This window comes from Helianthus annuus, chromosome 10, assembly GCF_002127325.2.
Source record: "Helianthus annuus cultivar XRQ/B chromosome 10, HanXRQr2.0-SUNRISE, whole genome shotgun sequence".
NCBI classification, from domain to species: domain Eukaryota; kingdom Viridiplantae; phylum Streptophyta; class Magnoliopsida; order Asterales; family Asteraceae; genus Helianthus; species Helianthus annuus.
Genome location: NC_035442.2, coordinates 3,094,531 through 3,166,619, shown reverse-complemented (window position 1 = coordinate 3,166,619; position 72,089 = coordinate 3,094,531). Strand labels below are relative to the sequence as shown.

General features: G+C 34.6%; 2 protein-coding genes and 1 long non-coding RNA gene across 3 annotated transcripts in view; 2 read left to right on the top strand and 1 right to left on the bottom strand.

The window, feature by feature from the left end:
* The window catches only part of LOC110887761, a 2,675-nt gene extending 1,979 nt beyond the window's left edge, over nt 1-696 (bottom strand). Inside the window, exons 1-3 of the mRNA XM_022135332.1 lie at nt 556-696; nt 205-472; nt 25-121 (exon numbers count right to left, since the gene is read on the bottom strand). Coding sequence (XP_021991024.1) covers nt 25-121; nt 205-472; nt 556-696 — 506 coding nt within the window. The remainder of the gene's footprint in view (nt 1-24; nt 122-204; nt 473-555) is intronic.
* A 19,340-nt stretch (nt 697-20,036) lies between these two features.
* Nucleotides 20,037-22,909, top strand: LOC118483343. The gene is made up of 3 exons (XR_004870429.1): nt 20,037-20,060; nt 22,625-22,788; nt 22,877-22,909. It is a non-coding gene; the product is annotated as an uncharacterized LOC118483343 (long non-coding RNA).
* Nucleotides 22,910-41,470: 18,561 nt separating this feature from the next.
* LOC110889588 (probable trehalose-phosphate phosphatase D) lies at nt 41,471-44,335 on the top strand. Its single transcript, XM_022137151.2, has 10 exons — nt 41,471-42,041; nt 42,136-42,276; nt 42,654-42,725; nt 42,819-42,908; nt 43,036-43,092; nt 43,190-43,291; nt 43,384-43,531; nt 43,632-43,702; nt 43,803-43,895; nt 43,991-44,335. Exons 1-10 carry the CDS (start codon nt 41,751-41,753, stop codon nt 44,051-44,053), a joined length of 1,128 nt encoding a protein of 375 aa, XP_021992843.1. The 5' UTR covers nt 41,471-41,750; the 3' UTR covers nt 44,054-44,335.
* The last annotated feature ends 27,754 nt before the right edge of the window (nt 44,336-72,089 follow it).

Below are 72,089 nucleotides of genomic sequence, written 5' to 3'. Positions count from 1 at the left end.
CTGCACATGTAAACAACAACTTACTCCAAGTCTTCAATATCTAAATTCATCGTCTTAGTCTCATTTGGAGGCCGATCAAAGATTTCAAGATCTCCACAAGAAATCACAGATCCAACAACATCTATATGATCACATTATACAAGAATATAAGTAAAACTCTCTAATATTATACAAGCAAGACATGATTACAAAAATATACACTACCAACATTCAAAGCGTTTAACGCCTCTCCTTGAAGAATATCTTCATAAGCTCTGAAGTTGAAACCATACTCAACACCTTGCCAATCTCTCATAGGAGTAACAACTGTGCATCTATAAAAGTTGATTTTATAAGGCTGCACTACTACTTTATATAAATCTTTATTCTCACCAACACCAAATTTCGACAGAATCACAACAGCATCTTGTTGAAGTTGTCCATCAAAAACATGTATTAGGTGACTTTTAATACCTGCTTGAATCTTAGCACCCTGAAGAACATTTAAAGAAAGTATCTTCTTAGCATACACCATTACATTCTCTAATAAAACGGAAAAGCAAAGATACAAATTACCTTTTCATCAATCAAGATGAGATCCATCTTGTAACCCTGATTCCATTTTTGAATAATTCTCGCTTTCATGTTCCACATATCTTTCCCAGGATTCAAATCGTTAACAAAACTAAGATTGTTATTGTCAACTGATATTGACATGCTTCTAATTCGGAATTCGGATTGTGATTAAATTTCAAATTTCAAAATCAGAGAAGATGAAAGCGTGATGAAATATGAAGAGGGAAATGAGAAGAAAAGCCTTATATAAGAAGGATTATTGACAGGAGTTTGTGAGTGACATGCATTAATTGCTAATTACTTATTCCCATGCATTTTTAATTTGAATTTCCCGGTAATTAGCCTTAAACATCTACTGATCTAAAAGCATTACGGAAGATAATAACAACTGCTGCTATGTATTTAAAGTAAAGTCACTTATAAATGAGCAGATGTTTGCCCTGGCAGAGGTTTAGACCCAATTTAAAAGTGATTTACATATTAGCCTTTATGATGTAATAATGACATAAGAAAAGCATTGTTGGACAGCCTCTCCTGCTGACACATCAGTTTTTCTTATGTCATTGAGAGTTCTCCTTTTATAGAAAGTATAGATAGATAACGGAAGGTTTAAATGAGAACGCTAAATATCGCGTGAACAATGAGAACGAATGAAAAAACTGCAAAAACTGGTCAAAAACATTTTCAAATTCAAAATTTTGTATACACTTATCATTATCATTCGAATACAATGTTAGAAATTTAATTAACATGTTTAAATTTACATGTATTCGTAAATATTGAAAATTTACACATGTGTAAGTTTTCTCATTACACATGTGTAAATTTGTTGTATTTAACAAATTTACACATGTGTAAAAAATCTAATAAGAGTGATTCTAAGAGAATAAATGAATTATTTGATGTTGTAAATTTTTTAATTAATGTTATATCTTAATTACAGTGAGGTTTGTATTAAAAAAATGGTTTTGATTGGTTTTCTCATTCATTCTCACGGTTCTCGCAATATTTAGCGTTCTCAAGATAACCATCCCTGAGGCTTTAAATGAGAACGCTAAATATCGCAAGAACTGTGAGAACGAATGAAAAAACCGCGAGAACTTTGTAAAAAACAATTCAAATTCAAAATTTATTTTTACACTTATCATTATTATTCGAATACAATGTTAGAAATTTAATTTACACGTTTAAATTTACATGTATTCATATGAATGAATATTTTGTTTTATTTTTTTAATTAAATGGTTGATATATACCCTATAGTCTTATTTTATAAATATTTTTTTATTTTTTAATTAAATGGTTCATATATATAAATGTAAAACAGTATATAATAAAAGTAAGTAAAACAGTGTGTTTTTAAGATAAAAATGAAAGTTCGATAAGTAAACTTGAAACTTCAAAAACTCTAGGGGGGTTAAAATAACATTTTACAATTTTTTTTTTAGAAATTTGAGGAGGGGAGGGGGATGGTGTAATTGTCATAAAGGGAAGTTGATGGCCAAAGCTGATGGTAGAATTCCCTACCGGCTATGGTTTTTAGTACTTTTTTAGGACGTGCGTTGCGGTGAATTGTCAAATTTAATAAAAAACAGACTCCAGGGTGTGAACTCTCTACGTTTTAACAATAACAAAATCTACGTATAAAAGTTGACGTCGAAACTGTCACACCCCCAAATTCCACCTGCGGATAACACCCGCTTCGAGGGCGTGACTGACCAGGATCCAGCCACCAATTATACTGAATAATTAAGTTGATAACAAAAGTAATACTTACTAACCATAAGATTAGCAAGTATCAAGTTCAGAGTTTAAGGTTTCAAGTTCAAACAGTAATAAGTAGCGGAAGCATAAGTAAGGTAGTTTAAACAAGTTCATAGTTCAAAATAAGGTAACACCCAACACAAGGGTGGACAGACACTACTCATTCCCAAGCAGCAAGCTCCTTCGTCACTGGTTACCTGCAAAGCATGCAGTAAGGGGTCAACAATAATGCTGAGTGAGTTCACTAGTTGTCCAGTTTTAATTACCAAAACTTGTTTCACCAGTTAATTTATCCGTTTATACATGCCATGGGGAGCTACCCCAAAAGTTAGCGACTAAACTGTTTTTCCAATACCGAACACTAGGTAACCGTTTGCGTTTCCGCAGGATGCCCCGATGTCAATGTTCTATCATCATTGACGGATGCCTGAGTACATTAGTTCACGACCGATCCCATACCATGGCACGGTGTGAGGTTGGTAAAACCTAAATAGCGCTATCAACTAATAACCCGTTCGCCTGGCCCCGGCGACTAATCGGTATTATGTAGTAGGGACTTGAGTGATAGAGTTGCGTTTAGTGCCGTTGGTTGCATTCAGTATAAACAGTAATTAACTAAAAGGTTTCCCATTACAAGGGAAGGAAAAGTAAGTTTGTTCCCAGTAACTAGGGAAGGAATGTAAATGGTGTCCCCTTTTACAAGGGGATAGGGTCGTTTTAGTCTCGTGTCCCAAACCACCGGGACGCATGCTTTTAAGTTGTGAACTCACCTTGGGTTGGTCGGTAGATATTTTTACCCGGTCAAGTATGTTGGTCACCACGTCCTAACATGGTTACCAAATATGGGTCAAGTCGGGTACAAGTAAACACATAGCGAACACGTATGGCAATACACATAGCAAACACGTATAACATGCGAGATACAAGCAGTTGGGTTATTGGGTCAGTCCTAACATATAATCAGCAGTGACAAACATGCAGCCCAGTCAACAGAAAGCCCAACAGTCAAAGCCCAAACAACAAAGTAGCCCAGTCGAGACAAGGGTGGTTGTGACTCGCAACCGAGATTACGACTCGCAACCGAGGTCTCGGTTCATCACGTTTTGGTTACGAGTCGCAACCAGAGGTTACGACTCGCAACTAGCGGTTCCGACTTAGCAGCAGTGGTTACGACTCGCAACCGGATTCAACTCGTGTTGATTGCGACTCGCAACGGGGAGGTCTCGACAAAGCTTGATATGGTCTCGAGTAGCAACCAAAGGTTCCGACTCGCAACCGTGATTACGTGCACAAGAAGACCTTCTAGAACCTGCAAACTGTACTAACCAATGATATTGCAATTTCATGAAATCAGTGTACTATACCCACTAAACATGTTTGTTTGTCTAAATTATGTCCAAAACAGATCAAACAAAGCATATTCAAAATATTTAAGTGACCTTCATGCTGTTCATCATGATATTCATACATCATTCAAGCAATATCCAACAACAACTAACAAGAGACTTTAACCGAAAATCCTTATAATCAAACGGACAATCAGATTATTCAACCATCAAGTAGTCACTTTCGTCATACATGTTCATCAACATACAACCTACAATAACAACCTAAAATCATGCAAGATTCTCTAACCAACCCTTTATACCAACCGGATAACAATCAAGCATTTAACTCGGCTGATTTATACTCTATTTCTTAACAAAAAAAAACAACAACAACAACAATAATCAAGCATCATTTAGTAACAAGACAAACAAGCAAAACAACTATAGGGATTTTCATGCTAACCGGTTAGAAGTAGTGGTCCAAGAATTCGATAAACTAAGCTCCGAAAGATGATCTTGAGCTTGAATCCGCGAGCCTTGATGCTATGGTTGGACCCGAGAGAGATGAGATGGTGAGGAAGTGATCTTGGTTGCTAGGATTCTTAGGGTTTTAGGGTTTTTAGTGAGAGAAAGTAGATGAGGTGAGAGGGATGAGAGAATGATAAGGGTGTTGGTGAAAATGAGGGTCAAGTGTGTGTATAACCGGTTTACATATGTGGGTTGTAGGTTTCGGGTGGGCTTTGGCCCTAACCGGCCCAAGCCGTGTACTATTCACTCGAGACCAAGAGTGGTCTCGAGTCGGGTTTCGCGGTTTCGACTCATATATGTATATAACACACACACACACATATATATATATATATATATATATATATATATATATATATATATATATATATATATATATATATATATATATATATATATCTATTTGTACATACATACACACAACATGTAATAACAAGCACTTCATAATTTTTCACTTTATAGTTTACGTACACACATGTTACATCGAAAGGTTGTCCGGGAAAATCCGAAGTGTCACATTATCCCCAAGTTTTAAGAACTTTCGTCCCGAAAGTTAAGGCAGCCACTGTCAAGCTAGCGTAAGTGAAAGCGTTTCAACGGGGTGTCACATCGACGACAAAAAGAAGTAATTTTTAACATGTCAAAATAAGCAAGTCGATCGTTAAGTAAAGATGTTTAAATGTAAAATAATATTTAATTAAAGTTTAGGGGTTGTATAATAACTTTATTAAAATCAAGGGGTATAAAACATAAATTGATTAAAAAAGAAAAAAAAACTAATTAAAGTTGAAGGGGTGTAAGTGTAATTATCATTAGACAAAAATTAAAATTTAAAGGTTGTATGATAACTTTATTATAATTGGGGTATAAAACGTAACTTGTTTAAAAGAAAAGAAAAAAAACTAATTAAAACTAAAGGGGTGTATGTGTAAAATTCATAGTAAAAGACTAAGGGATCACAGTTCATAAGCACCGATATTTGTTATATTAACTAGTGGGTTTACCACTCACGCTTCGCGACAGGTTTAAAGCCTAGATAAAAGTAAGCAAATCGCGAACGTCAAGATAAAAAAACAATGTCACAATGATATATTTGAAAGTCACTGAAAATTACGGCATTGTATACGAAAGGCAAGTTATTCGAACAAAATTTACACCAAAACGTATATAAAGATAAACACGATAGTCGTGCATTACAGCGAGTTGATTTGAACGTAGATTAAAAAACAACGTCGCAATGGTATCTTAAGAGACGAGTGCTAGGCCGTAAGCGGTTTAAAAACTGAACGATTTAAAAAAAACGTTTAAAACAATCGGTCGATTTAAAAACAACGTTAACAAATTCACAAAAAAATACGTCGCAATGGTGTGTTTAGAGATGAGCGCTCGATGGATTAAAAAACTAAACGGATAAGAAAAGCGTTTAAAACAACCGATCGGTCTAGAGAAAACATTACGAAAATTCACGTCGAAATGTAGATAAAAATAATTCGCGTGGAGTGTCGATACAGAAACGAAATCCATAAAAAACACGTAACATGAAATTCAATAAAAACTCAAAATGATAACTTTATTAAATTTAGAGGTTGTAGTGTAAATTAGTTAAAGATAAAGGAAGAAAAAAAAAAGAAAAATATAACTTTATTAAAGTTGAGGGACCAAATGTTAAAACGTATTCATATGCACAATTGTTATAATAATAATAATTAGCCGTAAGCCCCACGCGTTGTGGTGTGGGGGCGTAAAATCGTGCTACCAGCATTGCGTGGGGGTGTAAAACCATATTAAGTAACAATCAAACAACGATCAAACTCAGGAAAATGTGGAAGATAAAAACACGAATTTCTAACACCAAGTAACTCACGTAACATAAATCTAGATGAAATCGAATTTATACCGACATGTATTACAAAGGCGATAGGGTAAAAAAAATCCTGATTGACCAAATGTGACCAGCAAACACCATAAAAAGTAGTAAACAAATAACGACAAGGACCAAATCCGTAAAAATATAAAATGAATGCTAATATAAAAAAGCTAAACTTATTTAGCTATTAGGCAAATTTTAAAAAAACAAAGTGTTTTATACAAAAATGAAAAACCTTCAATTTATTTAAAAAAAATAAAAAAAAAGTCATAAAAGACAAAAGAGTTACCATTCATTTATGGATTAATATATAGATAATGATTAATAATAGCTAGTATTTTTATCCGTCACACCTTGTGACAACATCAAAATGTATAGTAAGTCGAATTTATACCGTCGAATGAAAACGTTGACATCACTTGTTTTCGAACAAAATTTATTCAAACCGTAGACTAATTAAAAACGTATATAAAAATAAGCATGAAAACATATTATATTTCAACCGACTCATTTTCAAAAAAAAAATTACATGCCTACATAAAATGAACATGAAAACGTATTATATATGACCGACTCGTTTCCAAAATATTTACGTCGAAATATAAACCACCTTGAAATTATACTGACACGTAGGCCTGTAAACGAACCGATCGTTCAACGAACAGTTCGTGAACTGTTTGACGGGAAGTTCGTTTATGTTTGTTTGTTTAATAAATGAATGAACACGAACACGAAATTGCGTTTGTTATGTTAAACGAATGAACATGAACAAAGGTTGTGTTGATGTTCGGACAATTATGCTAAGTGCTTATTTATTTTTTGGTCATTTTTTTTTTGTAATCTTTGACTCTTTGTGATGAAAAATGCAGATTTTATCGTGTGTATTCATTTATGTCCATAAACGTTTGTGTTCGTTTATGTTCATGAACATTTGTTTAAGTTCATATGTGTTTGATAAGTGTTCGTGAACAGTTCATTACACGTTTATTTCCTTAATGAAGGAACGCGAACAAGAACTTTCGTTCGGTAAGCGTTCATGAACAGACCCATTCCTTAATGAACGAACACGAATAAGGCTTTATTCGTGTTTGTTCGGTTCGTATACAACGGATGATACGTACATAAAAATAAGTACGCAAGCAAATTATGTTTTTTATTAAAGAATGAAAGCACGAGGTAAAATTGAAACTTTATAAACTTAAGGGGATCAAAATAATATTTTTTTAGAAAGTTAAGAGGATGTAAATATTAATATTAAAAGTTGAGGAAAAACTGAAGTGTGTATATTATTGATAGATGCACACCATTTAATATATATAGGGTCGGGATTTAGAGAAAACGATAGAAAGTGTGAGAACGGTGAGAACGCTTAACGATCGTCCGATCAAAACAATCTATGGACTAGATTGGCGCGGTGGCGTTTTCGTAAATAACATCAATTTTATTACGTGGACGCGCTTCATTAAGGGTAAAAGGGTCTTTTGACTACTCCACATAAAACGCCAAATCATGAAATAAAACGCCAAAAACAAAAATCACAGACTATTCTAAGTAAAACGCCATTAAATATAAAACCCCAAACTTAATTATAGTAAAATCCCGCCTTAAAAAACCGGCAAAAAAATCCTATATATACAACATCTCAGACCTTTAGTTAAAAACACACACAAAAACCCAAATGCCATATTTCATATAACCCATTCGCCTTAGAAACGCCAAAAAACCCAAACATCAAATATCTTCAACCCCAAAAACGTTTTTTTTTTTGAAATTCAGTTTGGCTGTCAGTAAGATTTCGCTCAATGAAATAGACAAAATCCTAAAGTGAGGATATAGTCCATTTCATTTAGTAAAATCTCATTGACTTATCCTAAACTTCCATCAAATTTATAACGCCAAAACATACAAAAACATTATTGAGGTTTGTTGTCAATAAAGTTTAGCTGTATGGGGTGGACAACATTGTCAGTTATCTTTCTTAACCGAGGATTAACAATGTTGTCCATCTCATACAGCAAAACATTATTGATTTTAGCATGATCAAAATTTGAGGTTTAAGGTGATCTTATTTCGTGGCGTTCTTTTTATCGGTAAAACGCCAAAAAAGTTAAAAAATCAAACATCGTTGATTGTAAAAATTCAAGATTGTTGGCTGAAGGATATAAACTCAATAACATTTCGCTGCATGAGATGTACAAATATTCAAGAAGAAGATGCTGATGTCAGACTGTGTGCTTCCAAACAGCAACACAAAAAAGTACTTGAAAAACAAAAAAATAAAATGAATCATACGAAAGTCGAACCAGTCAGTTAACATGATTCAAAAAAGAGAAAGAAAGAGACTGGAGACAGAGAAGATTTGGAAGATCAATTGTTTATGTATTCTTTTTTTTTATTTTCCTTTTCAGTTAATTGTTATATAATAAAAATGCCATATATAATAAAAACGCCAAAACAGTCAAAATGTTTGTTTAAAACGATATCATCTAGTTAAACGCCACCAAAAAACTGCCAAACTATAATAAAATTACTTTGAAAAATTATTATAAAAAACCCAAATAAAAAAAATAAAAATAAGAAAAAAAAATAAAAAAGCAAACTTGAAAATGTAACTAGAAACAGTAAATACAAAATCATTAAATACTGAAGAATCTAAAACGCCAAACTTGAAAGATGGAACGTGTTACAGACTTGAGAGATAAAAGCTTATCAAAAACATTAATTACAAAACAGTAACTGAAAAGATAAAATACTTTATTATGTAATGCACCGCCTAATTTAGGCGCCAAAAAGACATCCTATAAAATGATACATCTCAGCAACTTCCATTTGATCAAACCAAAAAAACAAATGCCAAATACTACTAAATACCACCCACTGTAAAACGCCAACAAATAAACTGAATGAATTGTTATCAGAGGGAAGTACCTTAGAAAATATTTTGTTGCATGAGATGGACAAAATTTCAAGAAAAAGATACTGATGCCAGTCATATGGCATTTTGTATTTTTTGTTCTTGAAGAAGGTTTGGATGAGGAGAACAGGTCAATGACACTGAAGAGTGGGTTCACTATAAAGATGAAGATCCAGATAAAGAAAAAGCGAAAAACCCACTCACACGCCATAGATCTATGTCCCCAAACATCCACACAAAAAGACAGTTCAACAGACGAGCAGGCAAAAAAATCAAACCCATGGGTTTGTTAAGTTTTACATAAAACGTCATATATTTGATGACAGTTCTTGTACTATTAAAGAAGAGAGAGACTGATGACACTGAAGATTGGGAAAAGAGATCCGATTAGGATTTTTAATTTATTTCCTTCCCTTGTATTTTTTTTCCCGTGGTTGAAATATAATTTAACAATAGTAAAACACCAAGATACCACAAACGCCAAAATGTTTATAAAAAATAACAGATCAATAGGCCAACTTGTTTAAACGCCTTGGAAAACGCCATTCAAATAGATTTCCTGCCCCCTGGGTTCCATTGGCATACGATGTGAATAACGCCATAAACGTCATAAACGCCAAAATGTTGATACAATGGAACCATTAAAACGCTTTTAGTTATTGAATTTGGTTAACGCCAAAAATCTCAAAAACCAAAAATTAAAACAACATTGGGAAAAAGCGGAACAGGAAAAGCAGAAGATGAAAGGACAAAAAAGCGCATCCGCCCTTTTCTAAGCGGCGTGACACGTGTTGGGTGTGACAACCCTCACTAAACCAGGTATCCGTACGACTTAATTAATAATTAATTACTGCTTAATTACTGTGCTTGCTTGAAATTACTGATGAACTGCTACTTGATTTCTGATACTTGTACATACCTGCATCATACTTTACATACCGTCACTACATTATTTACATACTGAACTCTAGTGACAAACATGATGCACAAAAGCACAGTAGCATTATGAACGGATAACCTATTGAACATGCTGACAAAGCCAGCATCAGGCAGATATTGCCTCTAAGGCCTGTATGAGCCAGAAATATTTTACTACACCCATAGTGAGTGTAGGGATACAAGGGTTGTAGAACTGCGTCTCTAGGGATAAGTTACAGTGACTGGATGTGTCTAAAACGTACACTGAGCACAAAACACAGCACTTTAATAAACAATTCAGCTTTTAGCTAACTAATAAAGTGCCAAAACATGAGAAAAATATTACTAGACACTTTCCAAAGTGTCAGGAATAAGTTGTGTCACTAAAAATGGTATTAACGACACTTAAAAGCTTTATTAAGCACTTTAACGGATTACTATCCAACCGAACAACCGGACTTTACCCGGGACATAAAAATATGGCCATAAACATTATTGATCTTTTTCTGAGCCAGTTAGGGTCCCTGAATACCCTAACACCCGCTTTAAAACACAACACACAACTAACCGAGTTAATCCCTAAACTTAACTAAGTTAACCTAACTAATATCTAACTATTAGTTGAAATCCAACTAAGACCCCCCCCCCCCTTGCTAACCGGCCCCAACTAGAGGGGAACACCCTTAGTACACATTTGATTATTAAATTCCTAATTGTCTAATATCTTTGTGACACAAGAACTCTTGGACATTAATCACATCTTTGTCTATAAAAACATAAGATTACACATATGATTATTCACAACACATAACATCACAAACTCTCTCTCTTTCCCTCTCTACAACTCTCGGCCGAGCACCCCCATCCCCATCCATCCATTTTCGAGTTTAGTTCATCCAATTCCAACATCATACAAGCTTCAAGGATCACGTATTAGGAGGTTTGGTGCAAACGGAAGGCGAAGGACCTCTTTCTCTAGCTTTTATCCTCTCATTTTGCGCTTAGATTCTTCCCTAGCCTCGAGCTAGTGGTATGATGCTTAAATCCCTTTCTTGAACTAATATAGAGTGGTTAATATGATGTGTAACGGTTAAAACTCGAAATCTTACAAATTGATGCTTTAAAGTTTACTAAAAGCACTTAAAAGATGGTTAAAAGCTCATGTGATGTGTAAATGTTGTAGTATTGATTTTGTGTGGTTATTCGGACCCGATCTATGTTGTGGTAGCTCGGATCATCATTTAACCCGGGTTGGTCATGATCATGAATCATGACATAAGGTTGTTTTGAATGAAACAAGGGTTAAAAGGTGAAACTCTACCACACGCGAATCATGAACTTGTGTAAAAGTGTTTTACTTGTAAAATAGTGTTAAAAACTAGCAGATCTACGGATCTACGAGTGGTATTTTCAAAGGACCGAGTGTCAAGAAAATCATGTTTTCTAAAGACGGGTCTTATGATAACTAGAATGATTTTTAGAACACACAAGTGTGTAAACACTTGTGTAACACAAAGTTTCGACAAAATAACTATTTTTGTAAGATTTACAAGAAGATGTAAAGACAGACTTTCTATAAAAACGGGGTTTTTACGAAACCGGACTAATTTATATTAAGATCCGCTAAAAGTAATGAGATTTACTTCGTATTTTTGAGTAAATCACAAGTTCATGTGATTTATGCGATTTACATATATATTAACTAGTTTGTTGTGTTGGACGTTGTTTTGATCGAATAAAGAAGTTGTTGAATTGTTTTGTAAAAGAAAATGATACGCTTGAAAGCGTGGCCACCTCCAGTTACAGAGGAAACTCTGGCGAAATTTTTCTAAAAACCTAACACTTAGAAATATTTTCACTATAAGTGTTAGAAATACTTTTTGACATGTTTTCGAAATATAAGTTTCGCCACGACTTTATTTACAAAATATCGGAGGTGGGATTTTCACAAAATTAAACGTGATATATATATATTTAGTAAATATATTTTCACAACATTATTTGTGATTATTTTGTGAAGTATATAATATTATTTTTAGGGTAAAAATAATATTATCGAACGTTAACGAATCCAAAATAATACGAACGCTTTCACGATAAATATATAAGTTACACCGGTAATTACTATTACCACTCGATCGTTAAAACGTAACTTACGCAATTTACGGGAAATATTTTTGCACGCGTATATTTGACAAAGTATTATTTTGGGAGAATTTTGTAAAGTAAAAATATAATCTTTTTGAGAAAAATATTTATATTTTGGGATTGGAAATAAATATATATATTGAGTAAGACTTAATAATATATTTCGTACGCACATGTATTTAATCCCCCATCCTTGGGAAGTAAAATAATTACCAAGTATGCACGGAATGTAAACACGAAATAGTTGTCTAACTATTTCCCAAAACCTAAACCATAAAGCTAAGGCGCGGCCGTCCGTCTAATAGAGTTAGTACATGTAGGTCATTGCACAGCTGCTTGCTTTCGGAGACATACTTGGTAGAGACGCACGACTGTGAGTTCATGTCCCCCTTTTCTCTTAACTGTTTTCAGTTTTCTAAACTGCGGGGGTGAAATACATGTTACTTTGATTACGAATACTTATTACATGGTATGGTTAGCGTAAGGAGGGTTATTACCTAGATCATGTGAATGGGTAGGCTATTATCGTAAGACCATTAATCCTTGTATAAGGACCGAGAGGCATGAGTGATAGATCTATCGGGTGTTGCGAGCCCCACGCATGAGCCAGCGTGTGGCTGCATGTAGTGACTATGTCGTTCCGCCGGAAGGACCGGTATGAAATTCGCGTTACAGGTTTGAGTGCTTCCTAGGCCATTTCACTTATTAATGTATTAGCTACACATTAATTGATCTCTTTTTCCTTATTGCTACATACCAGGAATTTTCATACATACAGACATTTTACAAAGGTTTATTTGCTCACTTACACATGAACTCGCTCAACATTATTGTTGATTTTTCAACTTACATATATTTCAGGGAATTAAAGGATCTGGCACGGTATGGCACGTTTTCCCGCTGCACTAGTACGAGGTCATCCGGGTTTAGGGAATGTGACTCTTTCCTGGACAAGTCACAGTCCTTAAACTGTGTTTGTGTTATGTTGATGTTTGTGTTTGTTGAACAATGTTTATGTCGTTAGGGTGTGTTCCCGTTGATACAACGTTGTTGTATTTGGTTTTTAAAACTTGATCGAATGGATGATCTTGCATGATTTTATTTCATATAGCTTTGTTATGGTTAAGCTATGGTATTAAGAAGTCACACCAAATTAACCACGCTTCCGCAAAGCCAGGGTGTGACATTGGGCCAGGAAGCGTTCTCACCGTTCTCACACTTTTGATCGTTTTCTCCCGATCCCGTTCCTATATATATATATATAGGGTGGGAGTTGGCTACAAAGTCTGTTTTTCCTACAAAGTATAAAACGTCATAAAACACCATCATGTCAACCATAAAATACACTCAAAACCCATAAATAACAAAGTGAAGATTACTAAAACGTCATATTTTTAGGTTTTATGTTGTGTTTTGGATGATAAGGATTTGATTAGCGAATGACTAACATTAGTGTGTTTTATGTTGATTATCATGTTGTGTTTTATATTCATAGTTCTACGACGGTGTGTTTGAAATTTTATGGACTGTTAGGGTTTGGATATTGTGTTTTAGTGATCTTCACTCTGTTATTTATGGGTTTTAAGTGTGTTTTATGGCTGAAATTGTGGTGTTTTACGACTTTGTACACTTTGTAGGAAAAATGGACTTTGTAGCCGAACCCCACCCTCCATATATATATATATATGTTAAGATAAGAGATCATGTACAAGAGAGGAATTCTATACTAAGTGTAGAAGAGAATCATGATTACACATTTTTTTCTCAATATAAGGAGGGAATGGTATGATGGTCTTTTCTCTTTTTAACTAGTTTTCTCCTTGAATTTCAAATGGTTATAACTTTTTCATACGTTAATATTTAAAAAAATTACACCGTATTAACGAGTATTTCATTCTCTTTAATTCGAGTAGCCTGTTGCTATAGTGTTCTTAAAAATAATTTACAAGACTTTGAATATCCATTACGTGATTACGTGATTTTAAATACCTAGTACCCATTATGTGATTTTGAATACCCGGTAATACTCTTTACGTGATTACACATTCAGCATAAATCATTACGCATTCAATTTAAATTCATTACGTGATTACACATTCAATATAATTTGTTATAACTAATGTTAATACAATTATGCTTGTTACGTGATTACACATTCAATAATAAGAACTTGATTGTTTATGCTTTACTACGTGGTTAAATCTCTAATATACGACATTATGTTGTTATTATAAGTTGGTTTGGCTAATGTTTTGTATATGATTTATCCTTGATATGTGATTATACCTTAAATATTAGCTATTCCATATGAAATATTATGTGTTACATGTTTTATTTTTACGTAATTATGTAATCACTCTATAGGGTTTCACATAAATATTATAATGAAATCACGTAATCACGAAATGAATATTTAAAATCATGTAGTCACGTAATAAAACATAGTCAACTATTGTTACGTAATTACGTGATCACTTACTGAGGTTTCACATAAAATACTATAATGAAATCAAGTAATCACGTAATTAGTATTCAAAATCACGTAGTCACTTATTGGGTATTCAAAATCACGTAATCACGTAACGGGTATTCAAAATCCTGAATCTTTGTTAACAAAAATATAGAAATAGGCTGCTCAAATTAAAGAGAATGAAATGATCCTTAATACGGTGTAATTTTTATAAAAAAATATTAACGTATGAAAAAATTATAGCCGTTTCAAAATCAAGGGGAAATGAGTTTATAAGTAAACAATATTGAATTGTCTTATTTTACCATTTCCACCACTTGTTTCCCTTGTTTTTAGTTATGTGAATTCTATATTTGGGGACCACTTAATTTCAACTATTGATCTTGGAAATCAAGGGCCAAATTTGTCTCCTACACTCCATATAATTCTTTCCTCTTCTATAATATCTTTTCTCTATATATATATTTTGAATGACCAACAGAATTAATCCCGAGCACTCCCGGGGCACCCACTGGACCAAACGGAGTACACCAGGAGTAACCAGAGTCCACCATTAATTCCGGGGAAAACCCAGGAACCCACCCGCTCCGTAGACACGACGGTAAAATTACCTTTTAAAACTCGTTTAGCTTAAGGATCAAACCCAAATTTTCTCGAATCTCCTATTATTGGCCACCATAGAATTTGATTTGCAATTGTTATCAGCTATTGTCAAACTAATATGTCCTTGTTATTTATTTTTTTTTATTTTAATTATGGACAGTGATGTTAAGATCTCATAGGCCCATAGTTTACTTTGACCGGATGACCATACAAAATCAAATCATTGAAGGGTCGCCATGCAAAATCTATTGTTTTTGTTTCTTTCCCAAATTAAACTCGTAAGAGGCCTATCACCTCTTGGTCTGAGGGTATGATATAAAAAGATTTTTTCTAGTATTATTTAGTATTCAATACTTGCTATTTACATGTAATACAAAGAGTATCCCAACTCACCCCACATACATAGAAACTGACCTTGATAAATCAAATTCTTTGCTTTGCCACTTTTATTCATGCTATATGAACTAAAACAAATATATATTTCCATAAACAAACTATAATCTACTCATTGTTAATTGATGATTAAACCAACACATATATTTAGTTATTTAATTCATGCTAGTTTTAAAAAACCGTAAATTATAAGAAAAAAACATAGTATTTTATAATCATTTTTACAATTTTATAAGTCGTGTGTAGCACGTTTCAACCATACCACGCCATTCAAATATACTTTGTTGACGAGAGGCTAGGCATAAGTTCGGGTGGAAAGGAATGTTGATCGAATTCAAAGTTAGGAAGTTTAAAAGGGAAAATCAAGTTTAAAACTTTAGAAAATGATAGCAAATGAAGAATATGATTCTTTGTCTTGATTCAGTCACATGTTCATTCGAACCTCTTTTAAGTTTTCAATCTCGAAGAAATTCTTAAAGATTCTTTCTTTCATATTCCAAATCTTTTTAGTAGGGTCAACCATGGAGGCCAAAATGATTCCTATACTTTGATTTTTGTGAGTTTTAATTACCCAAAATTAGTTCTTTTAAGTAAGAAAGTTAGGCTAAATCAAAGGAAAGTATTAGCCACGCATTGTATCCAAGTACATTGTATTTGCTTTGTTTAAAAATATATATATATATAGATCTATAGTTAAGGGTGTGAAAAACTGAACATGCTTGACATGACATTGGGGTGGCTTGGCTATACATCCCTACCAGGGGCGGAAGGGGTGCAAACGAGCCGAGCCCGAGCCTTATCTTAATTGAGCTAGGCTCGTTACAACTTTCTGAAGCTCGAGCTCGAGCTCGGCTCGTTAGTAAAACTTAAAACTCGAGCTCGGCTCGAAAGCTCGATCTAAGCATCTATGGCGCGAGTTAAAACAAGCTAAAGCTCGACTCGAGCTCGTTTTTGGCTGTTAATGAGCCAAGGCTCGGCTCGAGCTCGACTCGATAGTTTGAGAACTCAATTAAAAAAGAATAGCTAGATCATCCAAAAAGTAATACATAGTTTAAACTCTAAAGTATACTAAGCTCGATAAGGGTCGTCGAGCCTAAACGAGCTTCACATACAAGGCTCGAGCTCGGGCTCGATATCTAATCGATCCTAATTTCAAGCTCGGGCTCAAGCTCGAGCTCGATAAAGCTCGGCTTGTTCGAGCTATTTATCGAGCCGATCTCGAGTAGCTCGCGAGCTGCTCGGCTCGTTTACACCCCTAGGCGGATCTATGTGTCTTGGTAGGTGAACGGGTATGTCCTTTGAAAAAAAAGATTAGTGTATTTTTTAGGCAAAAAACCAGAACGTAACCCTTGAAAATATGGTTGAACCCCTTCGCACTTCCAGCAAACAATTCATAGGTCCGCCACAGAATTCCCAACGTGTTAAAAATCTAATATATTGAATCCAAGTGCATTGTATTTGCTTTGTTTAAAAGTAAAATATATATCATCATATTCAAACGTGTTAAAATTCTAAGAATTTCCTTTTTTACGAAAGGAAGCTTAATTTTAGAATCCGCTTTAGACCACTAAAAAGATTAAGTTAGCTTTGCATGAAACAAAATTCTCTAGTTTAAGTTTAGTCTAAATGAATCCAGTTCAGATTTATGTTGATCCCGCAAACACGTTTAAATAAAATAATCGGGTTCATCTTAATTTAAAACTAGTATGAACTTTATGTTTTGTCCTTGGTTAATGGTTAGGCAAGCATGTATTCTTTGATTAGGTATAAAATGGTTTGTTGTTATGACTTATGTGTTTTAATTTTATAGATTTAAACTATATTTATATTTCACAAAATGCTCCTGATTATTTTATTACCTTTTTTCTGATTCTTTTGAAAATAATTCAAACACAAGGTATAGACGTATAGCAGTGTCATTTTGTAAGAAACTTGGCCTAAATAATCTATATTCTATATATAATTAAAAATTTAGTTATATGAACTATTTTACAACCTTCATTAATGAGACTCTTAAATAAGTCTCTTAAATACATTCTTTCTTCAAATTAATAAAATTAATATTATAATTGTAACAAATTAGACTTAAAATAAAATTAAAGATAACGTAACTGAATTAATGGAATTAAAGAAATTTTAAAGGAATCTATATATACTTAAAAATTTAGTTATATCAACTTTTTTACAACCTTCATTATGAGCCTCTTAAATACATTTGTGTCTTTATAAAAACATTTCCTAAGGATACCTGCAAAAAGTAAATAATTACAATTTATAGTGCTTATAGTACAACACTTGATTACCTTAATAAGGGGACATAATTGTCCTTCTCCAATTAATAAAGAAAAAAGAAAATGATTTATTAATCGTGTTTCTCATTCAAGGACCGTAAACCCAACTAATAAAGAACATAAATGATTTTAAATTACATTAAAGCATTTAATTAAATTAGTGAATATTCAATATACAATGATCCGTCCATTTGAATTCTTACTACAACTAACCAATATGTTTTATTAGTGAATGAATATAAAGTCTTCCGTCTATTTGAATTCTTACTGGAAGTAACCAATATGCTTTAATTAGATAAAAAAACAACTCACCAATATTTAAACCACATTAATTCAGATACTCCGAACAGTCATCATCGCATGAAACCGTTACCATTTATTGAAGAAACTTCAATGGCCATGATTGGATTAGCCAACTAAACATTTCTTAAAGACCTGAAATGAGCCACAAATGTTGGATCACTACTTCATTTCTCCCTCACACACTCTCTTTTCCCACATACCGTACCCGGATTCAACAACACCATTGACATCGTACGGCGGCAACACGTCTTTTGTTATCATGAATCAAACTTTGAGTGTTTCATACAGTTGTGCACCACCACCCACCAACCGTAACCTAATTCAACAACACGGCCGTCACTTTTTCATACACGACAGAGGTAAGTCACCAACTTCAGTTCCCTTATTTTCTTTTATAGATGAATCCAACTTTGAGTATTTCATACAGTTAGTGCATTATATGATTTTAAGTTAGGATTTCATCAGTTACTTTATATATGATGAGGTATATAAAAAGACAATCTCGATATAGAAAATAAACAGAAAATCTTAAAGGTAAAATTCATCACTAAATAATAATAAAGAAAAAAAATATGAACTTTCAGATGAGAAATAATAAAGAACAAAAAATGTAAACTTTAAGATGACAAAAAACACAAAACTGAAAATTCATCATAAATACTCCCGTCCAAAAACAAAAACAATAAGCGGATACAATATGGGAACCGATTTAATACCTTGAAACCAAAAATATTATTACAGTATATGATCATAAAAATAGAGTGAATATTATTTAACTTAAAATTATTAGAAACTGAAAGTTATTAAAAACTTTGAATTATTTAAAGTGTAATTGATCAGTATATGATAAATCAAACATATATGTTTTTTAATGTGAATTTGATATCATATTTTAGGTAATAAGAATTTCAAGTTGTAACCATGTAAGATTTTAAACGAGCATATTCAAAATTCAGAGAACATGATGACGCTGAATATAAAATGAGTGTAGGTTTAAGATCAATGATTAACCCTTGAACATGCTTCCATAAACTTCACACTTTCAAGAAAACCCATTTCAAAAATCACACTCTCTCTCCCTTAAACAATCTCGGCCGAACACCCCCTAATACACTATCACTTTCATTTTCAAATCCAAATCTTGAAGAATCATGTCAACATGAGAAAGTAGTAAGCGCAAAATGGTCAAAATCATTTTTTTGTTATTGTATGACAAGAAGCAACCCCCCCCCCCCCCCCCCCCGTGATTTTTGTACGAACATAACCTTTATAATACTCTAATATTTTTTATTTAAAAAATGCATCATAATGTTTAATAATTGCAAAATTTTTAAGTAAAAAGGAATAACATGAGAGAAGGCGTCTACATAAAGGTTATATTATCATATATATCGTCTTGTGAATTATTCATATGTCACCTAATTTACTATGTGTTCTTAACCATATTTTAAAAATACTCAATAGTTAATGTTACTTAGTGTATATTGTTATACATGTTCCTTACAATATGTATGGTTTCTAATTTAACGTGACATTAAATTATATTTTAACCATAAATCAATTAAAGGACATTGATTCCAGACCCTAACTACATATTTACCTTCATAAATACAGCTTTAATGATGTTTTTAATTCTACTTTATTATATTAATGTGGCTATAATTGTTATGTCCCTTTGTATGCAAACCCCTAACTTCTCGGTTTCACTCTAATAAAAGTAAGTGACTTATCATTTTCCCATAACAATCATCATTTAATTTTGTGTTAATTAATGTTGTCCATTCCAAAAGACCATCTAAATGGCTTTATAAACCTTTGTCCATATTGCAGCCCATACCCGCCTTCTCTCCAACAACCTATAACCGCTCTGTCTACACGTGTGGCCATGGCAAGGAACGATTCTGTTGCTGGGTATTCAGAAAAATGGACCACACTAGAAGCCATCTTGACGCACGGTAGAAGAAACAAGCATCACATGGTATGCCCCCTACAAACTACATTGTATATATAGAATATTCATTTTAGATTATGGAGTAGGGTTCGCACGAAAAGTGTGTTTTTCCTAGAAAGTCTAGGAAGCGATCTGGTCCATCTGATTGGTGTGTTTAAGGGTTGAGATTAAATCAATGGCAATCTTGTAATATTTGAGTTTAATTAATTGATTGTTTTAAATGAGTAGGGGCAATTTTGTCAATGACCGTGTTTTAAATCAATTAGATAACCGCCAGTTCCTAAATTCAAGCGATTTTCCCTCTCTCTCTCTCTCCAAACCCATCTTGGAAACTTCAATCCCTACCAAAAATAACTACAATCATGGAAGAAGATAACTTTAGAAACGATGGAGAGCACCGGATCAAATTAAAACACTTCTCCATCTCCACCATCTCTCAGTTCATCATCATCATTCAAATATTGTTCTTATCATCTCCGTTTTCTTGACGATTTGTTTTAACAGCAAGCAAATTAATACAGCTGTGTTTTAGCAGCAAGCAGATTCATACAGTTGTGGTTTAGCATCCAGATTCATACATATGTGTTTTAACAGCAAGCAGATTCATACAGTTGTGTTTTAGCATTCAGATTCATACAGATGTGTTTTAACAGCAAACAGATTCATACAGATGTGTTTTAACAGCAAGCAGGTTCATACAGATGTGTTTTAACAACAAGCATATTCATACATATGTGTTTTAACATCCAGATTCATACAAATGTGTTTTAACAGCAAGCAGATTCATACAGTTGTGTTTTAACAGCAAGCAGATTCATACAGATGTGTTTTAACATCCAGATTCATACAGATGTGTTTTAACAGCAAGCAGATTCATACAGATGTGTTTTAACATCCAGATTCATACAGATGTGTTTTAACAGCAAGCAGATTCATACAGCTGTGTTTTAGCATTCAGATTCATACAGTTGTGTTTTAACAGCAAACAAATTCATACACTTGTGTTTTAGCATTCAGATTCATACAGTTGTGTTTTAACAGCAATCAGACTTCATACCCTGTGTTTTACCATCTTTATATTGTGGGATCTAAAAAAAATTGACTTTAGCCCTGTAAACTGTTAAAACACAGCACCAAGAACATGCTGATAAATTCCAGTAATCTTCTGAACAATGGAATATGCGATGTAATGTGACATAGAATTTTAGTTAATGAACAAATTGACTTTCAGATTTGAATTCGAAAATAATAAAAATTCCGAAAATCATGGAATTTTAGTTAATGAAGATACATTCCAAAAATAAAATTAAAATGTGAAATTACATGATAGCCCTTCTACTTAAAATCCCTCAATGACACATGTCCAATTCTTATTCCTTCCTAGACTTTCTAGGAAAAATAGACTTTCCACCCAACTCTTACTCTTAGATTATGTATCTTTATGAAAATCAAAGAGTAAAGGACAATATATCTCTATCTCTACACATAATATTATGGAGGACGCATGACACGATTCCAGCCTCCGTGATTTGTTATCTCGACCGTCTCTTTTATAATGTTAAAGAAATATATACTTTTAAATTTAGTATTAACTTAACTATATAAGCTAATTATAATATGATTACCCAAATGAGTTTATATATTTTTTTATTTTGATCTTAAGTTAATTAATTTAATTGTGTTAAAAAGATACTTGAAGGATTATTTACAAAGGTAACCCAATCACCAAAAACGCATTTAGTGGGATCTTGGTGCTAGATTTTCTATCATATATTCTGGGTTAGACAGCAAGATTGCCACTAAATAAATATGGATGTTTTTGATTAGTTAAGACTCAAAAAGAACCATATGTTCAGTATATATACACATTCATCCTTTTATGGTATTATTATAAATCAAGAAATGACTTCGTGACAGATTGATTGTTATTACATATGATCATACCATTTTCATATGCATGTATGAGTTGATTGTTATATGAAGGCAGAAGCTTATTTTTTAATACATTAAATCAAACATCTATTTGGACTTACATTCGTATGTTAAAACCTAACAGTCAGTCTACGAGTTTGACAGGCAATAACCAAATCCAAATTCATATAGTTTTGTGACGACCAAGCTGACCCCACACGATTGTTGGTTGTATCCACATCACATAGGAGGACTATATTGCGGTTGAAAAAAATTAATGTTTTTTTTAATACCGAAATCTATTTTTTAATACGGAATTCACATTTATAGATATTTATAAATATTTTTAAACAGTTATAAATATTTATAAATATTTTTTAATACCGAATTCACATTTTTTATACCGAAAAAAAAGTAATGTTTTTTTAATACCGAATTCACGTTTATAAATATTTATTGAAAACATAAAATGTAATTTAAATATTGGGTAGATAAACAGTGTACGTAGTTCGTGGCGAACCAAGCATATGTAAACGTTGGTCATTTTGGTTAAGGTCAAAGCAGGTTTGCTTTAGAATGTAATATACACTTCGGATATGTCATTTTGGATAAGCACAATATTGGTTATCATTTTTGAATCAAATGGTTAAAGTTTATAGTTATGCTGGTAATATATGCAGAGTGCTGAATTCACCTGTCGTGTTGAAGTCAAACGCATACGCAATAGCCAAGAGTGGTTCAGGTTGACATGTGGCGGTGGGAATTGCATGAAAGGTGTGGGGCGTGAAGACAACGATATGTGGTGTGATGGGTGCGAAAACCCCGTTGTCTTCCCGAGAGGAAGGTTTGTTTCTAAAAATGTTTAGTTGTATTAATTTTTAGCCATTCTCATGCAGGCTTATAACTGAAAATAAATTACAAACCTTGCACAGTTTCAGGCTAGAACTCGAGGTGTTTGACTCAACTGCCGAAGCTGTCGTTGTCTGCTTTGATGACACCGCCCAACGCTTGACAAAGACCACTGCTCATAGTATATATATACTCACAGCAGAGTGTGGCCTGTCACGCGTCTACAGCCTTTATTCCACTGACATACATGATAAGTTCACTCCGGTGATGGTAAGGAACGCTGATGGAAGCATTTCAACACTGCCAAATTGTTTGCACTCTCTTGTGGGCAGGACTCAGACCCTCCAGCTTGATCTGTGTACGTATTATGATCATGGCCATTTTGAATCCTTCAACTGCAAGAATGTCTTGCTAGATGGGGATGGTTGTAAGCCCTTTGTTCTTCCACACCTCCATCGATCCCCGCTAAAGACAAGGGGGTGCTACCCATACCGACACCAGTTAAGCGCGTTGAAGCGATCGTAAGGTATATATCGGCTTACACTTTATTCGCGCCCTGTTTAATAAACCATTTTAATTAAAGATGTGCTATTTACCTTTCTACTCGATCTGAAATGTTATTTACATGCCTGGTATATGTTTACTCTATTTTAAAATTAGGAGGCTACAACAGTCGGAAACTTGAGTTCGTAAATATAAAAGTGCATTGTTCTACATTAAAGAAAATAGGAATAAAAAAACTTGGTAATGCATCACTTCGAATGTGTAAAGACATATAAGGGGAAAAGTTGGCTTTTGAGAAAAAAAAAAACTTGGTGTCGTTATAAATGGAAAGGCAACAAAAAAACTTTCAACTATAATTGATTGATTTCCATAGACAATGTAATTGTACATATTTATTTTTTGATAACCGTCTACATAAATGTTTCATACTTTTCCTTCGCAGGCCTGCTTATGCAGATTCGGATTCAGAAAAAACAGTTGATAGTGACCCACATGAAAGGTATACCGTCTGCACTTAGTGTTAGTAATGAAAATCCGTACTACTTTTCGATGCATATATACGTAAACATAGTATACCATTTTTAATAGTTTTCTTTTCGTTATTTCACTGCAGTCAGTTGGCTGGTGATGGGATTGAGGATGACGGTGGCATGCGTTAGCTAAAGTTTGGTCTATGTGTTATCCAATAAAATAGGAAGGCGTGTGAGGGTTTATGCGTTTTTCCTTTTTCTGTTTCAGGTTTTTTTTCCTTGGAAGACATCTTTTTTACACTTCTTTTTGGCCGACAAATTTTGCCAAGGAAACAACGTATGGTCCATGGTTTAATAAAGTTTAAGCACACCCCTTTATAGGCGTATTGTCTTACATGTTATGCACCGGCCGTGTCAGACGTCTTACCACAAACAAACAATAGCTATTATGCATGCCGTGCATCGCACGGGCTTTCTCCCTAGTATCATTTTAAAACTGAGTGACATTTCTTTTTTAGCTATTATAGCGGTGGACTTTCCACCAGCTTTCCCTAAGGTTTCATCAAAATGCACAATAGCCCCTTGCCTTATTACACCCATCATACTATCTCTTAACTTTTAAAAATTATAATTTTAACCGCTATATTAATCCATTTTACAACCCTTTTAAAAGTCCGTGGCATTTACAATAACAGTCCCTCCTTTTCCACCTACTATTAACTTTTGAAAATTGCAATTTTTATCTAACCAAAATAATCCTTAAATACTTGAGTAAGTTATCTTTAGCTAATTTTCTTTTTAAAATACTAATAATTTGTCGTTGAGTTTAAGAACTTTGTAAAAATATCATTTAAACCAATCTGAGTTTCTAAAGCTCCAACTTTAGCCCTTTCGTACCTTTACCTAAAAAACTATTTTTACGTGTGTATTTTTATTTATGTGTTGGTATAAATTTGAGTTTTCCTACGTTTCTGCATAAACTTTTTAAAGCAAGTCATGTCAAATATAATATGTTTTTGTGCTTATTTTATGTATGTTTTTAGTTGGTATACGTTTCATTGTAAATTTTGTTCTGAATTGAATGAGGTCAAATATAATACATTCTCATTCGACGGTATAAATTTGAGATACTCTACGTTTCGATCATGCCGCAACGTGCTAGGGGTAAAATTTCAACCCTTGATGTGAATATGTTTTTTGAGTACACATGTCAGTTTTCCCTTTATACACGTTTTAAGCTTTGTTTTGTATGTTTCCTATGTAAGTCGGATCACATATAAATACGTTATGATTGTACTGTATAAATTCGATTACTTTACATTGGATCCAACCGCAAATGCTATTGAGTTAAATCAGATATGTTAAAGCGCATGTTTTCAAATTGTGTACGCATCACATAACGCTTGAATTAATTCATTCAATGTTTGTAATGTACCTGCGCCGCAACGCGCGCGAGTCTAATTACTAGTTTATGATTAATCATTCTTAAAACAAAACTTTTTATAGATATATTTATTCTTTCGCTATACTTGAAATCTAATATTTTTTAATACAAATACTAAGAAACTATGTCTAGATTTATCATTTCTCAAATACGTGGTTTGTAAATAGAAATAAAATATCGAGTATTTTTTTCGAACAACTGAATCGGCTATTATAACAGGTCCAGCAAGAAGCCGGACTTTAAGAAAAAAGTTTATATTAAAAGGAAAGGGTTTTTTAGCCACTCATCCGAAGCAAACTTACATTTTTAATTCCTACTCGAATCTATCTACTATAATAAAAGAAATCAAGTTTTGAACACGTGTCATTCATTAAAGCTATTTATTTTTATAGATAATTAATATCAATTAAAAGATAATTATACAATTAAATTTAATATAAATTTAAACAATTTATATAGGAGATAATATATATATATAGAGAAAGTATAATGTACAAAACGCCTTAACCTACATTAACGTACGCGACCAGATATATAACGTGCGTTATTATTTTTTTTGACCATCTCAACGTGCGTGATTATACTTTCCATGCGTGATTATCACTTCTCATGCGTGATTATCACCAAAAATCTAATCCCATGCGTTATTTTGTGTCCCATGCGTGATTATTGCCTGATCCGATGGTTTACAGCGTCGCGTACGTGAAGTACGATAACGCGTAATGTATGTTAACCGCACTCTATATATATATATATTTTAAATAGAGTAAATTACAAAAATCGTCCTTTATGTATGTCACTTATCGCAAACTGTGTCCTTTTTCTTCAATAATTACAGAAAAGGTACTCGATGTTTGCAAACCCTTACAAGTTATGTCATCTAGCCCTAACTCAGTTAATTTAAATGATTTATTTATTTTATTAAACTAAAATAGTTAAGGGTAGAACCTATTTAAAAAATGTTTAAAGGTGTTTATTGGTTTTATACTTATATTTTCGTGTTCAATTCTCAACTCAAATACGGTAATCACTATGTTTACGTGATATTTATAAGAACAATCACCGCAATCACCCCATCTATCATATATTGAGTATATCCGTTAGTTTTTTAAGATATAAATTTCTATTAGATTCATTCAACCCGTGTAATAAACGAGGTTTTTTAAAGATATAACATTTGTATTTTTTACTATACAAAATTACATTTATGGAACTCGTGTAATACTCGGGGTTTTAAAAATATAACTTTTTTATTATGTAGTATATAAAATTAATTTATTCAATACATATAATACATAAGATTTATAAAGATATAACTTTTTATTGTTTGGTATATAAAATTAAACGTGTTCAACCCGTATAACACAGCCTCCTGCTTTAGTCTCCCTAACGGTTGAACTTAGTCTCGCTCCTCAGCTCGACGAGGTTCTTAAAAATGTAACTTTTTTTATTATTTAATATATAAAATTAAACTTACTCAACCCGTACAATACACGGGGTTCTTAAATATATAACTTTTTTTATTATTTAATATATAAAATTACATTTATTCAACCAATGTAATAAACGGGATTTTTAAATATATATTATTTTATTATTTAGTATATAAAATTGCATTTATTCAACTCGTGTAATACACGGGGTCTAACCTAGTACAAAATAAAGTAAAATATGAAGTATTTGGTGGGATGAACGGATAGAATCATAAAAATCCATTATAATTCATGCAACACTTTTTGTTGATATCAGTTAGCTCGTTTAACCCTTTTCAGTTTTATAAAATTCTTTGCAGTAAAAAAAAAAGAAACTAAGTCACGAGCTACGGTTGAATGTCACATTATAAACGTCGCGTCTTTGCCTAAACTATATAAGTTATACGATACAACATTTCGTAAAATACGTATAATATAACATATAAAAATAGTATTACATATTAGATATGCTTTTATATATTTATGTATGGCGGCAGTCGACCACCGAAAAGAATTGGAAACATACAACTCTAAAACCGTCTACATAAAAACCAGCTGCAACTATTAGAATGTTTTTATTCTAGTATAATATTTTGTCGAACTATTATTAATATTATTAAATAAACTAGTATATATGTAACAAATAAATATTCTGGCTTTTTGACTAAAACACAAACGTAAACGCCTTTTTAACTCATGCTCATGCATCTCTCCCCGTGATTGTCGTGGCCTTTCCACGCAGAATTCAGTCACCATTAATTATTTTGATGAAAAATATATATATATATTTTTAACTCTAATAGATTCCAAATATTTCAATTGTTGAAACTTCCTTCACAACTTCCATATCGGTTTATATAATATTAGATAGAATGCTTAATGGGAAACATAATTATATTTCTATAAAGGTATTTATAAAAGGTAGAAAACTACAAAACAATAGTTAAGGAATAGTTAAAATGGCAAAAAAAAAAAAAAAAAAAAAAGTTGAAGTGGCAAAAAAAGAGTGTAAGTTGGGGAGCTAGTAACACAGGATCAACACAATTTAACCCGGATCCTCGACTCGAAAAGCGTATTCTCTCCATTCCCTCAAATCCTAAGACAAAAGTGACGAATACAATATATCGCGAACAAATCCCTAAGAAGAAGAAATGCGTGTAGGGATAGGGTTTATCTCAATTTGAGGACTGACCTCTAACATTCTTTTTCTCAACGGCTCATGTCATATTCTGACACTGATTTTTTTAAATCGGGCTCATGCTTGCCGATGAATACATACATTTTTTTGTCATGTGTATTGGCATCATCGCCGTTTCCCTTGTGCCATAGCACCATAGTTGTTGCCATAAATACTCACTAGACTTCTTTTACCCAACTCCTAATCGCATATAAAAAATTGTTTTAAATTGTTAGATTTGCATTCCATTGTGAAATGTGATTTATGGTTCGTGTATTATGTATAATGTAATTTTGCTTATAATGTAACTTTTTTAGGGGCATTGGATTTAAATAACCATAACTTCACCAATTCGTCGATAACACTCCCAACTTTTGATTTGTACCAGAACACTTTCGACTTATTTTCCTCTAGCACTCCCTCACTAACTGAAACCTAACCCAGTTAGTTTTTGCTGATATGGCCCCCTTTTGCTGACGTGGCAGCTGATGTGACTTTTTTGATGACGTGACATTTTTGATGATATGGCATCAAATATCAGTTAACGGGGTTAGTGTTTAGTTAGTTAGGGAGTGCCAAAGGAAAATAAGTTGAAAGTTGAGAGTGATGTGGTACAAATCGAAAGTTTGGAGTACTATCGGTCAATTGGTGAAAATTGGGTTTATTTATATCCGATATCCCTTTTTAATTTATATATATCAAGTTAAATGCATGTGTATGTAACCAGAAAGTTATTCAAAAACAATGTGTTAAAACTTGAAGGATAGAAAAGAGAAATAACAAAACTTATAGATGGTTATACACACATATATGAGTGTGTATATATTGTGTTATATGAGGACTCTCCAAAATCTTTTTGTCACATAATATATGATTGCTAGTCCATAAAATGTGTTCATAATTGCATACACTGGTTGCATCTTTTCGCCTAACAACTAAAAAGTAGTCCAGTTTTAATAATTGTATATGAGATGCATGTGTAAAGGCTTTTGGAACAAACACTAATATTAATTAATTAATCATTATATTAACGGGTTGTTAGTGTTTCTGTATTATTGTGTAAATATTATATAGCTGTTGTTCTTAATTTATACATGACTTGTTGCTCACAATCTTCATGTGTTCACATTTTGTTCTTATATAGAACTAATAGGTCGTCCCTAATTTTTTATTACAATGTGTTCAAAGAAATTGCTTCATATTATAGATATTGATTTTTTTATAACATTATAAAGTTAAATCATTTTTTAAACCTTTATCATGTCAACAATTAATTCATATTATATATATTGATGTTTTTTAGAAAAAAACAATTATATATATATTAGGTTAATTTTCAAAATGAGTTGAGCTAGTGGTGGAGTGGTAAGGGGGTGACCCAAGTTCAATTCTTGCTCCTAGCATTTAGTTTCTACGGCACCTGATGATGATGGGAGACTAGGCGAGTAGGCGGCGATCGCTAGTTCGATCCTTGAACTGAGCGGGTTTTACCTCACCGCACTGCCGTGCCTTCGGGCGAGTGTTCACGGGCTTTGGCCCTAGGTGGGGGTTTTCCCCGGTTCGGAAGGCAAGTGTATCCCGATGTGGTGAATTTCGCCAGTAGCCCATTTAGAGGATTTGTTGGCCGTTCAAAAAAAATAATGAAGTGTGAGTTGTCTAGAAATGTGCTGTGCAATGCCGTTTGAAAACGGTCATGGTATTAACCTAGACTGGAAAATGGGGATGAGGCTATTAATTGGTCAAGACATGATTTAAAAAAAATGAGTCAAAGGTCCGGTCATATTGGCTGGCTCGCATGAACTTCTTTATTTTCTAGAAATATATAAATAAAGTAATAAACAGTGTATCAAAATATAATTTAAAACCTTTACTACATAAATCATTATGTAATTCTTATAATAGAACGCTTATCTAATACTAATCCTAAAATCTACACCATTATCCACTATGTAACTTGAGCTCTTGACCTCATGGGAAAAGCGCCTTCTTTTTTGAAAAGTAAATTCATTAGAACTCACCAAATCCCAAAAACGGGACGGCCACAAGAGAACAAATTACATAATTACAAAGTTACACCACTAGGTCCAAGACATTGACCTCGCTTTCAGTCTATTACCAATCCAAAGATATCCAACCGACTTAGTTTCACTAATGATATCTTCCACTCGAAATTAAATGTTGGAGAATTTAAACCCATCCCTAGTTCACCAGATACTCCAACACTCGATAATAAGAATCCCGTAGAAAATCTCTTTAACCAGACCCTTGAGTCCCACATGGTCATAAAGCTCCAAAATCTCTCAAAACATGTAGACAATAAACGGAGCAACTGTACACCATGTCGCAATGTACAACCAAACCCTACTCGCTACCAAGCAAGATGTGAATAGGTGATTGCTCGTTTCTTCGCTCGAACTGCACAGAGGACATGAATCATCTTTGATGTCGATACTTCTATCTCTGAGCCCAATCCTGTAGGAATTTTCCGCATTTTAGCTCTCCATGCGAAAATGTTGCATTTCGTCGGAACCCATTTGCACCACTTCATCACATAATTTCCGCTATGGTTAACTCCTTTATTTAAGGCTCTTCTCACAGCTTCAACCGAAAACTCTTCTGAACCCGCTCCAATCCATGTCCATTTGTCTTCCCTATCTTCCAGAGTGGCACCCCCAAGTGTCTCAAAAGGCAGTGTAATTCCGATATCTCTAGTAAGCTTCCAAGTCCGATCCTCCAACTCCAATTTGTCTCGATAGATCCATATCCATTGCTGCTTAACCTGTTGTCAACACTACACTTTTTGTTAGACTCAAGATTGAAAGTATTAGGGTAAATATCTTTTAAGGATTCATTAAACAACAAATGGTCCAACCAAAACGAAGTGTTGCTATCATTAGCGACCACACTTTTAAAAAGTTACGCATCGGGTTACCGTCAATTATCGTTCTAGAAAAAGATTTCACGGTGTTATTCCACACTCCACTTTGACTTTTTTTTATCGAGAGGAAGTACCAGTTATTCTTGTTTTCGTGTATTGCCTCTACCACCTTCTTCCACAACTGATTTTTCTCAGACTTGTATCTCCATCCCTATTTGGAGAGGAGGCTATGTTGATGTGTTTCAATTTGCTCAGCCCAAGCCCCCTTTCTCTTTTGGGATTGACACTCGGTCCCAAGCTACCCAATGCATCTTCTTATTTTCACCCGAGCCACCCCAGAGAAACTTTTCAAGGGCCGATTGTATCAACTTGATGCGTCCTCCAATCGATAGAGTGTTAGCTTTCCACGACGAGAGTCTTGTTGGATTATGGAGGATTTGACTCAGGAAGAGGAATTAGTCATCCTCTAGACTAATACCCGAGATATTAGTACTCTTGAAATATATCTCAGTTTTATATTCAGTAACCTAATTTTGTACCCTATAAATACTTCTTATTCTTGTACCTGTACACTTTGGGCACCTAATATAAAGAAAGAACTAGTTGTGGAGAGTGGATATAGATCAAGCTTGATTGAACCACTATAAATCTTGTGTTCTTGTGATTTAGAGTGTGTGAGTGTGTGAGCTTGCTGCATATTTGCATATTGTTCTAGTGTTTGTGTGAATCATATTCTGACCTAACAAGTCTGGCTTCAAAGATATCATAGACAAGTTTCCAATTATTCGTCCTGTTCATGTTGGCTCCCACAACTAACCCAAGGTATTTAAACGGATGACTATCCGCTTTACACCCCACAACCTTCGCCTTATCTTTAACATCCGTTATGTCCATTCATATGTATATTCTTACTTTTCATTTGTTATCTTCTTCTTCTTTTTTTTAACGTCTTGCAAAGTCCAGTCACCCTGGTACATTTATAGGCAAAAGGTCACCTATGCCAACGTTCTTAAACAAAGTTGGTGACCCGACCCGTCACCAATTCCAGGGGATACCCACTGCTTAAGGCTCGCTATGATAAAACCCCTTGCTCGCGCATGACATTTTGTCACAAACAAGCAATGGCAGACCCATTATTTATTTTGTAGGGATGCGATCAGAAGATTTTACCATATTTTAGAGGATGTGATCGAGATTTTTGCCTAAAAATATACTTTGTTTTCTTGCAAAATGGCTGCCCGCCACCCCCACCAACCGCTAGAGCACTACCCCTTTGTTTTTAACTTTTTATCTTTTTTTTTTTCTTTTTAGAACGGATGAACGATTTTTCACAGGATATAACATTTCTTGCTACATAACAATATTTACCAAGTCGTGAACAAATAATGTCTTTTGTAAATCTCCACCATTTCCTAATATGCATTTTTTTTTTCTAATTACAATAGTAATTTCCGTATTGTTATTATTTATAACAGCAGCAGTAGTAATAATAAACAAGAAGTAGATAATAACAGTAATATAAATAATAATAATAATAATAATAATAATAATAATAATAATAATAATAATATATCATAAATATTAGTATCAAGTATTTTGTTTGCTATTTGTTAGAACGTTATTATTATCATTGTTAGAATTATTCCAATTTAGTATTTTTATTTGCGCTATATAAATATTATATTGCTATTATTATTATTATTATTATTATTATTATTATTATTATTATTACTGTTATTATCTAATTCTTATTTAAATTATTTACAAATTACAATTTAAAATTATTATATGTAAAGGCATTAAGAAACATATTTTAACATTTTAACTGAAGCTTTAGTGTGAGCTCGATAAAGCAATCTATCTTATACTGAGCCGGCTCCATAGGCTTGGCAATCTAGGCACACGTCTAGAATCACCAAAAAATATGGGCCTTCAAGTTTTTTAAAAGTTTTTCTATAATATATGTATTAGGCCCAAATAAATACATTTATTTCAAAACTAACGTGGTTTTTCATTGAAGGAGCCCAAAATAAATATTGTTTAGCCAAAAAAAAGGTCAAGTTTCAAAACCAATTTCGCCTTGATTTCCAACTATTACAACACAACAACCATCGACCTAATCATCAATATTTAGCGGCCTAAAGCCCCTAATACAGCCGCAATCATCGTTCCCACTTCCCATCGCAACCTGCTTTTAATTTCTAGGCTATCAGCTATCACTAGACGAAAAAAGTACGGTAATCACCCATGACGTCGAGATTGGAGGAGAGTTTATCGACAAAATTAAGGCCCTCACTTCATAGTTCGCTTAGAGTCTACAAAAATTTAGGAACGGCGCTCATCTTATAAATCAATATGTTTACTCAAACAAAAACTTAGTTCCACCCGAACTCAAATTATATTTTAATAAAAGTTATAACTTCTTGACACAAACACATCATACCATCCATTATAGTGTACCTAACAACTAACTAATCTTGTAAAAAAGTGAACATATAATTAGGCGTTCGTATTATTATAAATATATACATATGTGTCGTGTCATAGGCCCATAGAATATGCATGCATACATACGTGGCAATCTTTCAATGGAAAACTAAGTTATGAAATAAATTATCAAGCTACAGATTGAATAAAATATAAGATACTCCAATATAGGTAGCAAATCTTTAATATTCTTAATTAAACTTTAATATTCTTATTTAAATATTAAATAAATCCACTAGTAAACACCGCCCCTAAAAAGTTAAAACTTGAATAGAAAAACATATGTGTCTAGTTTATTTATTAGTATAAAAAAATTAAATGTGAGTCTATGTAAACACGTAAACAGTTACGTTAGTTAACACACGGTTTGTATACGCACAAAAGGTCTTGTTGAATCTTCAATAAGTTTGTGTTGAAAATCTCGAAGGATCATATTCAAATAGGAATTATGGAATCAATCAGAAAGCATCACATTCACTAGAATAGTGATAAAAACTTTTGTGTGACCATGGTTTTACCGTCTGTCATGGACCCTTTAAACAGTGAGCTCTACTGATTTAAAGACTGATCCTTCTCTTTTTATGTACAAGTCTAAGAAAACTCTTATGTACATTCTTGTTTATGTTGACGACATCATTGTCACCGATAACAATCATCTGACAGTCAACAAAGTTATACGACAACTCGGGATAGACTTTGCACTATCTTGGAAAACTTGAGAACTTTCTAGGTGTTAAAATTGTTTTTAAGGACATAATGTCCCATCACAAAGGAGTTATATCTCAGAGGTTCTTTAGCAGGTTGGTCTCTCATATTGTACCGAGTCTCCTCCAATGAGCACATCACATACCTTATCTCTTGGGGACAATCCTTTCATATCTGAGCTAGTAAAATAGAGACAACTTGTAACTAGACTTTAATATGCTAAATTATCCATGCCAAGCATCACTTTTGCCAATTTGCTACAATTTTGGGTCCAAATTTTTTGACTTTACTGATAATTATAGGCAGGGGCCCTCATCCTATCATGTATTCTTGGATACTGACTGAGTTGGTTGTCGATATGACCATCGATACACAGGGCGTGCATCCAACATATGTGAGAGTGGTAGAGAATTTCCTATATCATGATTTGTTAAATATAATATGAAAGTTCCACTGCTAGAAAAGGGGACAATTTCCTACACAATTTTTTTCGTCACAGATTACAACACTTTTATGACGAATTTCCTACAAAAAAATTTTCAAGATTTTCTTACAAATTTTCGATGCATCCATGACAAAAAAACAAGAAAAACCTAATTAATTGACAGTTGTGTCACAAATCTGTCAGAAATAACCTATAAAAGGTTAATTATTATTCTTTACCGAATAAATATTTAAATAAGCCAAATCAATAATGGAAAATAATATCGTTTCCTACACATTTGTGACGAAAAATAAGAAAACCCTAATTAATTGACAGTTGCGTCACAAATCTGTCAGAAATAATCTACAAAAGGTTAATTAATATTTTTTACCGAATAAATATTTATATAAGCCAAAAAAATAAGGGAAAATACCTTTAAAAAAGGGAAAATAATATCGTTTCCTACATATTTATGACGAAATATTTATTTTTTAATTAACTTAAACCATCCGTCGGAATTCCGTCACAACTTGTGAGAAGTTTCCGACAAAAAATAAATATTTGTAACAACACTTCCAATTTATTTGTAGGAAGTGGGTCACAAATAATGTTGTATTAAAATTTGTTATTTTTTTTGTTTTTTGGTCGGAAATGTGTAGCCAAAAAAATAAATCCTAAAAAATAATAATTAAATATATTGTAGGAGAATCGTAGCAATGTGCGACGCAGTAGTTTCGTAAAAAATGTGTAGGAAGTTGCATAGGAAATGCGTTGAAAACTGGTTCCCTGCGAGGTGTTTTCCTACATCAGGTGTTTGTCATAAATGCGTAGAAAAGACAGTTTTATGACGCATTTCCTAGGAAAACTGGTGTAAGAAGTTTTAGATTTTCTAACACATGATTTGATGGCATCCATGTAACTCATTAAAAATGATTACATTATAAGTGTGACAAGTTTAATAACTTTTGCATACAAACAAGGATAAAACATATAATTTCTTGTAACGACTAAAGTTTTTATTAACAACTCATCAACGTATAAATCAAGATAAAAAGCCAATTAAAAACCAACTTCAATGATGATTTGTTGGTAATCATAGACAAGTCATAAGAGCCAAAACATAGTCCAAAAACTGAAAAAAGTTATGATTTTTTAACTATCCGTCGATTGTATGTCATAAATCACCGGTGGATCTCTCATTTTTCTCATGAAACTTCATCGACATATTACCCGATGTCGTATGTGAAAGATATGTATTTATTTAATTATATGTGAACGTATTCTTTATACTTTGTGTTTCAACTTACAATTATCTTGTTATTTTTATTATACAACTCAATTTATTTGGCATATCTACTTTTAGATGTTAATGATTTAGTTTAAAGAAATACAAACAAAGTTCCCGAAATCATTTTTTTCTAAGTGAAACAAGACAAATAAGCTAAAGATGGTAAAGTCATAACATCCGATTAAAAAAAATGCCGGTCTTAAAAAGTTACAAGTGTAATTCAACACAGTATAATAAAAAAGTTGTTATCTTAACATAACTTTGAGTAGCAACTATTGTTTAAAAATATCTTTATGAACAATAAAAATATAATAAACTTATTACGAAAATGAAGTTTTCTAATACCAGTATATGTGCCACTGAAGATGCATCATAGATTGTAACCCCCTAAAGAAGGCATCAACATCGAAGTACACAGGAAGAAGGCATAATTCTTTATGGTTTCGTTCGGCTTGGATACAAGGGAGACATCAGTACATACACATTCACAAAAGATGAATAATGACCACATGACAAGATGTTATAATTGATGTTGTAGTATGGTTTTAGATTTATAGTTTGGATTTTGGATGATACTTCATACAATACACCACGTGTGCATTCACAAAAGATGAATAATGACCACATGACAAGATGTTATAATCGATGTTTTAGTTTGGTTTTAGATTTACAGTTTGGATTTTGGATGTTACTTTACATCTGTTTGTTATAAGAATATTATTCTAAGACACTATTGGTACTCATGTTCAGTTTGCAAGACGAATAATGACCACACGACAAGGTGTTATTGTCGATATCTTAGTAGGATTTAAGATTTACAGTTTAGATTTTGGATGATACTTCTAAAGTACTGTTACTCTACATCCGTCTACTATAGACATATTATTCGAAGACACTATTGGTACTCATTAAAGAACGATGCAAATGTAATTCTTTTTCTATCACTAATAGTACTTTTTAAATAATTCATGCTTCAATAATAATGAATGCTATAATTCATTCTTCGACTATGCAATATTATTTGTTACAAACTTTCATATATAAGCTTGGTCACGTTAGCAATTATCCAATATAAGAATTAATCTATTTTGAGACTCATAATTCTTTACTGTGGGCCTTTTTTATACTATTGTGTGATAGGGAAAGCAGTTATACGTTGACGAGGGGTGGTAAGTATGGTGAGGCTTAAGAAGTAGAATACGTATCCAACATGTTTTGGAAACAAAATTTGGAAAAAGTTAAGTAACAAAAAGTAGGTGACTTAGTGTTGACTCGGTGACACCGTCAAGTCAACTCAGTAACTCGGTACTCAATACAAACTTAAGAGGTGCGTCAGGCTAGAGTGGTTAATTGCAATATGTAAAAGATTGCGTGTGAAAGGGGAACGAGGCTCTAGTTGATGGAAGCACACATGTTGTGGCCAGACAAGTCCAACAGGGTTAGTAGTGGTTACAAAATAGCTACAACGTGACAAAGATGGCCACAGAAGAAATCGGCCATTGGATTCCAACAAATGTGTGTGTATGCATGTGTGAGCGAGTGGGTAGTTCGACAATGACATACTTGGGATAGATTTAATCATTTAAACGAACTGAATTTAATGATGGTGGATGTGGATATAAAATTACAGAGAGAAGGGCTAAATGTAAGAGGTGGTCACCTCGATTTTAGAGAGGAGGGAGGAAAGGAAAAGGAAGATAAGAATCCTAAAGCTCTAATATTACAAAAGAAAAGATATGCCCTAAAGAAACAATGTATATGCGTATAAAAATAACATAAACAAAACCCTAACACAAAAGTCTAATGTTTTTAACCTAGTGGGCTTTAACTTCAATTTTAATGTACAATATTTGTTAGCATTCAATCTAGTCTCTATGTGAAGTTTTAGAACCACTAAAAAGAGTCATAAACTCATGCAAGTCACCCAGGACTAATGATTACATATTCGACTTTAGATATTTCTCCTATTAGAAGCAAACATGTCAAGAGTTTTTGAATGGGCCTGACAAAATTCTTCTCCATTAATCGTGCATATCAGTTTTTGAAGATGAGCCTTTATGTCTTGGTTTTGTCAACTCAACGAATCTTGTCTCGATAGTCGTACTTTGATCGCTACCTGGATTACAATTCATTTTTAGTGTTTTTTATTGTTTGATGTTGATTATATTAAAAAAACTTGAATGCTTATTGAATTGACATACCGCGTTCATATATTATTCTTGTGTTATTGTTTGATGAAGTTAGTAAGAAGGATTACCGTTTGTTCCTTGATTATGTCGAATCCAACTTTAGATTAGTGTGTATTGTATAAACCTTGTTGGAAGTTAGGACAATTAATCAACTTAGGTAATGCTTCTATACGTAACCAAAGTAGAAGTAATTTCTTGGTTTTTTGATCTTCATATGCGGGTACTAAAGTCTAAACAAACCTAATTTGAAAGTGACTCTTTGTTTCTTATCTTTATAGTCAATTAAGTTATCTTGTACTTCTAGTTCTTAATATGATTTTCAATTAAGTTTCTCTCTAGTTTCATAATCATTTCATAATAATTAGATTTAACTATATGATCAATCAAGTTAGATGCTTATCGTAGATACAATATTCTACTTGCACTAACTAATATAGTTTTTACATGATTTAATAACGGGCATCATTCTTCATGATGGATCAACCTCTAATAAAACCATATTAACACTATAAACAACGTTATACTGTGTGAAAGATACGAACCAAATGAAACTACTAGAAAAATGAAAATTTACCTTAAAACATAGGGTTGTAAACGAACCAAATGACACTACTAGAAAGATGACTTTAACCGTTGATCCGTCGAGAATAACTTGTGAATCACTGTAAGAGCCAAAGAATGACTTGTCCACATGAAAAGTTCATGCTTCTATAAAATTTCTTCAGTAATATTTTGGAAATTGGTGATCAATCATCGATGAAAGTATTAAGAACATAAAAAACAAAATAAAATTAACATTGGTGGTGCTTGTCGATTATCGTTGTTAATTACCGATGTATTACCAACGGACTTAAGGGATTAGATTTTGTTTCAAATTTCTCATTCATTGTCAGTTGGGTTCGAATTTGTGAAGGATTATCCATCATCCATCATTAATAGGCGACACATAACTTGTGAAGGATTTCTTTGCATGCTCGCAAGTTGTTGTCAATTAAGGATAAATTGGCGACACGTGGTTTGTAGTTGGATATGCCGGAAATATTCATTTTGTAAAGTCTCGTGACCTTTCTAATTTTCACATTTTTTGTTCTAGCTATCTCTTTCTTTCTCTTAGTAATGTTCATTGATGTGATTGCATGTTTGACGAAGTCGGTGATTTATGTTTAGTTCCCCATAAAGCTTCACTGACTAATCGATGTAGCTGTCGTGGGCTAATCAAAAGTATTTATTCTAACTTAAATACAAATACTAGTATGGGTAAGTAAGGTCGTATCCGCAGGGAATCTGTGGTCAGTGTAGAAGAATTTGACTACAGACTAAAATTATCTAATTAGGGGTTTATTTGTTTGAGAAAAAAACACAATTTGTCACGGAAAGTGTTATCAAAAAATGAGAAGAAGTAACCTCCACCCGGAATCCCGATTACCCGTTTTAGCACAAAAACCCGTTTTTCGATCCAAACACCACATAGACATGGCCTTAGAATTAATGACTTTGATTAGTTATTAGGGACCGTTTTTAAATAAACTATAACACCTAACAACCCATTTGATTATACCAATTACCCACCAATTCATCAACACGCTAATGATGCAAGGAAATCACTAATACGCTTTTGATAAACGACAAACAATTCAAGTATAATAAACATTTTACAAAGATAAATACAAGTAGTTAAAATTCCCAATTACAAGAATCAGAAAACGTAGTTAATTGTGTAAAACTGAGCAATCGTTCATCCAGGGGAAGTCATGGGAAGATTAGCCGCGCATGGTAGTCATCACAACTTCAGATTTCGATTCAATATGATCAGACATGGAGAAATAGCATGATCGGGGTGAAGAAACTGAGAAAATCGCTTCTTGGTCGCTCTGGATTCATTCTGGAAGGTTGGGGAAAGAATGGGGAAGTTTCCATGCATAATTAGGTCAAAACCCAAAATTTTATCGACTCACATGGTCGTGCCACGCGGAAATGCACCCTTTTTCATCGCGTGGCGCGGAGAGGCTAAACTTGACTTTTTGACTTTTTTGTCTGGTCGTGCCACGCGACCAGCCTTCCTGTCCTTTTTGTGTGGCGCGAAAAGGAGTGGTTTCCAGCACTATGTTTTTGAGCAACCTGTAGGTGCCGTCAATTCCGTTTTCCTACTTGGATGTTCTTTTCACCTCATTTTGCTCATCTTAAGCTAATAAAACCAAATACACAGTAAGTGCAACATACCGATCTAAAATCGACTCGTTAACCGACTAAAATATATACAAATATATACAATTTACAGTGTGTTTTCAGACACACACATCACTAGTTATCGAAATATTGACTTTCTCATAATCCTACTTTCACTAAGGATCAGTCCTGGTTGGGTTTTGATATGATGTTGAAACAAGTACATCATTAAATCACTAAATATTCAAAATTATAGATATGAATGCAACAAATTGTTTCTTTGATGTTTCTCATTGGTGGTGAATTGTTTGTGTCTGATTCACCACGTCTATAAAAAGACAAGTAGTGCAATTAATCAATAGCGAGTTCATTGTGAGCAACTACTTTGTACTTAAACCTTCAATAGTGAACTAAAACAGTATTATTTATTTCGTGTTTGTTCATCTTCTAAACTGATTGTGATTTGCTATGGATTCGATCGTTTCGTTAGTGTTGTTGATTGCCTAGTCATTCTAACGAACGTAAACAAAACGAAAGATACATGTATTCAAGTTCGTACTCAGGGGCGGACCCACATGGTGTGGGTTGGGGCCCCCGGACCCCCAGTATTTTTAAAACAATTACTCAATTAGTAGAGACGGTATTGTAAATTTTCTAAGGACCCCATAAAAAAATATAAGATGGACCCATAATAACAAGGTAAAAATTGATGCAGTGGTAAATTCCTCGGGTTGAAACTGATAGGTCAATAGTTCGAGACTCTTTAAGCACACATTTCTTGTTTTTAATTCCACAAACAAACTATGCCACTTAAGGTTTTAAACCATTAGGAGCCTTCACCTTGAAACTCAATTCAAAACACAACAGCTTACATCATGGCTTCACACCCTTCACCCTTAAAGCATGACCACATACCCTATATAATTTTTTTTACCATTCAACTCTAATTTCTCTATTTTTTCTTACTTGAATATCCACAACTTAACAAAGTTGATTACATTCTAAGAACAGAGAAAATATAATATGACATACAACTTACTTGAAATTTGTAATGTTATTTTTATTTATTTCGAATGACATACATCGTATTTATATTGTATTTTTCTGACGAGTAATGATCATATATTTGTATTATAATATTGTATTTTTATGTGCCACCTGACCGGACCCGAACCGCGACCGATCCGAAAATATCTAATGTTTGGTTGTGCAAAATTCGAACACCCGAAAAAGGGACCCCATTGAAAATAAATCTTGGGTCCGCGAGTGTTCGTACTTTTAGTCAAACAATTCATTAACGTTTACAAACTTGAACAATAAATGTTAACAAACTTAAACAAGAAGAAAGATACATGGATCCATATCCATACTTTTATTCAAACGATTCATTAAATGTTAACTCGTTTACAAACTTAACTTGCATATATAACATTCCCACAAAGTCTTATATATTCTTTAGGGGATTGAACAAAATGAATCCAAATAGCTTACTTCCAAAAGGTTATTTATTAAAGTTAAATTAATGAAACTAAACCTATGACATTTAGAAGGAAGGGCCCCACCACCACTCACCAAATGCCTTTTTTCAAGTCTTAATCAAAAAGTTAGAGAGGGATGCTTCCTCCAATTCTACCATGAAATTTACTTATAAATTCCCATACTTCACATCCCCCTCTCCCCATTCTTTCCTCTTCATTTCTTAAACCCTTCTATAAATCCCATCTTCCCCTTTCCTATTTCATCAAACACCTGAATGACGAACCCGAATGCGGTTGTATCCGACGCCCAATCTGCCATTGCGATGGCGATCACAGCGGCTGTCAACACCTCCTCCTTATACTCCCCCTCTGTCCCTAACTCCCCTTGCAATATCACCCTTTTTTCAAGAAACAAGTTCCCAAAAAGCATTGAAACCGCGGTCACCGCCACCGCCACGGGAACTCAAAGTGGAATAGGGAAAAACATTGCATGGGTTGATGTCATGAGAGCTTCTTCTCCCACTAGAAACTCTTCTGAAGATAGTGAAATTAAAAGAGTTTGGATTGTAAGCAATTGTTTGTTGTGTAGAATACTTTGTTTATTAAAAGTTATGCAACTTTTGAATTCTAAACAATTTTGATTCTTTTTTTTCTAAACAGATGAAACACCCTTCAGCATTGGGTGTGTTTGAAGAGATCATGAGTGCTGCAAAAATGAAACAAATTGCCATTTTTCTTGATTATGATGGCACTTTATCTCCAATTGTTGAAAATCCGGATCAAGCCTACATGGATCCTCAGGTAGGTTTTATACATACATACACACACACACACACATATATATATATATATATATATATATATATATATATATATATATATATATATATATATATAACAACACAGTTATAAATGGTAAAACAACACAGTTATATCATATAACTAATATAAGCGAATATATTTAATATATATATATATATATATATATATTCGCTTATATAACCAGCCACTTACATGTGACACATTGTCGCGGCTTCCTACGGTTTTTTTAGAAAAAAAAGTCCAGTTTATACCGAAACCATTATGCATATATTTGTAGGTGTGTATATATATATATATATATATGCGTGTGTGTATGTGTTTCTCTCTCTAAAAAGAAAATGATGTGGTGAAAACAGATGAGAGAGGCAGTGAAGAATGTTGCAAAGTACTTTCCTACAGCAATAGTTAGCGGGAGATGCAGAGCCAAGGTACATTATTCTTCTTAGTTTTGTTGACTTTTTATGGTCAAAGTTAAACTTGAATTGAATTAAATTAAAATATTTAACTTTAAATTTTTTCAGGTTTATAATTTTGTAAGATTATCAGAGTTATACTATGCTGGTAGTCATGGGATGGACATCAAAGGACCATCTTCTCGCAAGCATCAAAAGGTGTGTTTAAATTTTATTTCTATTAATTAGTATTTTTTTTTACAAAACAAAATAATATATATTTAATATAAAATGATTAGTTGATTTGAAATTGTACTGATTATACTTTTGGTTTTTGTGTACTTAGGGAAATCAAAATGTACTTTGTCAACCTGCTAAGGAATTTTTGCCAATGATGTCCGAGGTAACTATTAGTATTATTTATATTTCTAGTATTTTTAATAATATTAATTTATAAAAAATGATTATAAATGAAGATCTCAAATTTTATATTTTCTTAGGTTAATGAAATTCTGATGGAAAAAATAAAGGACATCGATGGTGCCAATGTGGAAAACAACAAGTTCTGCCTGTCTGTACATTACAGATGTGTTGAAGAACATGTACGATCTCATTAAAGAACTTTAATTCGTTGTCTTTTTAAGTCATATGTTTGTACATAAACTAATCTTTTATTTCTTAATGTGTAAAATAGAGTTGGAGTGATTTAGCCGATCGAGTTAAATCGGTTCTTAAAGACTACCCTAAGCTTAAGTTGACTCAAGGACGAATGGTTCTCGAGATTCGACCAACCATCAAGTGGGACAAAGGCAAAGCTATTGAGTTCTTGTTGGAATCATTAGGTACCCGAATGTTGGTTTTAAGTCGTGATCACACAAAAAAGATGTTCATCAAATATGTATATTAACATACAAATTGTTATTTGTTTTGTAATAAATACAGGTTATGCAAACTCTAAAGATGTATTGCCTATTTATATTGGAGATGATCGTACCGATGAAGATGCATTTAGGGTATTTTTTATATTACTTTTGAAACACCTTAATATTTATAGGAAGTCAAAGTTTTACCCATTCTAACTAGAAAAAGATTTTGACTATGACTTTTGAATAGGTGCTACGAAAACGAGGGCAAGGATTTGGTATTCTTGTGTCTAAAACACCTAAAGAAACCGAAGCGGTTTATTCTCTACAACAACCATTCGAGGCATGTTTACCTTAAGCGATTGCTCTTTGTTTAACAAATCATATAACTAGCCGATTCTTAAATAATTGACTTATAATATTCGTTTCATTTTATAGGTTATGCAGTTTCTTCAACGTTTAGTGACATGGAAACGATCGATTCTTCAACGCAACTATTAGCAAGTATAGACGCTGAATTGAGATGTAGAAAACCGTCACTTCCCACCGAGAAGTTTTCAAGAAGCGTGGGATGATATTTATGTTGTAGTTATCGTATTTGAATTACTAGGTATATATAGAAAACGACAATCTTGTAAATAATATCACTATGTGATTATATGATCAAGACGAGTTTACGATATTAAATCATGTGTGAGACAATTTCCCACATGTTTCTTGTTTTTTTATTGTTGAACTAATGTAAAAGTTTAATTGGATGAAAATATTATGTAGTTTTAAATATATGAAGTGACTCATTTTGTAGTTGATCATTATATGAACTGTCGTAATGAGCTTAAATTCACTAGATCACTTGAAAACGGATCAATTATCAAGAATCATTACTTTGTAATTTGAAATGAGCACCATCGCTTTTGACCCATTATTATTTTTAGTTGATATTCGAATCCATTTTATTTTCTATTTTTGTGTTGTTGTCTTAGTCCTTAATTGCTAAGATTAATCCATGTTTAGGTTGTCTTAATCCTTAATTGCTAAGATTAATCTATGTTTTAGGGTTTCTTTAGGGTAGTATTTTTATTATTATTGAATAAAATCAAATGTTTTAAGGTTTGACCCTTTCACTAAAGAGAAAAATGCCCGGATAGTCCCTGTGGTTTCGCCTTTTTTCACCTATAGTCCCCAACTTTCTAAAACTACCTGAATAGTCCCCAAGTTTTCATTTTTTGTTCCCGGATAGTCCCTGGGTCTAACTTCAGTTACTTTTCTCTGTGAAAATGATGTGAAATGACAAAAATACCCTTTCCTTAAAAGGCCAAACCATAGGGACTATCCGGGCATCTTCTTCCTTTATATTTATAAAACCCCACCGCCACACTTCATCTTCAACCTCCACCCACCATCACCCTCCTCCACCTTCCACCATCGCCGCACACTCCCTTTTCTCCTCTCCCCCTCGTTCTATGTTCATCCCCGTAGCCTCTGGTTTAACACTCATCAATTGCTGCATAACATGCATTGTGTGTGATATTTAGATGACTGCTTCTAAGAACTTTAGCATCTATTTCTGAATCCTTGCTTTTGTACTTGTTACAGAGCTTTGATAAAGAAAAAAACGGAAAATTTCGGCTGGATGACTTCATGTCCCTTTGTATCTTTGTCCAATCTGCTCGGTAAGCTGATCATATACCCTTAGAACGTGCTATTACACACGATAATATAATAGATAACCCACCCAACAAAAAGTCATAGTATCATTTTTTTTTCTTTCTAATTTATGACATTTATACCCTTCCCTTAAAACTTGCATTAGGACATAAAAGTTTGGAGTGTAAGAAGAAACAGAAGGGTATAATGGTTGTATTATAAATTGTATTTAATAAAATGCATAAATGTGAAATTTAAGTACTTTTAAATGGGCATCTTTGATGTTAGTTTTTTTATCAGGAAAATATAATATTATTAAAACAACATATGCAGGAACCTTTTTAATTCTTTTGACACTAGTAAACAGGGCAGGGTGACACTTGACCTCAATCAATTTATCTACTGCAGTGAGTACCGTTTTTTTTTCTTTCTATTTTATGGTTTAACGTTGTCTGCATATATGTACATTGAGTGACCTTCAAGCTTGTTTGTGATTCTTTGCAGCTGCAAATTGTAGAATATAAAGTCCAGATCGTATCAATATCCGAGGTTGATAACGCAATATCCCAGGTCTCCGCGGTTCCTTCTGCGTCTCCGATCTCCGGTCGCTGGATCAGAAGAACGACGGGGAGAGGAGAAAAGGGGGTGTGCGGCGATGGTGGAAGGTGCAGGAGGGTGATGGTGGGTGGAGGTTGAAGATGAAGTGTGGTTGTGGGGTTTTATAAATATAAAGGAAGAAGATGCCCGGATAGTCCCTATGGTTTGGCCTTTTAAGGAAAGGGTATTTTTGTTATTTCACATCATTTTAACAGAGAAAAGTAACTGAAGTTAGACCCAGGGACTATCCGGGAACAAAAAATGAAAACTTGGGGACTATTCAGGTAGTTTTAGAAAGTTGGGGACTATAGATGAAAAAAGGCGAAACCACAGGGACTATCCGGGCATTTTTCTCTTCACTAAAACAAAACAATATTATTATAATTATATATTAATATTAATAAATTTAATAGTAATGAAATATGATTTTTTTTTAATTTAGTGGAGTTGAATTCATTTCATGGATGAGGAAATTACAGCAAAATTCAAATTATATCAATATCTACTAGTAAAAAATAATAGTATTCATATTTCTTTTAATATCCTTGTACTTTATAGAAAAAATATGTTAGAAATACTAAATAGACAAATAGAACTACAAAACCAGGTTTAAAAAATTAGAAATACTAAATAGATAAATAAAACTATAAAAATATCCCTCATTTAACGTTAAATTTTAACACTATTAGAGATTTGGATGGATTTGGAAACAATTTGTAAACCTTAGTGAGCTAGATGAGAAAAAAAAACTTTTTTCGATGAATCTGATAAAATTGCACAAACCCCAGGGACGATTTTAGCAGTTTACTCTAATTTCTAAAAAACAAAATTTCTTAAAATTAAGAGTAAATTGCCAAAATCGTCCTTGAGGTTTGGGCATGTTTGTTATTTTCATCCAAAACAACTTTTTTGTACAATATAGTCCCTCACTTTTGGGATTTTTTGTCATTTTCATCTAAACATCTAATTTGCTTTATTTTTTCTATCAAATATTTGGATGAAAATTGCAAAAAATCACAAATCTCAGGGACGATTTTGACAAAAAAAAAGTCAGACGTTTGGATGAAAATGGCAAAAAACTCCAAAAGTGAATGACTATATGGTACAAAAAATTTGTTTTGGATAAAAATGGCAAAGATACCCAAACCTCATGGACGATTTTGGCAATTTACTCTAAAATTAATTATAAATGAGTTTGAATTACTTAATATTCGATACGTCTAACCCATTATTTGTTCATTCACAAACAAACATACACACATGAGTGTATGTATTCTTCTAACACGTATACTACTAATAAAGATATGATAATACATGACAAAATCTAAAAAGTAAACTGTAATAAAAGAAATACAACAAAACCATACGTCTAATATTTCAATATTACCGACAAGAATCGAGTTCGTCATCAATACTCAAATAACAAGTCAGTCAACATAGAAGACAAGATTTTCAGTTTAAGTATTTGTTTGCTTTCTTCTTGCACAAAACTAGAACTCATAATATTATTTAAAAGATGTTTTTCACTTCATTGGTAAGCGATCCAAGAAGAGTTATGTTGACTTATTCAACATCTCTTTTATTATTAAAGTAAACATTTATAATTTATAATATTAATATGATATAAGGTATACCAGATTACATAGATGAACAATTCTTTAGAGATCCATCAATAGTCATAGTGGCGGAACTAACCCACATAATTAGAGGTATTCTAATTTTTTTGTTTTAGTATCAGGGGTATCGCTTATATAACGGAAACAGAGTTGAGAGGTATTTATACACTACGGAAATAGAGTTAAGGGGTATTTTTACACTACGGAGACGGGGTTGAGGGGTAGCCCGTACTACCCCTACTAACCTTCTAAGTCCGCCCCTAAATAGTCATATGAATAAATTGCTGCATGAAATTATATCCCAAAATATAGGTGTTTTTAATTCAACGGTCAAAATGAAAACATACATAAACTTGTATTTTCTCCCAAAAAGAAAAAAAACGAGTTAATTACTGTTTTTTCCACGTGATTTGTCAAAAATCACTATTTCTTAAAAATCGCGATTTCAGTGCTTGTGTTTTCACTTTCGTAAAGTTATTCGTTGAAAATTTTAATAAGTCCAAATCGTAGTAATTTAATAACCCATATAAGTGAAGACTAAAATTAAACGTTACTAACAGTTTGACCTAAAAAACATTAAAACCAGACCACAATCACCTCTACAAATGAAACCAAGTATACATACACCCATCTTGTTTTGTTTTTTTTGTTTTTTTTTTTTTGAGCGGTGACTTTCTTTTTTAGTAACCCAATGTGACACCGCCTAAACGGCTTTTCCCCGGAAACCATATTGCCTCCACACGAGATGACTCGCTGAAGTAACAGTCAAATGAAAACCGGGGTGCGGCTCAGGATCGAACCCCCCTCGGTGGGTTTGTCACCATCATTGCCCAATGTCCACTCTGTCAAAAAGTATGATTGTTCCACACAACACAATAAAACAACACAAAAAGACGATACAAAACACCAGAGAAGCGACAAAACGTGACATAAAACTTTTATTGCTTAACCAACCCAGAAAACACCCAAACCACCCAAGATCTTACTAAACTGTAAGATCAGAAATTGATCAATACAAAGTACATAATCAACTGATAACAATCAGTTGATTAATCAAAACAATACAACAGAAATGAAACGATACAACCTGATACACAGCGATTCACAAGATCAGTAATATAATCGAGACAAAAGATGAACAGATCTTCGTCAAATCACCAGCAGACTGAAAACTTCAATCGGAACAAGAAAGACTGAAAGTGTGTAACCAGAATGAGAGCAACCGATCAGTGATGCAGAGACTAGATCCAAGAAATAGAGGTGCAGCGGATAAAAGAAGAGTTAAGCGAATGATCCAGAACCTTTTCTCACTATTAAAATACCCGGATATTATAAAGTTTCATTTTACACCCTGGAACATTACAGTCAGCACCCTGAACTTCTATAAATGAGCACCGCCTTAACGAATGTTACACATTCATCCCTCAAATATTGCATTCAGACCCTCTAAGTATGTCACTTGTTTAAACAATAAACAAACTGGTAAAACTTGAACAAATATGAATGACACAAAATAATCACCTTTTTAACATCCCCTCTTCATTCATATGTGAAAACCAGTTGACCAAATCCAACTTATTACAAACATTACATGTAACAAACCCAAAGACAATATGAGCCCAAATGTGTATAAACGTAACATAGCAGATAAGGTCCCATGAATAAACATAACCAACAAAAATATAGTATATGAATTAATCATATATTTCCAACATGTGCCCCCATCATTCATATACTATACATGTTAATCATTTCCAACTAATTGCACATAACAACATACACCTCACAACTTAAATCGTTAGCAATTTTAGAAACAATCTTAACAGAACCAATTAACAACACAGACAATTTCTTTCTCAAAAAAAATTGATCTATTTTACATGTTAAGACTCCTCAATAAAGACAAGATTCAATAACCCAAATATGGCACTTATACTAGATTTTAACAAGAAAATCAATGCTATAAAACATAGCATATACACCAAGTATATACATAAAACATACAATGCTATAAACAGCCCTAGCCATTTGCAACAGAGTCATATACACAACAGCATAGTGAAACAAATCAAAAATAGGATTTCTATAACTAAAATCCTAACTCTGACAAATTACAAGACAAGATATGAGATTCCTTGAAGTAACACAAACACCAACAACTAATCAAAGAACTCTCTATAACAAACAGTCAACACAACAGATAAACTGTTATAACAAAAAATCACCAGACAACGATGATAGCCAACACTGTTCTGACAAAATACACAACCAGAAACACCTCTTACACAAGAGGAAAATAAAAGGCTAACAACACATATATTCCAAGAACCAAGACTATAAGACACAGCCAAAAAACTCCTGGTTAAACACAGAATTACACAATTTGTAACCAGAATAATATATCTCACACGAGACAACATAACTCGGAACAAAGACTGAAAACAACAAATCATACGATTCTAAGAATTCAGAACCAAGTCCAAAAAACAATACGTGTGAAGAACTCAAAGATAATTTGAATAAAGCAAAAAACTTTTTACAACTCCACAACAAATACAAAATCACAAGAGCCATACCAAATGCATAACACTATCCGATACACATCTGACAAACATAAAGTCACACGACTTTCACAACTAAGACAGGACATACAAACATGAGCATCAAACATGGAATTACAAAATCCCAAACAACGATCAGATGCAATACTAACAGTACAAAAATGAAGAACCACAGGTTCTATCATAATTCAAGAAACATATCTGATAAAAAAACAAAGAGTTATAAACCTCTATACTCCTCAGAACGATGTCTGAAAACTTAAATCACAAGTTTCAAGACCATAAAAAGTCACACGACTTTTAAAAAACCAGAACCAAGTCTGAAACTTTTGAATCACACGATCCAAAAAACAGTTATGACAAAACTTAGAATCACACAATTCTACGTCACATAACAAATTTACAGCAAAAAAACCCCTAGGTGAATAAAAATAGAGAACTTTTTCAACTAGAAAAAGAAACATCTCACCTACCAAAGAGATAAACAAGGTTGTAAAACATATCCAAGAACAATCTTGAGACAACACAACTGGTTAGAAACACTCGAACCACATGGTTCACCTAACCATACAACAAGAGACAATAACTCTTAGACAAGATAGAACATAATTCAAGAAACAATCCTGAACCAATACACAGAACCACATGATTCAACAATCAGAAGACAACCTTTCAAACAAAACAACGTATGAGATAGTAAACAATTTTTACTTAGACAACATCCTCTATCATGATAATCAAGCAACCAGGCAGACATGCAAAATAAAGTAGACATGGTTCTTATGACACACAATTTTGAGATCCTGGATAACCCTTGAAATTTAAAACCAAAACTCTGTTATAAACCTTTTATGATATTTAAAAAGCAAAGTTCCATTCAACAATTTTAATAGTCATATAATGACATATTTTAACCCACCTCTATACAAGAAACCACATAGACACAGATGAAAATCACACACAACTCATGTACCAAACATACATATTTTTCCGAAAACTTTTGAGCAAACAACCAACTCAAGAATCTTTCCTTTACACATATCATCATGTAAACAAACAACAAACTGTAAAACTAAGTCAACAACCAATGACAAACAAACAATAGATACACACACAACATCTAACACATAGACAAACAGAATCAACCAAGAACCAGCCAAGGAACAAACAACACAAATAGACAAAAACTAGATGTAAAATCCTAAGGCGAAGCTGTATCAGTTTCCAGATTCCAGGTTCATCACTTATAGTGCCTGGACAGGTCTTAATACAGGAGCCACAATCTAAGACACAAAATAGTCACGTAATCAACAATAACAAATAAACAACAATGATCTTACAGAGGGTGTGTATAATATCAACAGAGATCACAACTGGAGTTTTTAAGAACTACTAAAAACTAGCCAGGTCACAGCAAAATATCCCTGGTTGGTTTGCCCTAAAACCTTCAAGGGTTTTAGAGACCAACACAGGTCTTCAATAAGCAATCGACAAAAGAACTCCTTCTTCAGCACCAAACTGATGTTACAAGACTTTGCAGATCTTGCAGTATCCAAACACCAAATAGATTGCGTCACACAAAATCCAAACAGATCTTACAAGATCTATACCTGCAATCACTAAACAAAACATAACAGACGAGAAAAAGAAAACAAACAACTGAACTGAACACAAGACAACAGCAGAAATTCAACACAATATACTATACCAGTTCCAAATACATAAAGAATTAATAAGGATCAACAACCTTGTACAACTGAAATTCAAGAACAGATACATTTCACCAATTAACACCAACCCTAACACTTAGAAACGCAACTGAAACTGAACGATATACATGACTAAATCTGACCAAAACAAACTGGAAGTCTCAACAAAAAAAACTTATAGCTCACACAACTAGATCTAACAGGTAAACAAAACCAAATATGCTCAATCCCTCATGAATAATCACTTAGAATCATCATAGATATCAACCATTCAATTTAATGATAACAGCCAATTCAAAAAAAAAAACTGGATCTAGAACAATGAAAACGGCTTGAGAGAATCACAAGAGAGAACATAAAATATATTTCCCATTGTCTAGTAAAAAATACCTCATCTTGGTAGATTTTATACATGTTCTATCAATAAAGCTAATTTTCTTTTAACTTGCAAGTCAAATTCGTAGCATTGACCCATACAATATAGTTTTCAAATCCCTTTAGTTTAACTCTTAACCACAGTAAAACACATAGTCTTTAGCATGAAGATATAACAGAACACAAACATCCTTTTAACAACAAGTGTTTCAGACTTTTAGTTATCACATCAGATCCACCTTCAGTCATTTGTTATCAACAAAATCCTCCAGCTATAGTATGAAGGTACAAAAACATACACAATAAATCAACCAGAACTAGATGCAGGTAGTCACACAACTCAGCGTGGCATATCAAGGATTAATTAAAGTTGATGCAAACACACACTCAATAAAAAACTTATCACACAAGTGATGAACATATAATAAGTGTTTAATGTGATCAACTGTAACTATAACAATCACAAAGAAATGCAACATGTATATGCAAACACATAAGAACAGGTGTAACACCTCGGAAATTTATGTCCAATAATGCAATGACACGTGTCATGGGCTTTGAATGTGTGAAAACATACTGTAGAGGGACTAAAGTTGACAAATAGTAAAACTATGGAATTATAAGGGTCCAAAGTGTCAACAATGGAAAGATAGGCTCTAAAATAACCCTACATAATGTTTATACTCTCAAACGGTTAAATCATGGATCATACAAAGCGGAAAATGTAAGAAAGTGAGGAATTACAAACTACAGGGGCTAAACGTGTCAACATGTTTAATTTATACCTCTGAGTGATCCTTTGGCAAACCCGAAGCTTTGTAATGATAAAATATACTCACTAGAATATGTGGTAAAAATTTCATGAGGTTTCGTTATCGTATGAGAAAGTTATGATCAAAACCGTACGCGAAGGGTTAAATGCGTCAACGTTGAATTTCGTGACTTTTCGGGTGAGCGCAAAGTTAACCAAGGACTTTACCATGTTTGTAAATGTCCCAAGGTCCTTAAAAATCATATTTGAAGGTCTAATGTGCAAGATAAATAGCCAAAACCTCGTAACCAAGGACCAAGGACCAAAACGCAAAGTTTAAAAGGATTTTTGGTGGATCAGAAGGCCCAGGCGGCCCGCCTGGAGCCCCTTACGCGGGGCGCGTGGTCTGCCCAGCGACAGAAAATACGGACAACTGCTAGTTTGGTCTAGTTCCGAGTTGTTTACAACTTTTCTCCACTCCAAGGCCTCACCAATGAACATACATGCATTTAGGGACACTTGGACACTTCTTACAACATCCCTAGACCTCTGTATCACCATAAATCAGATCAAAATCTTCATAAAAGGGGGACTTGAAGTTGTAACCAAGAACACTTGCATATTCAAAATTCACAAGATCAACTCCTGGAGCTTTCTGGACGACAAGGCACCTTCCTAGTGATCTCTAAGCTTTATTAGGACTCTTGTAAGTGTTCATACCCTTCTCTAATTCGTTCTAGCTTAGTTTATTAACCGAAAGTCAATCCATCGTAAATTTAGTTTGACTTTACGATTAAACGAAAATGGCTCAGTCATTTCTCGAATTGAAAGTACCTACAAGTTGGTATTTATGTAGGTAACAAACCCTCAAAAGGGTATTTACAGATTCTCACTCTAAGCATGATGATTGTCGAGTCAAAGCTTTTCTTAAAAAGTCAACAGAATGTGTTTTTGCAAAATCTAGCATAAATAGCAATGTAGGTCACATGCAACCTGTTTGATCATCAAAATAACTTTATAATTAATGTAAGAACATGTTTCATCATGATCAACTCGACAATTTTCAGTTAAACCCGGATCGGAACCGAAAGTCTCGTAAAATGACTTTTTCTTTGACTCTCGATTAGGATCCGTGCATGCATGTTTGAGATCTGTCTTAAAGCTTATTTTGGACCATTTTTATATATGTACAACTCTCTGAGATTTTACAAACTTGGTTCAACACTTATCCGATTCATATGCATGTTTCCGGTTTATGCTTAAATATGACTATTTTGCCCTTTTTGCTATAAAACGCGATTTTTGAAAAAGTGAAAGAGTAGAAACGTTTGTTACTGATTTAAAAACTTGCACCAAAAATTTGATATCAGTTTGAGGTCCAGATTTAGAGTTATGTACAATATCGTAATTTGAAAGCTTTATGTTAAGTAAACGGCGTAATTAACGGATAGCCTAGTTAAACCCACTTTTTAATATCAAACTTTTTACACACTGATGTCATATAATATTTTGGGATTTTTGGAGATTTTTATTTAATTTTTGGCTGATCGTATCATAGGTCCCTAAGTTTAATTCGGTTAATACCGAATTTACGCTTTTAAGCCATAAAACGAGTTTTATAAATCTTTTTGACCCCAAACCTTTTTCCACTGATTTCATTTGTTAAATAAATTATTTTGAACATTCTGGAAATATAAAAATATCAGCTTTCTTTTGAAAATCCGGAAACGGCTCTAAATCGCCTATTTAAGCGTTTTTAACGCCTAGTATGCACTATAACCATATTAAACATATAAGATTGATACCTACTGATATTCTTAGTATATTTTTATAAAATAACAGTAAGTATAAGTTTATGAACTCAGGTTTCCAGTTTTGGCACTTTTAGCCCTTGTGAAATTACCAAAATACCCCTAAGGTGCATAGTTTGGTTTTAAATGATAAGTTTAGTATATGGGTCATACCCTACTGTTATAATATGTTAAATTAAGTATTTTTACTGTATGAATCAGACCTACAACTCAGATTACAATTTTAACTCTTTTATAATCTTTTAAATGACCAAAATGCCCTTATAAGGCATAAGTTGAGTTTAAATTCATTCGGGGCATAATAGAACATAACTTACTGATATTATGACATATTTAGAGCATATTATCTCAGGGAACTTGCATATGACTCTTATGGTTACCCGTAACGCTCTTTTAGCGTTCGGTTTATGTAACTAGTTTGCATAAATTGACCGAAACGGGTCAAACATTATCATTTTTGCCTCAAAATCCAGAATGTATTTAGCATACCCATATTATACAAGTATCCAAACTTGTCGGGTCTAAATCACGTTCTATCCGGTCTTCGCTTAATCGTGCGTTTGAACCGTATCGTCCTTAAAACTAACCGGTCTAAGCTTAGGCTTAAATAAAGATCCGTTAGGAATCTAATAGGTTATTATAAACCTTTGTTCCAGAATAGAAGAACCAGTAAAAGCTACCTTCACTTGCTAGTTGTGATTTATACTTACCAAGGTAAATACTTTTAACTTATTTTCCCTATACGGGCTTGGGATACGGTATATAAAATACCGCTTGGTCCGGCATCGAATTCTTTAATCGAATAGAGGTTAAATTTATTGAGATGCCTTGTTTTGAATGTGTTTTATTGCTTAAAGCCTTTGGGGGGTTAATGACCATGTCCCGGATATCCTTGGCATCATCTTACGAGATGGCCACGACCTGACCACGGGGTGTAGGCGTACACCCGTCAGTGTATAACTCTATATTGTGGTGTGTCTATTAATCTTTAACCCGGTCTACGGATCGGGCTACTGAACGCATAAGTAACATGTAAATCCCTTACAAGATTATATTGCATAATTGTTCCAAGTTATAAAAATATTTTTATGCCATGTGCATTTAAATCAATTTTCAACCTTTTCAAAATGAGTCAGTTAAATTGTATTTACCAGTGTAAACTGACGTATTTTCCCAAAAAGGTTAAGTGCAGGTACTACACGAAATAGGCTGGCTGTCTTCTAGAGCGTCCACAATAAGTCTCGCAAGCTTGGATGACAATAAATCTGTTGAACAATATCTTATTTTATTTTGATCCGCCTGTGGATCCGTTTCAACTATTAGTGATATTTGATATTACACTTTATTAAAGTTGAAATGAATCTATCTTTGCTTCCGTTGTGCATTTATATATTGTGTTGTTTGTCTATGATGATGCCAACTACGTCACTATACTCCCCACCGGGCCCACCGGTGACACGTGGAAAATTAGGGGTGTGACAACAGGATATGACAGACCCTGTTATCAAATCCAATTGTAGGTCCACCTAACCCAGCCAAGATATGCCTAACAACACAAAAGTGTGTGACAAAAAATAGAAAAGGAACAAGGAAGATCTCACAGTGCTTTATTCCAACAGAGGTAAATACACCTTTACTAAGGGTTATGAGATTCTTAAGCAACCTTAACACCAAAATGATGAGAAATAACTTGATCTTGTAACACCACACATGCCTTCTGTAACAAGTTTCTCGTGATTCTCTGTGAATAGTTCTTTTGGTGGATTGTGGATCTCCGAAGAACACCTTCAGATCTGGTAAACAACAAGTCTAATCTCGAATTTTAATATCAAGAACCATAAGCACGGACTTAGATCTTAACGAGCAGTTGCACTCTTTTCACCCAAAACAACCGTCAGATCTGAACAATATAGAACGGATCAGCAAGATTTTACCAAGTCTTAAGTGAACAACAAACCTTCTCGATGATCCAGATAACATTCCACGAACCCTAGATCTAGATCAAACCTAAGCAGCAGCGGAAAACACAAATAATCGGAGCCCTAGGGCTCTGATACCATGTCAAAAGGTATGATTGTTCCACACAACACAATAAAACAACACAAAAAGACGATACAAAACACCAGAGAAGCGACAAAACGTGACATAAAACTTTTATTGCTTAACCAACCCAGAAAACACCCAAACCACCCAAGATCTTACTAAACTGTAAGATCAGAAATTGATCAATACAAAGTACATAATCAACTGATAACAATCAGTTGATTAATCAAAACAATACAACAGAAATGAAACGATACAACCTGATACACAGCGATTCACAAGATCAGTAATATAATCGAGACAAAAGATGAACAGATCTTCTACAGATCTTTGTCAAATCACCAGCAGACTGAAAACTTCAATCGGAACAAGAAAGACTGAAAGTGTGTAACCAGAATGAGAGCAACCGATCAGTGATGCAGAGACTAGATCCAAGAAATAGAGGTGCAGCGGATAAAAGAAGAGTTAAGCGAATGATCCAGAACCTTTTCTCACTATTAAAATACCGAGATATTATAAAGTTTCATTTTACACCCTGGAACATTACAGTCAACACCCTGAACTTCTATAAATGAGCACCGCCTTAACGAATGTTACACATTCTCATCCCTCAAATATTGCATTCAGACCCTCTAAGTATGTCACTTGTTTAAACAATAAACAAACTGGTAAAACTTGAACAAATATGAATGACACAAAATAATCACCTTTTTAACACACTCTAATCTGACACAAATAAGAATTAAACTTAAGTCTCCATTAAGAAAACCAAGTCTCCTACCACTAGACCACAAGTCTCCTGCATACACCCATCTTGTTAAACTTGAACTACGAAGTATAAGTTTGTATAGAATAGTTTACTTTCTTTCTAAGTTAGAATCACATGCATTTGTGGGCATTATCCCTTGAACTACGAGCAAAACATCAATCAACATATAATAAATTGTTTGAATGTATATTCTTTAGGTTTTTAAAATCAAAATTAACAAATAGAAATCAATACACCCTTTGAACACATGCTTCCTCATGCATGCCTACACGTTCACAAACAAAAGCTTTTAAACTTTTTTAGGCAGATTTTGACTTCTTTACACACATTAATGTAGGTAGATCTTTGAAGACTGCCCCCCAGCAACCTTGCAACCACATCTTCCATTAAAATAGAATTAAAGTAAATGTGTGGATCAATAATTAAAGGCATCTTAGTGGTTGTAAAGAGCATCAAAACCAAGAACTTGCATTAAAGATACTTAAATGTGACTAATCTTGTTTTTTTTTATTCCTATAATTGGGGTGAATTACATCAAGAAAGTGCAAACAACTCATTCACCAATGATATTGGCTTTCTAATTTAGATAATAATATAGTAGCACAATTTCCTAATCATGGAGATATTAAAAAATAGCCTCAAGAACTCCACAATGTTGGTTTTGAAGATTCAAGAAAATCATCCTACTTGGCTCCCAACTGGTTCATAATAATTAGTAAAGAGTAAATTATAAAAATCGTTCTTTATTGCAAACTGTGTCCTTTATCTTCAATAATTAGCGAAAACGTACTCGATGTTTGCAATCCCTTGCAAGTTATGTCCTTTAACCCTAACTCAGTTAACTTTTTATGGTTAAATCTGACCAAATGGACCTCTCATGAGGGTATTTTGGTCATTTTACTCTCATGTGTAGTACATTTGGTCAGATTTAACCACAAAATACCCTCATGTGGGTTCATTTGGTCAGATTTAATCATAAAAAATTAACTGAGTTAGGGCTAAAGGACATAACTTGCAAGGGTTTGCAAACATCGAGTACGTTTTCTGTAATTATTGAAGACAAATGACACAGCTTGCAATAAATGACATACATAAAGGACAATTTTTGTAATTATTAACCTATAAATAAGCAAATTATATGTAAATAAAAGGTTGTACCTTTAGCTTTGGGAGTCTTTCAAAAAATTAGAAATTTTCCTTTTTAACCCTAAAGTTTTAATGTTTGACAATTTAAGTTTAAACTTCTAATCTTTGTTTCCTTTTTAACCCTAAAGTTTTAATCTTTGACAATTTACCCTAAAATTTTAATCTTTGACAATTTAAGGTTAAAATTTTTAATCTTTCTTTCCTTTTTAACCCTAAAGTTTTAATCTTTGACAATTTAAGGTTAAAGTTTTAATCTTTGGTAATTTAACTCCTTTGATTAATTTGATTTTTTGCTTTAATTCAAAAGTTTTCATCTTTTGCAATTTAGCCACTTTGATTTTTTTTACTTTTGTGTTGTAATCTTGGCTTTGGTGTTTTTTCAAAGAAAAATGGCTATGCATATAGTTGTTGAAACATTGGCTTTGGGGGTTTTTTAAAAAATTGATTTTTTTACTTTTCACCCAAAAGTATTTCATAAATTACTTTTAACCCAAAACTGTTTGTGATTTTTTACTTTTAACACAAAACTTTTTATCTTTTGTAATCTATCCTCACAACTTTTTTTACTTTCAACTTTGGTCCTTTTTAGTTTTCATTTTCCGCAAATTTTTCGCTTTATGCTTCGTTCTAAATTTTGTGACTTAAAACATCGCAACGTGCGTCTTTGGTTTAGCGTTTTCACGTTTCGTTCTAAATTTTGCGAGTTAACACGACGCAACGTGCGTGTGTGGGTGAACGTTTTTACATCGTCTATTTTTTTCCCGTTTGACAGGTTCAACATAACGTGCGCGTCTTAAATCGATTTAGTTATTACTAAAGAATTCCCGCCGCATTGCGGCGGGTGATAATTCCAGTTTACTCTAATTAGTATATATTAAAATCTTGGTTAAATTTAGCTTAGGTTAATTTGCTTGGATAAATATTCGATCAATTCAAGTTCGAGTTGAAGGTAAATCGCTCACCGACTTACCGGAACAAATTACCTTCATTGATTTTTTTATACAGTGATGGTTTGATATAATGTTAAATGAGACTTGTATAAATTCATATTCTCAAAACTTATTGTATTTATATAAACACACATAACATCGTCAAAAGATTTTAAAAAATGAACTAACTCACCACTCTAGTTGAATACGAGATCAATTTTTTTTAGTTTAGATCTGAGAATACAAGTCGAGCCAACTTGTCTTGTATTCTTGTGAGCTCGAGTCTTAGTTAATACTGGTTTAATGCACATAAAAGCAATTTAACAACAAGAAAACGTTAATACTGATTTGAAATTTTTAAGTCTAAGTACTCTTATAGGCAAGAAGTTATAATAAGACTACTCAAACTTAAAGTTTTAAATCAATATTAACGTTTTGTTGTTATATTTTTACCTTTTCATATTAACGTTTTCTTGTTATGTTTTTACCTTTTTTTTCATGAGGGTAAGTGGGCTTAAAGTTATGTTCCTATAAACACCTTTTTTAGTATTTTAAAAAAAGTAAACTATCAAAATGGTCTCTGATATTTGGTCACTTTTATTACTTTAGTCCAAAACTCAAAACTTTTGAATCTGTGTCTCTGTGGTTTCAATTTTGTTCTCAGTTTCATTCAAAAACAAAATTTGGTCAGATTTTTCAGTTAACATCCACTTTTTTTTTGTCTTTTTCCTCTCTTTTAATGATGGGCAAATTTGTCAGATTTTTTTAATTTGTTATAATAAAACGTTAAAAGACCATTTTGCCCTCATTAAAAGTGGAGGAAAAAGACAAAAAAACTAGATATTAACTGAAAATCTGACCTAATTTTGATTTCGGATGAAAATGATAACAAAATTGAAACTACAGGGACCCAGATTCAAAAGGTTTGAGTTTTAGACTTGTTGATGCAACAAATAATAGACCAAGGGTAGTAGCTGCGCTGGTTAGGCAAAAGGGTTGAAGGGTTCAACTTTGCCTAACGCAGGTCGTGGGGTCCTCCCACGTTTGCAAGACGTAGAAGGAGGTTCACTAGTTTTATTCTTGTTATTTACTATAGGTCCTCCTCTGAAATGTGTTCAGATTCGGATGAAGGAGCAAACAGAATGTGTGTGTTGGATGTGAGAAGAAGTATCTTGCAAGATGCAAGTACTTGAAGTGAATAACCAGGGATATCAAGAATAAGGGCTGGTCAGGAATGTCTTTCTCAGTAAATGAAGTGTCAAATATATAGGAGAAGACACCTTCCCAAAGAGGGATGCATTTGACTAGCGACCTTGCTTGCAATGAGGGGCTTACCCTTTCGGGGGTTAAAGCCTTTTGACCCCTGGATACTAGAGTGTGCTCTGTGGACCTGCATTGCTTTTGCGGCTGGCGAGTTGGTGGAGATGTGACCATTTACTATTCTCACATTGCTTTACTTCACCTCCTCAGCTTTTCAACCTTTGAACCGTTTAACCCTTTGGGCACTCATGTATTTTAGTCATTTTATTTTGTCTTGGGCTACCCCCGTCATCAGCCCCCCCAAGTCAGAGGTTTTTAGGAGATTAGCTCAAAGACTTCTGACTTTTATACACGTGTTTTATTGACTAAAGGCTTTAAGGGTTCAAAGCTTGAAGGCTTAAAGGGTTGGAGACAGTTAATTTTTGAAATTTAAATATCTGACAACTGATTTGATTGATGTGTGGCAGTTCATAGGGCGGCGGTTTTGCAGAAAGTAACCGTTTGCAATTATCACTACTATTTGAGTTTTATATTTGGAGATATCATTTAATTTCCACATTATCTTTTCAAGTTTTCTCTGCAATTTCCCTTCTTCTCTTCAAGGTTAGTTCCAACTTCATCTTTATTTCCTTACTTTCTTCATATTTTCTTGTAAAATGGGTGCTCGTAAGGATTTGGCAAAATTCTTTTCTCGATTAACCCAAGAAGAGGTAGAATTATTTTGTAAGGAATATGGTATTGGGAAAATGTTTAAACCGACTGCTCCTGCTTGTGATGTTTCGACTGACAAATGCCCGGCTGGTTTTATTGCTCTTTACTGCCGTCATTTTGAGTTTTTGAATCTCCGTCATCCGTTTTCCCTCTTTGTTCTGAATTTATTGGAGTATTACCAAGTCTCTTTTGGTCAGATCCACCCAAAGGGTATGGCTAGGGTTTTACATTTCGAAGTTTTATGCCATGCCCTTGGGTATGATCCTTCACTTTTGCTTTTTCGTCGTATTTTCCGATTGGCTAAAAACGGTGATTGGTTCACCTTTGAGACTTCCAAGGTTGATGCTTGTCTTATTTCGTCTACGGTTACAACACTCGGAACTTGGAAGGATCGCTTTTTCTGGGTTTCTGACTGTATTCTCCGATTTAAAATGGTGTGGAGGCACCCGGATGCCGTTCTCAATGAACTGGAGCCCTCTGAGTCTGAGTTGAATGACGCTTTTCTCAAAGCCATCCGGGTATCCCTTCGAGGGTTCGTCCTTTCCCTGAACATTTGCTAGTTATGTTAGGGGTTAGTGATTTGTGGGAAAAGGCCGATCGTGATCCGGTTCTAATGAGAAGTGGCACCGGTATGCATTTTCCTTGTTTGCCATCTTTGCATTCTTCTTTATTTATGTCTTATGAATTTTGTTTTTGTTACTTGTAGTTATGTCTGCCCTGGATTTTAGCAAGAGTGACGACACTTCTGATGTTGTGTATGAGGATGTCCCATCTGTTCCTGATGAAAACGTTGTAGTTAGGACTGCTGAACAAAGGTTCGATGGTTCGGGTTATGTTAGTATTTCCAATGTGAAGGGTTTTTCCAAACCTATTGTTCCCAAGGCTTCAACCCGGCGATCTACCCGTCGTTTGAAGGGTGTTCCTCAATCCACCTCTACTGAACCGGTAGAGTTGAGCGATGATATCGAAGCTTCTGGGGATCAAGGTGTTGAGGTGGGTTCTGAAAAAGAGAAGAAACTATTTGTTCATGGCAAAAAGGCTTCAGCCAAAAAGGTTATTGCTACCCCTGTTCAGGGTTCTTCGAGCAGGGATGTTGAAGGGTTAGATCCGGATGCAGTTTATGTGCAAGGTTGGTCGGTGAAAATTGATAACAATTTCAAGGATGCTGTTGTTTGTGAAGATGCTCTGAGTCACATTGATTCTCCTTCAGTTCATAATACTATTTCTGAGATGGATGATGACATGATGTTATCTCGCATGATTCTGAGTACCTGCAACCTTGCTGCCATGCTTCCTCAGGGCATTGCCCGTTTTCGTCAGAGGATGCAGGAATATGAAGAATTTTCTAAGAAGAAAGATAAGATGAAATCTTCAATGGCCGCGATGAAGAAGGAGATAAGTGGGTTTGCTGAGAAAGAAGAGGCTTGGTCAAAAAAGGTTGATGATTTGTCTAAGCAGCATGAGATTGAAATGAGTGATTTTAAGAAAAGCTTTGAGGTCGATCAGTTGAAGCTAAAGGCGGGTAAGGAGGCTTTGTTTGTTGCTCAAAAAGCCTTTGATGAGGAGAAGGAAAGCTTGAAGGCTTTGGTTTCCCGGGCCACCAGTGATAACCAATGGTTGATTAAGCAGGATTTTCAACAAGTTGTTACTTATCTGCTTCACTCTGCTGAATTTAACTCTGCTCTTGGTGAAGTTTATACTAAGTTGCTCAACTTGGGAAAACATCAAGGTCTCATCGCTGGTTATAAGTTACATGAAGCTGGGCATTCTCTGGAAAAGTCTCCTTTGTTTCGTCCTGAAGCTTCTGATGTTTTTAAGGGCTCCGTTCAACAGATGGAGAGGCTGACCTACCCTTATATTCATCAGGTTTCTTCTTATTTTGGTAAGCCTCTTGCTGTGTTACATGACTTGAAACCGGAGGGTCTTAATGAAAAAGTCTGTGCTGAAGTCTTGGGTTCTCTTTCGAAGAAAAGATCCTACTTAGGAGATAGTGATGACACTCTTTCAAGTGTGCCTGATGCTTCGAAGGATGCAAGCTTGGAGGCTTCAGCAGTAGGTGGTGATGGTGGTTCAAAAGCTAAGAAGTCCAAGAAAGCAAAGAAGGCCAAGGCTGAAGGTTCCGGGGTTTCCAAGCCTTCTGCCAATGTTTAACGGATATTCGTAGCTTTCTTAGCACTAAAAAACAATTTGTGGTTTGTAATGCTAACTTTGAACAATATTAGGCTTTGCAGGAACCCCTAAGGTTCCTGTTATGTGGTTGTGCTTTTAGGCCTGTATGGCCGCTTGAACAATATCCGAACTTGTAAGTCAGTAGGAATTGTTTTAACTTGTGCTTTGTTGAAAGTCTTTCAGGGCTTTCTTTGTTATGATATTATGTTCAACTATTTTCTGTGTTGTGTTTTTATACTTGTGCCTATTTTGTTAAGGCAACTTGGTTGGTTTTAAGCTTTTAAGCTTTTTGGCTATCTATAGATAGATTGAAACCTTTGAGGTTTCAAGCTGTTATCTCGGGGGCTTGAAGCCTTGAAGGCTTCCTAGTGTTTGGTTTGACTTTGTTTGTGTCTTTAAAATTTTTCGTTCAAGTTACATTATTTTTGTCTTCTTATAACTTTGTCTTTGTCGAGTTTGTGTTGTACTTATGTTTTTTATACCTTAAAGGGTTCAGTGCTGCAGTCACTTAGTCTTGATATTTTTAACAAGAAGGCATAGCACCTATCCTATTTGTTTTCTTGTTTTTGTTTAATTTCGTAAGCCTGTTTGTTGATTATTTTACTAAGGCTTAAGGAACATTTGGTGTAGGCTGTTCAAACATGTCTATGAGACCTCTTTGCTATTGATAATAAGTCTCATGGAGTTGTATTGATCTATGAACTCACCCCTTATATAGGTCCATTCAACCCTTGAACCTATTGAGCGATGTGGCCTGGGAGCTCAATCCCTTACATGGCCCTTGCCATGGAGTTTCTTGCTAGGTTCTCAACCTGTTTTTAGGATAGAAAGACAAATTTGATAAAACAACTTCATTCATTCAAGAGACATTTGTACAAAAGGTTTTCATAGTTCAACTCTTGAAATGCAACATTGCAAAATACAAACCAATCTTTCCCGTTTAGACATGAAACCTTTTCAAGGTTTTTCCATTCCAGTGCCTTGGAAGCCTTTTACCTTTTGGGTCTGCTAGCTTGTAGGATCCACCCTTATGTGCTTCAAGGATTGTGTATGGACCCTCCCATTTTGGGCCAAGCTTTCCCTGATTCTCTTTCTTGCTAGCTTCATTGTTTCTAAGGACCAGGTCTCCTGGCTTGAAACATTCGTTCTTGGCTCTCTTGAATTGCGGCTTGGTCTCGTGCTTCTTCTAGGAGTTGTAAGTTCAACATGGTCTCTTTCTGGTTTGTTTCGGGATCCATGTTGACAATTCGTTGTGTTACAACTCCTACCTCGGCTGGGATCACAGCCTCGGATCCAAATACCAAGCTATAGGGTGTTCTCTTATGGCTTGTTTTTTCGGTTGTTCTTATGGCCCATAGAACACTAGGCAATTCATCAAGCCAGTTGCTTTCGTACCTTCCCAGTCTTGCTTTGATACCTTCCACTATGCTTCGATTTGTCCTTTCGACCTGACCATTTGATTGCGGGTAAGCCACTGAGCTGAAGACCTGATTGATCCTGTACTCTTTACACCAAATGCTGAAAGGCATCTCAGCAAATTGCTTCCCATTATCAATGACAAGTACTCCCGGCAATCCATAACGGCAAATAATGTTCTCCCAAACAAAGTCGATAACCTATTTGCCTGTGATCTTTGCAAGTGGTTTAACCTCGGGCCACTTTGTGAAATAATCTATTTCCACCAGCAAGAATTTTACGCCTCCTTTGCTTGGGGGAAATGGACCAACAATGTCCATTCCCCATTTATGGAATGACCATGCCGAGGTTATTGGGACAAGGTCATGCTTAGGACTTTTTGGGATTGGTGCATGGATCTGGCAAGCATCACATTTTCTTAATTGCTCAGCAGCATCACGATGCATTGAGGGCCAGAAATACCCAAGGTTCATGAGCTTTGCAACCACCGACCTAGCTCCAAAATGAGCTCCGCATATGCCTTCGTGAATCTCTTTGATCAAATATTGACTTTGCTCAGGACCAACACATCTTAGCAAGGGGGCAAGGTAACCCTTTTTGTAAAGGGTTTCTCCTTGTAATACATATTGCCTTGCCTTGATTTTAACCCTTTCAGCTTCTACTTGATCATTGGGTAGTTCACCATTTTTTAGGAACTTTTTGATGGGAGTCATCCAATTTGGATCTTCCTCGGTGACTACGTCTTGAACTTCCAATTCATCGATTGATGGAGCCTTCAACACTTCTACTAGTACCTTCTTGGTGAGGTGAGCAAAAGTGAGAGATGCCAGCTTACTTAAGGCATCAGCCTTTTTGATTTGGGACCTGGGAATTTGCTTGATGTGGCATGTTTGGAAGGTATTCATTAGCTCCTTTCATTTTTCTTTGTATCTTCTCATGTTGGGCTCTTTCGCAACATAGCTATCGTTTACTTGGCTTGAGACCAGTAATGAATCTGTGAACACTTCAAGCTTCTGGACCTTCATCTCTTTGGCCAGCCTTAAACCGGCGATCAGTGCCTCGTATTCAGCCTCGTTATTGGTGGTCTGAAAGTCAAAACGGAGAGCATATGTGATTCCAACCCTTCTGGGTTGATTAAAATGAGTCCAGCCCCTGATCCTTCAACGCTTGAAGCCCCATCGGTGAAAAGCTTCCAGGCTTCAAGGTTAGAGTGTTCAGAGGTTGTAATGTTTACTTCAGTGACGGTTTGCTTAGGGACTTCTATAATGAAATCAGCCAAGACTTGGGCCTTGATAGCTTTTCTTGAGACATAGGTGATGTTATGCTCACCTAGTTCTATGGCCCATTTGGCTAATCGTCCCGAGTTTTCTGTTTTTTCAAGCACTCTCCTGATAGGTTGGTCCGTGACCACTTGTATAGGGTGTGCTTGGAAATACCTTCGAAGCCTTCTAGCTGTTTGGACTAGGGCTAGGGCAAGTTTTTCTAGAGGATGATATTTGGTTTCAGCCAATTTTAGAGTTTTGCTGAAGAAATAAACGGGTACCTGGATTTTTTTCGTTCAATGGTGAGGACCGCGCTTATTGCTTCTTCGGCAACTGAGAGGTAGACTGAGATCAATTCGCCCGTTTCTGGGGCTGCCATGTCAGGTAGGGAAGCTAGGTGCTGCTTCATTTGGTTAAAGGCTTCATTGACCTCTTCAGTCCATTTAAAGTCCTTCTTATCAGTGTAACCTTTGAGCGTTTTGAAAAAGAGGAGAGACCTTTCCGCTAACTTTGAGGTAAAACGCTTCAAGGCTGCAAGCTTCCCATTTAAGCTTTTAACCTCCTTCTTGGTTTTTGGTGGTTTGGCTTCAAGAACAGCTTTCACCTTGTTTGGGTTGGCCTTGATGCTTTGTTTCCCAACAATATGGCCCAAGAACTTGCCTTCATCAAACCCAAATGAACATTTTTCAGGGTTGAGCTTCATGTTAACCTTTCTTAGATTCTTGAAAGTTTCTTGAATGTCATCGAGCATTTGATATTCCGTCTTGCTTTTGATCACCAAGTCATCGACATATGCTTCCATGTTTTTACCAATTTGCCTTGCAAAGGCTTTGTCCACTAGATGTTGGTAGGTTGCCCTGGCGTTTTTTAGGCCAAAAGGCATCTTTTGGTAACAAAATATTCCCTTGTCGGTGTGGAATGCTGTCTTTTCCTCCTCTTCTTCTTTCATGAGTATTTGATGATACCCTTTGTAAGCATCTAGAAAGCATTTGAAAGGGTAGCCGGTGAGGGAGTCAACCTTGAGATCAATTTCCGACAATGGATAGCAATCCTTGGGACACGCCTTGTTAAGATCCTTGAAATCTATGCACATCCTCCAAGAGTTGTCTGGCTTCTTGACCATAACTGGGTTTGCAACCCATGATTGGTACTTGACTTCTCGGAGAATGCCAGCTGACACAAGCTTCTCAACTTCTTGGCATGCAGCCAAACTTCTCTCTGGTGCCAAACTTCTTTTCTTTTGAACCATGGGCTTGACATCCGGTGGTATTCTTAACTCGTGCTTAGCAATGTTCCGAGGTATCCCTGTCATATCTTCTGGACACCAAGAGAAGACATCACTGTAGTGTGTTAGCAACTTTTCGAGATATGAGAGGGTTTTTTGCAGGAGGCTTGTATTGACCCTTATTCTTTGTTCAGGGTACTTAGGATTTATGATTAGCCTTTGCTTGTCTTCTTCGCTTTTGGAACTTTCCCCTTCAACCATGTAGGCTTCCTGGGAAGGTTGAAGAGTTGGTATTCCCCTCTCGGTGGGAAATTTGATAGTGCCATGGCCGACGGACACAGCCATGTAAAATGCACACTGTCCTGGCCTCCCAATGATCACGTCATAGTTTGAGGGAATATTGATAACCACAAAGGTGAGTGGTTGAGTTCTTTCTTTATGACCTTCGCTGAAATGAACATTAAGTGTCAGTTGCCCTAAAGGTTTAAGGGGTATATCGGCAATACCTTTTATGGAGGTTCCAGAGGGTTGAAGCCTTGAACGTTCTTCATTGCTCAAGCGGTTGAAGAACTTATCGAACATGATTTCAGTAGCTGCCCCAGTGTCTATGTATGCTCTACTTATTTGTAATGTTCCCACAGTTACTTCTACCACAAGAGGATTTGAAAGAGGATCTTTCGCTGTTGGGGGGAAGCACACACACTGAAGCTCCCAAGCTTCCAACCGTTGTCTCTTTTGTGGAACCCTTCCATCAAAATCCACCATATTGACTTACTTGCCTTTTCCTTCAGCCATTTTGTCCCTTACTCCTTTCACCAAGTGAGCAAGTTCTCCGGACATAACAGCTTCTTCAATCCTTTTCTTAAGTTGGAAGCAATCATTGGTGTGGTGACCCTTTTCTTCATGGAATTCACAATATTGTGTGGAGTTCTCGTTCTTTCTGCTTTTGGGGAGAGGCCTAGAAGGCCGAAAGTTTTGCTTGACTTTTTCTGTTGCTAGGATTTCTTGAGGAGTCTTGGTGAGAGGTGTGAAACTCATGCCTTTTTCTTTGCTGGAAGGGTTGCGACCTTCAGACCTTCGATGGTCTGAACCCTTTTGGCGTCTGTCATAGGAGTTAAAGTTTCCTCTCTTTCTGGTTGGGCTGCTACCTCGCCAACTGTTTCCTCTTTTCCTTTGTTCTTTGATATCTACTGCCTCCTCCCCTCGAATGTGGGCCTCAACCCTTTCAATAGCTTCTTCCAAAGTCTTGGGGAGGGATTTTTTAAAATCCCTAGTGAGGTATTTAGATGTAATGGCGTTCATAAAACCGGCCACCCTCATTTTTTCGTCTGCCCCACATAGGTTAGACCTTCCTTCTTGTACCTCTCTATGAATTCTCGAAGGCTTTCATCATCTCTTTGCTTGATCTTAAAGATCACTGTAGCATCTTTAACATACCGCCTTTGTTGGGAGAAATTGGCTAGGAACCCCTTGCTAAGGTCATCGAAGCTTCGAATGCTTCGAGCAGGTAAGTCATTGAGCCAGATTCTTGCTGATCCGACAAGGGTTTGCATGAACATCAAGAAACATTCAGCATTTGACCATTTCTCGATTCTTGCGGCACCGGTAAAGATTTGAAGATGGTTTTCAGGATCTTCAGTCCCATCATATGTTCTGATGTGGGCCGGCATTTTGATCTTTGTCTGGAAGTCATAATCGGCTATCTGCTATGAAAAGCATGAAAGGTTACTTGGTTTATAAGGTTTGGCCAAATCTCCTTCAACCCTAGCACCCACATTGTTGCTACCATTGTTGTTCCCTTGAGTGGCTAGCACTTGATTAATGAAGTGTTGCCACGGGAAGTTGGCCATCATCTGGGTCATCATCTGGGGCATGAGGTTGAAGCCTTGAAGGCTTCCGGGTGCAACAGAACAGTTGACTCCCAAGGGAGTGCTCATAACGGCACTTCGTGCTAAAGGGAGTACCGACAATGCCTGTTCCCATGAAGTTGTTGTAGAGGGTGGGAGACTTGTTACTGGGGATTGCAGGAGCTGGTCGAGGGTCAGCTCATGGCCCAGTGGAGCACCTGGAGTGGAAGTGTTAGGAACTCAGGAGTACCTCCTGGTGTTGAGAAGGAAGCAGGTGTAGTCGCATGGGCTTGACTAGCACCTGGAGTGGAAGTGTTAGGAACCTGATTCACTTCTCCAGGAGATCCACTTTCGGACATGGCAATTTCAAGAGAACTGAGCTACACTACTAGGTCTTTTGGAGAAAAATAGTGGCGTAGCCCCACGGTGGGCGCCAACTTGTTGATGCAACAAATAATAGACCAAGGGTAGTAGTTGGGCTGGTTAGGCAAAAGGGTTGAAGGGTTCAACTTTGCCTAACGCAAGTCGTGGGGTCCCCCCACGTTTGCAAGGCATGGAAGGAGGTTCACTAGTTTTATTCTTGTTATTTGCTATAGGTCCTCCTTTGAAATGTGTTCAGATTCGGAAGAAGGAGCAAACAGAATGTGTGTGTTGGATGTGAGAAGAAGTATCTTGCAAGATGCAAGTACTTGAAGTGAATGACCAGGGATATCGAGAATCAGGGCTGGTCAGGAATGTCTTTCTCAGTAAATGAAGTGTCAAATATATAGGAGAAGACACCTTCCCAAAGAGGGATGCATTTGACTAGCGACCTTGCTTGCAGTGAGGGGCTTACCCTTTCGGGGGTTAAAGCCTTTTGACCCCTGGATAATAGAGTGTGCTCTGTGGACCTGCATTGCTTTTGCGGCTGGCGAGTTGGTGGAGATGTGACCATTTACTGTTCTCACATTGCTTTACTTCACCTCCTCAGCTTTTTCAACCTTTGAACCGTTTAACCTTTTGGGCACTCATGTATTTTAGTCATTTTATTTTGTCTCGGGCTACCCCTGTCATCAAGACTAAAGTAGCAGAAGTGACCAAACCTCAAAAACAATTTTGACAATTTTTTGAGAACTACTTACTAACAAGTGAACAAAGCACAAATAATTTGGTTGATTCAAATTGCACAAAACAAAATTGGATACAATGCCTATCTTGTCTACTTCTATTGCCGGTGGACTAGATTGATATACCGATTAAACAGATGAAGCGTAGAAGGCACAATAGTGTCTAATCAGTTTTTACAACTTGCTTAAAATATAAAAGTTGGAATAAGTTTCAATTCCTCAAATACATCTAAGTGAGCTAAAGATAACTCAATAATGTTTCAAACTAGCTAGGGTTTCTTTATCTTCTTTATCTTTTTAACTTTTTATTCTTCTATTTATGGAGCATATAGAATGGGAAAACTTTTCCTTCATGGTCACATTTTGATGTGAAAGTATGGGTAGGATAAGATAAAAGATAAGCATTTTTGGATGCTAGTATTCTAAAACCCTAAAAAAACAAAATGCAAATACACGTAGAGAATAAACCATTGTCAATCTATGGTTTTTCACTTCTTCGTTGGCATGCTAACAACCATGAACTCTAGTATGCCATCATAGTATACATACTTGTCTCACATTTAATTAACATCTTCGATCCTTTATTATTAATTTACAATTATAATTATGTTTGAACATTATTATATATGATTAGCAATTACAAAAAGTTTGTATTATTTTATATGATTAGCAATTTTCAAGTATATAAATATATAATTATTAACAAATGATAATGTTTTTGCAAAAAAAAAAATATATTTTACTATATATAATATATAATAACATTTTGCAAAAATCAACCTTTATGATTTAAATGACCATAGTACCCTAGGACTGTAAACGAGCCGGGTCGAGCCGAGCTAGACCCAGCTCGAGCTCGGCTCGAACTCGATTCGAGCTGGCTCGGCTCGAACTCGATTCGAGCTGGCTCGGCTCGAACTCGAATTTCAAATCAAGCTGAGAGTTGAGGCTCGAGCTCGACTCGATTAGAATTTGAGCTAGCTCGGCTCGGCTCGAACTAACAAAAAACCGCAAAATTTACTACTTAAAAAACCCTTAAAAATGAATTTCTTCATATACTAAGGACCAAAATTGCCATTTAATTTAACTATATGGCTAAATATGCAAGTATAAATAGTTAATTCACTTTGTACATTGTCTTTACCTTCTTTTATAGTGGAAATATTCCCTTAGTTTTTGTTTTCTAAGCGATGTGGGACAAAAAAATGAATGATGTAAACCTTATCGAGCCAGCTCACGAGCTCATGAGTCGAGCCAGACCAAGCTCGAGCTCGGCTCGTTTACAAATCGAGCGGAGCCGAGCTGGCTCGTTAACAACCGAGCCAATTTCGAGCCGAGCTTTCTTCGAGCTTTTTTCGAGCGAGCTGCGAGCCACGAGTTTTTTGAACACCCCTATAATACCCTCACATGCAAAGCATGTGGGGTAACTTAACTGAGTTTTTGGACGACATTAATTGTAAGGTTATAGAACGTTACAAAACATGAACATAAAGGTTGGGTTTTGCCGATTTCATAGTGAAAGGTATGAAGTGCAGTTTAGATATAACATAAAGGTTGATTTATGCAATTTTGTCTTAATTCTAAACC

Excerpts from the sequence above, each read along its gene's own strand:
- LOC110889588 (XM_022137151.2), top strand. The coding sequence starts at position 41,751 with ATGACGAACCCGAATGCGGTTGTATCCGACGCCCAATCTGCCATTGCG. Across the intron at positions 42,042-42,135 it reads AAATTAAAAGAGTTTGGATT|ATGAAACACCCTTCAGCATT; the intron begins GTAAGCAATTGT and ends TTTTCTAAACAG. Across the intron at positions 42,909-43,035 it reads CTTCTCGCAAGCATCAAAAG|GGAAATCAAAATGTACTTTG; the intron begins GTGTGTTTAAAT and ends TTGTGTACTTAG.